This window comes from Manihot esculenta, chromosome 1 (assembly GCF_001659605.2).
Source record: "Manihot esculenta cultivar AM560-2 chromosome 1, M.esculenta_v8, whole genome shotgun sequence".
In the NCBI taxonomy this organism is placed as follows: Eukaryota; Viridiplantae; Streptophyta; class Magnoliopsida; order Malpighiales; family Euphorbiaceae; genus Manihot; species Manihot esculenta.
The window spans coordinates 6,773,396-6,845,484 of NC_035161.2; the positions used below are offsets into that span (position 1 = coordinate 6,773,396).

Below are 72,089 nucleotides of genomic sequence, written 5' to 3' on the forward strand. Positions count from 1 at the left end.
CGAACTTCACCTTCGGCGGGCGAAACCATGCAATGTTCGGCGGTCGAACTTATCCTTTGGCGGCTGAACCTGCAATTTCTCCCCTTAGTCTTTTCCTTTGAAAAACCCAATTCCTTTGCATTCAAAACCATAAAACACTTAAAAACATTTTGAAAACCTCTTTTAAAACCCTTCTAGAAGGCTCCGACATCCTCGAATTCCAGATTCCAACGGAGAGTCCGCCGGAAAGTCAGAATTCTGATGCCGGCGTCTAGCCGGGTATTACACGTGCAATATGAACCTCTGATCATTAAACCTCCTTTTCCTCAAAGATTAGCCAGGTCCAAACGAGAGAAAGAAGAAAATGAGATCCTTGAGACATTTCGTAAGGTAGAAGTTAATATACGTTTACTTGATGCAATTAAACAGGTAACTCGCTATGCAAAGTTTTTATAGGAATTATGCACAAATAAGAGAAAGCTGGTGGGTTACCAAAAGGTTTGTATGGATGAAAAGGTATATATTGTTTTTCAAAGTAAAATGCCTACCAAATGCAAGGACCAAGGTATGTTTGCTATACCTATCAAAATTGGAAAGGTTAGGGTTAAAAAAGAAATGTGTGACTTGGGTGCATCTATAAATGTAATGCCATTGTCCATTTATCAATCTTTAAATGTTGGCCCTTTGAAAGAAATTGGAGTAGTGATACAATTGGCTGATAGATCTGTTATATACCCCGAGGGAGTTTTAGAGGATGTGCTGGTACAAGTTGGTAATTTAGTATTCCTTGCTGATTTTTACATAGTCCATATGGATGATGATAGGGTCTCTAATACATCTGATCTTTTGTTAGGTAGACCTTTCTTAATAACTGCTAGAACAAAAATAGATGTTTTTAATGGCACACTTACCATGGAGTTCGATGGGAAAATTATAAAATTTAATGTGTATGACAACATGAAATACCCAAATGACCTTTCTAATGTGTGTGGTGTGGATATCATCGAACCTTTAGTCCAGCAAGTATTTGAGTTGCAAGGTGAGGATGAACTACGAAATGTTATGTGTGAAAACCTGAGTAAAGCTAAATTAGCAGCCATAAGTACTGATTTTGTCTTACAAGGAAGGTTGGAAGATGTGGTCCATGAACTTGAAGTTAACAAAATTAAATGTAATGTCTCTTCTTTGGAATTACCTACTACTCATTCTAAACTTTTACCATCTGTTATGCAGGCCCCACAGTTAGAGCTGAAACCGTTGCCTACTCACGTGAAGTATGCATACTTTGGGGTAGGAAGTTCTCTACCCGTAATTATCTCCAACAAGCTGACACCATATGAAGAAGAGGAGTTGATTCGAGTTCTAAAAGAAAATAAAGGTGCAATCGGCTGGACTATAGCTGATATAAAAGGAATTAGTCCTTCCATTTGTATGCACAAAATTTTACTGGAAGACGACAGCAAGCCCACCAGGGAAGCTCAACGTCGTCTGAATTCTTCTATGATGGAAGTGGTAAAAAAGGAAGTCCTGAAATTACTTGATGCAGGTGTGATCTACCCCATTTTCGATAGCAAATGGGTGAGCCCAGTCCAGGTTATCCCTAAGAAAACAGGCATTGCTGTAGTGAAAAATGAAGATGGAGAATCAATACCCACCGGCGTCCAAAACGGGTGGAGGGTTTGTATAGATTATCGTAAATTAAATATGTCCACCAGAAAAGATCACTTTCCACTTCCTTTTATTGATCAGATGCTTGAGCGTCTAGCTGGGAAATCTCATTATTGTTGTCTTGATGGATATTCAGGCTTTCATCAGATTTTTGTGGCACCCGAAGACCAAGAGAAGACTACCTTCACCTATCCATTTGGCACATTTGCCTATCCACGAATGCCAATTGGGATTTGCAATGCACCAGCCACGTTTCAGCGATGTATGGTTAGTATATTTTCAGATTTTGTAGAAGACATCATAGAAGTTTTCATGGATGATTTCACTGTATATGGTAACTCCTTTGATACATGCTTACCTAACCTTGAAAAAGTCCTTAAAAGGTGTCTAGAGTCTGATTTGGTGTTAAATTATGAGAAATGTCATTTTATGATAGATCAAGGGCTAATATTGGGGCACATTGTGTCAAAAAGGGGAATTGAGGTTGATGAAAGTAAGATAGATATCATTAAGTCACTACCCTATCCTGTTAATGTGCGTGAAATTCGTTCTTTCCTTGGACATGTAGGTTTTTATCGACGATTTATTAAGAATTTCTCAAAAATAGCTCAGCCACTCTGCAGGTTATTGCAACAGGATGTTGAGTTTACTTTTGATAATTCTTGCAAGGAAGCTTTTGATGCACTCAAAGAGGTATTAATCACTGCGCCCATAATACAGCCCCTTGATTGCAGTCAACCTTTTGAAATTATGTGCGATGCAAGCAACCAGGCTGTGGGCACGGTCTTACGCCAAAGGAAGGGAAAAGATCCTCACGTTATTTACTATACATCTAGAACACTTGATAGTGCCCATACTCAACCACAGAAAAAGAACTGTTAGCTATAGTTTTTGCTTTAGAAAATTTTTGTTCATATTTACTTGGTACTAAAGTAATTGTTTACTCTGACCATGCAGCTCTAAAATACATTTTCAAGAAGAAAGATGCAAAGCTTAGATTGATTCGATGGATTCTTTTGCTTCAAGAGTTCGATGTTGAGATCTGAGACAAGAAGGGATCTGAGAACTTAGTTGCTGATCATCTTAGCCGACTGCCATTGTTGGTTGAAGACATTGTACCACTTAATGATGACTTCCCGGATGAATACTTGTTCTCTGCATCAGAGCAAGTTCCATGGTACGCAAATATAGTTAATTATTTGGTCTCTAAATCCTTACCCGATGACTTAACCAGAGATGAACGAGAAAAGATCAAACATGGTTCCAAGTATTATACTTGGGATGAACCTTATTTATGGCGTATATGCTCAGACCAGATTATTAGGAGATGTGTCACGGGTAATGAAATCAGTTCCATTATGAGCTTCTGTCATGCCCACACATATGGAGCTCACTTTGTTCCAAAGAGAATAGCTCGTAAGATCCTTGATAGTGGATTTTATTTGCCTCATATATATCATGATTCCTATATATTTTGTAAGTCTTGTGCTAATTGTCAAAAAACTGGAAATTTAAGTCGTCATGACCAGATGCCCCAACAACCCATCCTTATCTGTGAAATATTCGATGTGTGAGGTATAGATTTCATAGGGCCATTTCCATCTACTTTTAGTCATACATACATACTGTTAGCTGTTGATTATGTTTCTAAATTGGTAGAAGCATAAGCTACCCGTACTAACGATGCTAAAGTTGTTGTGGGTTCTGTTAAGTCATATGTCTTTAACAGGCATGGAGTCCCAAATGCCATAATCAGTGATCATGGAACTAATTTCTGCAATAAGATAGTTGCAGCACTTTTTAAGAAGTATGGTGTCCATCATCCAATTTTCACAGCATATCATCCACAAACAAACGGGCAAGCAGAGGTGTCCAACAGAGAAATTAAGTCTATTCTTGAAAAAATTGTCAGTCCTAATCGCAAAGATTGGAGTCTCAGGTTAGAGAACGCCTTATGGGCATATCGCACAGCTTTTAAAACACCCATTGGCATGTCCCCTTACCGCCTCATCTATGGCAAGCCTTGTCACTTATACTACAAAAAAACAGACTATCAGCGACGGAAAAATCCGTCGCTGATAGTAAAAAATCTGTCGCTAAAACTTTCAGCGATGAATTTCCGACGGACTCAAATCCGTCGCTTAAAGTCATGTCGCTAATTTTTTCCAACAGATCAGGATTCCGTCGGAAAGAGTACCGACGGATTTCCGACGGATCTGAAATCCGTCGGATAAATTTGCGACGGATTTTTCGACGGATAATTCTGTCGAAAATTTTTGCGACGAACGCTATTCGTCGCTAAATCCGTCGAAAATTCCAAATTTATCTATGAACAATCCGTCGCTAATCTGTCGAAAATAATTAGTAACGGAAAATTTCCGTCGGAAATATTAACACATTTTAATCAATATTCTCACAAATCCGTCGCTAATCTGTTAAAATTCAATCACAAAAAATAATTTCCTGCTTTTATTTAGATATTTCCTGTATAATCAAATAATTTATAATTAAAAATCATATTTAATATAAATTAAACATCATTCATAATAATTATAATTAATGTTCATAATACTTAACAATATTCATAAAATTTAAAATAAATCCATAATATTTAACAATGTTCATAAAATTTAAAATAAATTCATAATACTTAACAATGGTCATAAAATTTAAAATAAATCCATAATACTTAACAATGTTCATAAAATTTAAAACTAATCTATGAATTTATTGAACCATCTGATAGGATGTCCCAAATTCAGACCTCTAGTTCGAACTGATGATGATGAGAATGCGTTTGCTTGCCCCCCTAATGCTTGTGGAGTGTGCTCCTGTGTTTTCTCTTGCACCTGTACTGCGTCATCTACTTCATTCATAGAGAGCTGCTGGCTATGTCCTCTACCTCTAGATGATACTGCTCTTCGAGGCATCTGAAAAAATAATTATCCATAATTTTAAATTAACAATAAATACAAACAATATATAAAACCATAATCAAATATTAAGTCTATGAATATATATAAAAATATGATATACTTTACAATGTATCATTCAGAATCATCTTCTAAGTTGATATCATCATCACTATCAACACCATCAACTTCTAAATAAAAATCTGACTCTTCAGTGTCCTCTTCCTCTTCCTCTTCCTCATCCTCTTCCTCTTCCACCACTCCAAGTAGTTGTTGCACATTTTGCAATTCATTAACATCCACCTCAACTATAATACTTGAATCAAGTAACATTGTGGGATCATCAAGTTTGGTTGTTGGTATAATTTCTTGAGGTCTTGAGACATTATCATCCTGATAAGCAACATCACTGGAGTTTTGCTCATTTGAATTGATGTTAACCATGGAAGTGTAATACCCGGCTAGACTCCGGTATCGGAATTCCTACCGTCCGGTGGAATCTCGGATGTCGGAAGCCTCTAGTAGGGTAAAATCATGTTTTTATGAAATGTTTTAATGCGTTTTATGTTTTAAGCATGAAAGAAAATGAGTTTTTGAATGAAAATAGCATTGGAGGAAAACTCAGGTTCGGCCGCCAAACCTCAAGTTCGGCCGCCGAACATGCATGCGTTGCGGGTGTGCTTTAGGCCCCCGAAAGCATAAGTGAGGGAAGTCCAGGTTCGGCCGCCGAACCTCAAGTTCGGCCGCCGAACATGGCATGCATACGGAGGCACATTCGGCCCCCGAACGTGGTCTGGCCAGCCACTATAAAAGGGTCCCTTAGCCGAAAACGGGCGAGCTTTTTCCCCATTTTCGGCCAAGGTGAGTCTCCGCCGTCCCTCACCCATCTTTGACGCCTTTCCTCTAGATCTTTCAAGATTTTCATTTGTTTTAACTTTGTTTTGAAAATTTGAGCTTTTGAGCAAAGTTTTGGAGCTTGGAGGTTCAAGAACCCAATCTCTCCCAACTTCGAGTTTAGGTCGTCTCTCTCTCGATCTTCAAGAGGTAAGAGCCGATCTTAAGCTCATTGCATGTTTTAAGTAAGTTTTAAGTAGATCTATGGGTTAGAATGCATGTTTAGGTTATGGTTATGTTTTTGGAGTTTATGGGTATAAATGTATGTTCATGAACAATGTGAGCTTCTTGATATGTTGTAGATGGGGTTTATGTTGGTTTGAGGCCCCTAGGAACATGTATGCTGGTGTTTGTGTGTTGTAGAATAGGTTTGATGCATGTTGGTAAGGTTTGGAGGCGAAATGTGCATAGGGAGCCAAGTTTCTGCCCTTTGGCAGAAACCAGGTTCGGCAGCCGAAGGATTTTCGGCCGCCGAACATGGCTGGGGAGGCAGCCTTTCGGCTGCCGAAGCTTGCCCCCGAAAGGGAGACTTTCGTCTCTGTCTGGCAGTTTCGGCCGCCGAAAGTGCCGCCGAACATGCATGAGTTTCGTCTCTGTCTGGGAGTTTCGGCCGCCGAAGGTGCCGCCGAACCTGCCTGACTTTCGGCTCTGGAGGGACTTTCGGCCGCCGAACCTGCCGCCGAAAGTGCCCTGTCCAGGCCTTCCTTGCATGTTTTCCTATGGTTGTTTCATGATGTTTTAAGGGGTTTTTGGGGAGTAGTTTATAGTTATGTTCAGGTATGTTTGGTCCCTCATTTGAGTCCACCTGTGTAGGTTCGGACCCGAGGAACCGAGGACCCCAGCAGTGAGTTCAGCTGCTTCGGTGTTGTCAGAGTCAGCCAGAGGTGAGTGGAACTAAACTTAATCTTTTAAATTAAATGTTTTATCATATTTCATGCATCATGATTATGCAATAGGATGATTGCATTAGTTTCCACGAATATGCCGCATTGCATCGATTGTTGTTGATGTGGGTGAATATTGGATGACCCAATTAGTCCATGACAGGAAGACCAGGACCCCATTCTACGGCCTGGCACTATGTAAGGAAAGACCAGGACCCCATTCTACGGCCTGGCACGGTTATGGGACTCGAAGACCAGGAGCCCAGAGGAGGCCCTGGGGCAAATGGTAAGTAATGTATGTTATGACAGGAAGACCAGGACCCCATGCTACGGCCTGGCACAGAGTTAGCTTGGACTAGTTGGTGACAAGTTCACCCAACCCTTATGTGAATTGTCTGTGTTATGATGCATTTCATTGGAGCATAGTGTTAATATGTTTTATAGTTCTACTCACTGGGCTTTTAGCTCACCCCTCTCCCTTTTACCCCCAGGCTTGCAGGTACAGGATAGAAGAGGAGGTCGGTTAGAGTAAAACTTGTTTGTGTAATAGTTAGAATGTGGACATGACAAATCGTAGTATGATGTAATGTAATAGTACAGTATAGTTATGTAATTATGTTTATGGATTATTAGAGGTGTGCTTGACCCTAGAATGTTGTTATCCCTTTTTTATACATGATCGTAGAGATTTTTATGATGTTTATGTAAACCAACTCAGCATATGTTATGTCACCCATTGGGGGCACTGATGAGATCCCACTGAGGGATCAATGTTATGATTATGTTATGTTTAATGTATATGCACAGGTTGAGTTTGGTTGATGTATATGGAAAGAAAAGTTTTAAATTTTTATGTATGTTGTTGATCATGTATGGGATTAAGCAGGTTCACAGGATGCATGATAGGCTTGCTACGGGTCCCGGCGGCCTTAAGTCGACCCGGATCCTAGCGCCGGTAGCGGTCCGATTTTTTTCGGGTCGTTACAGGAAGGTCCAATATTATAAGTGCTCCTAGCTTTGGTTTTGAAAATCGCACACCAGTCAACTCTGACTTTATTGATTTTAGGGTATTTAATATAGCAAACTTGATGAGCTTATTGAGCTAAAATAAATGGATCAGATGATACTAGCCTTAATTTAACATTGATTTCCACAAGACCATGTTGAGGATGGACTCTTACCCCTCTATTAGTGTCAAACCATTCACACTTGAAAATGATTATCTTGTTTCCCTCTCCAAAGTACTCTAATTCTAATACCTCATTCAGAAAGTCATAGTAATCACTTTCATATTCATTATAACAACTTCCTTTGACCCATACACCACTATTTAATATTTTTCGCTCTCTGCGATAATCATGTCGAGGGAATTTATATCCATTCACAAAGTATCCTTTATATGATTGTACTTTTCGGCTGGGCCCTTGAGCTATTTGATAAATGCAATTATCAACTTCTTTCCTTCCCACCTAATGTTGAAACATTAAGTTAGAAGTCAACAATAATGCACATGTTGTAACGACCCGAAAATCCGGACCGCTACCGGCGCTAGGATCCAGATCGGCTTAAGGCCGCCAGGACCCGTAGCAAGCCTAACATACATATCTATCCATATTCAACCATCAAAACATCATTGACCAAGCATAATTTAGCCATGTTTTTAATATATTATTTACTGTTTATTTACACATTTTTCTAGCTTAAATTGTGTTTTTGTAGAAAAGGAAGAAATTGAAGAGTTGGAGAAAAAGTGCAGAAAATGACAGCAAATATGATTTGCCCAGTGATTTGCCCAAATCACTCGAAGAAACTGGGCAAATCACTTGCAGCGACAGAGACAGAAACTGGACTGAATCCCAGAGAGCGATTTGCCCAAATCACTCGCAGAAACTGGGCAAATCACCTTGACAGCAGAACTTGACAGCAGAGGCGGGAAAACAGCTGGAAACCGAATTTTGAGTTTTCAGAAGTCCAAATCCAACTCAATCACTACCAAATCAATTCCAAGAGCCACGAAAGAGTCTCTCACTTAAGGAATTCCAGTTGCAATTAAATTCAACATCAAAAGAGGAATCACAAGCCAAATTAAAAAGGGATTTCAAAACCCTAGAAGGAGAGATTTCTTCAACTATAAAAGGGCAACCTCCAAACCAGCAAAGGCATCTTCTGCTGAGGAATTGAACTCGCCAGAAACTCTCCAGCATCTTCCCTTTTTCTTTTCTTTTCATCTTTTTGTGTATTTAGTCCACCATGAGTGGCTAAACTCTTTCTTTTCTAGTTGAAGTTGGTGAATTTCAGATTTTGTGATGAATTGGGAGATTTAAATCTCCATTGTTAAACTTCTATTTAATTTCAATATTTATGCAATTTGATCTTTCCATAAATATTACTTTGCTTTTAGAATCAATAAGGGCCCATTGCTTTTAAATTGCTTAAGTAATATTGTTTGAATGATTTAGGTCCGTAATTGCTTAAATTGTTTAAACTCACATTTAATCAAGTTGCATGATCTAAACTTGACCACGCGGTTGGCAAGGTTAGAATTAGGTTTCTCTAAGTCTTAATGCAGTTAACAGTTGTTCGATGCTATAATGCCCCAAGGACGTTCCTTGGCAACTTGTTAACTAGTGTTTGATTAGCGAACGTTTCCTAATCAAACTAGAACTAAGGAGGAATTTGGATTGTGAGAAGCGTCTTCCACATCCAAAACTAATTTATTGGAATAAATAGGAGTGTTAAAGAATCAATGATCAATTCTAAACAATCTGAAATAGATCCATACTTCAACTAGAAGCTTTTCATCCATTGATTTACTCATCTTTACATTATTGCTTTCTTTTGCTACTTAGTTTTAACTCCTCAAATCAAACCCCCCTCTTTTAATTACTTGTTATTTACTTGACCTAGTCACTATTAGGAAAATCATTGGTGTCAATTCCCTGTGGTTCGACCCTATTGCCACTATCTACAAGTTTATTATTGATTGTTTAATAGGTTTATTTTTGACGGCTTCGACAATCGCTTATCAAAAATTGGCGCCGTTGCCGGGGAATTGATTTAAACTAACGTATTTTCCCTTTATGACCAGGTCTGGCCGTAAAGACACTCTTCTTTACGATCCGGAGATTGAAAAAACTTCCAAGAGCTTAAGGAAGCAAGCAAATTTGAGGAACCAAGCCTCAAGACCATCTTCATCAACAACACCATCTCACAGACCACCTACTGCTCCTGCTGAAGAAATTTCTGCACCAGCAGAAACTTCCATCACCGCACCTGCTACAGCAGAATTTCTACCAGAAACTGAATTTCTGGACATGGCAGAAAATCCAGCAATGGCAGCACCACCTGCTGCACATGTAGAAGCTGAAAATCAAGCAAGAAACGTGCCCATCCAAGCACCACAACAAAGGGAAAGAACTCTCGGAGAGTTAGCTGAACCAACAGGAGATCAAGCACCCTTATGCATTGAATATCCCCTATTGACAGCACCATTCGAGCTAAGGACAGGTCTGATTCATCTCCTTCCTAAATTCAGAGGCCTAGAAAATGAAGATCCTCACAAGCATTTGAAGGCATTCCACGTTGTGTGCTCAACTATGAGACCTCAAGGCATTCCAGAAGATGATATCAAGCTTAGAGCCTTCCCTTTTTCCCTTGAAGACTATGCCAAAGAATGGCTATTCTACTTGCCACCCGGATCCATCACATCATGGGCTGATATGGTAAGAGCATTCTTGAGAAAATTCTTTCCAACCTCAAAAGCCATAGGCATCCGTCGAGAAATAAGTGGCATAAAGCAAAAGCACTCTGAAGGCTTGTATGAGTATTGGGAGAGGTTCAAAAAGTTGTGCACAAGCTGCCCTCGGCATGATATTTCTGACCAATCTCTCATTGAGTACTTCTATGGAGGTTTGCTACCCTCAGAGAGAAAATTCATTGACGCAGCTTGTGGAGGAACAATTGAAAAAAAATCACCTCGAGAGATGAGGGACTTAATTTCCTCCATGGCTGCAGCTTCTCAACAATTTGGAGACCAAGAGCTGCCATCAAGGAATGTAAATGAGGTGAGTAATTCCATTCTATCATCCCAACTTTCTGAACTCACCAATGCTGTCCGTAGCCTTGTTGTGAGTCAAACCCAACAAGTCCAGCAGATTCAGCAGCCCAAGACATGTGGAATATGTGCCAACAACCACCCAACTGATCTATGTCCTTCCCTTCAAGAGGAGGACCAGCAAGTCAATACTGTTGGAGGTTTCAATGGGCAAAGAAGGTATGATCCCTATTCTAATACTTATAATCCAGGTTGGAGGGACCATCCAAATTTCAGTTATGCAAGGGGAAATCAATATCCAAGCTACCAGCAAAGGAATCAAGCTCAAGCTCCACCTCAGAATCCCAATGCATCTCTTGAAGAGATTGTGAAAAATTTGGCAAATACTGTGCAGAATCTTGAGAAACAAATGGGGCAAATGGCTTCATCCTTGAACAAAATTGAATCTCAAGGAAAGCTACCTTCCCAAACTGAGATAAATCCAAGACAAAATGTTAGCGCCATCACATTAAGGAGTGGAAAGGAGTTGCAAGACAATAGGGCTGAAAAATTGCAAAAACAGGGCATGGAAGAAATTCTGCCAGAAAGTGATCAGGGCAGTGATTTGCCCAGTTCACTAGTAGAAACTGACCCAATCGCTGGGAAAACTGAGATGTCCAGCACTGATTTGCCCAGTCATTTGCCCAAATCACTGGGCAAATCACCCACAGACCAGGCAGAATCCAGTCAAGGGCAGAAACAGCTACCAGCTGAGAAATTCAAGGTACCTCCTCCCTTTCCCAAAAGATTTGCAAGATCTCAAAAAGAAAAAGAGGAAAAAGAGATACTTGAGACCTTTCGCAAGGTGGAAATCAACATACCTCTACTTGATGCTGTAAAGCAAATTCCAAGGTATGCCAAGTTTCTTAAAGAACTATGCACAAATAGGAGGAAACTTGCTGAACGTGAAAAGGTAAGTGTGGGGGAGTGTGTCTCAGCAGTAATCCAAAGAAAATTACCAGTCAAATGCAAGGATAGAGGCATGTTCGCTGTTTCATGCAAGATTGGCAATGTTGGGATAAAGAAGGCCATGTGTGACCTTGGAGCTTCAATTAATGTCATGCCTCTTTCCATTTTTAACCTGTTGAATGCAGGTACACTCAAGGGCACCAGCATTGTGATCCAACTGGCTGACCGATCCATTGTCCACCCCAAGGGAGTGCTTGAAGATGTGTTGGTGCAAGTGGACCAACTAGTCTTCCCAGCTGATTTTTATGTGATTGACATGGAGGAGGATAAGGGCAACATCACCTCTGATATCTTACTTGGGAGACCATTCTTGAGCACAGCAAGAACAAAAATTGATGTGCATGATGGCACATTGACCATGGAGTTTGAAGGGGAAATTATAAAATTTAATGTTTATGATGCCATGAAATTCCCCAATGATGTTTCTCCTGTTTATGGCCTTGATGTTATTGATGATTTAAGTCAAGAAATTTTTGATTTTGATCAAGAAAACTTACTTTATGAAGGTCTTTGCAGGAGAGAAGAAGTGGACAGCAACACCAAGACAGACCAGATGGAGTACTGTTCACAGCTGGTTACAGGTGATTTGACCAGTGATTTGCCCAGTAAATTGGGCAAATCGCCCAAAATCAGTGAGCAGACAGACTTAACAGAAGGTGATTTGCCCAGCAATTTGCCCAAATCACTGGGCAAATCAAACAGCAAGCAGACAGGAAACCAGCAGACAGCAGATACACCAGATCTGAAACCCTTGCCTAGCCACCTCAAATATGCCTACTTGGGAGCTGGAAATACACTTCCAGTAATTATTTCCAACCAGCTCAGCCAAGAAGAAGAAGAAAAGCTCCTTGATGTGTTAAGGAAGCACAAAAAAGCAATTAGGTGGACCTTGGAGGACATAAAAGGCACTTCAAGACCATTCGGTGGAGGCTCAAGACAGGATGCAGCACATGGAAAGCATGTTGCAGCTGCTGGTTCAACACTTTCTGCCCCACCACCATGACAGTCAGTGATTTGACCAGTGATTTGCCCAAATCACTGGCCAAATCACCCACAGGCCAGGAAGTCCTTTTCCCTTTTCTTCTTAATTTTTTATATACATGCTTACACATTGAGGACAATGTTTGTCATAGGTGTGGGGGTATTGTTAGGTTACTGTTGCATTGATTCCATCATCTATTTGTTTCTTTTTGTTTCTTTTTGTTTCTTTTTGCATTATTCTTACCCCTTTTTGCACACACCAAATTTTTATTTTTTTTTTCTTCTTCACACTTTTTGCACACACACACAGAATTTTGTAGCTAATTGCTCTACTCAACATAGATAACAAGGTTGAAAGAGTGCCCTTATCTCATGACCCCATTGATTTGCCACCCCTTTAAGCCTAAATTGAATCATTCACAGTATGTTACCTTTACTTAGGGAGTTTTCCTCTTGAATTGAATCCTTAAATGTGCTAAGGTCAAGGGAAATAAAAAATACAAATACATGCAAACACAAAGTTAGTGTAACTCCCTATGAGCTGATTTGCCCAAATTATCATGAAAAACCAGCACAAAGCACAAATCACAAACTTGTTCCAATGGTCTAAGACTATGAACTGAGCCTAATAGCCACTTGGAGAAGTAACTGACTGAGTAACCGGGGGTGTATCACCCATGTACACAATCGCGTAAAAAGGTCAGTGACTTTTTCAAGCAAATAAGTTTCGATGGTCCAGACTATGAATAAAGCTAGTAGCCACTTGAACAAGTGACTAACTGAGTAACCGGGGGTGTATCACCCATGTACACAATCGCGTAAAAAGGTTAGTGACTTTTTCAGGCAAGGATAAGAATAAGTGCTGCTAAAAATAAAAAGAAAGAGAGAAGAAAAGGGGCAAGTCACTCCTAGGGGTTGCATTAAAACTAACATAAAGGAATAAGCATGATTGATTCAAAAACCTTTCTCTTGACCATGGTAGGTGAAAGGAAACAAGGAAAGGAGAGGATGACCTTAGTGCATGTACTCTATACTGTGATAATTCAGATTAGGAGTCTAGGGGGGGCTGATTAAGTGGTACTTAGGCTCTAAGGAAAAAGGGGCTTGATTGGCTAAGTTATTTGTTGCTTGAGGACAAGCAAAAAGCTAGGTGTGGGGGTATTTGACCAAGCATAATTTAGCCATATTTTTAATATATTATTTACTGTTTATTTACACATTTTTCTAGCTTAAATTGTGTTTTTGTTATGTTTTTGTAGAAAAGGAAGAAATTGAAGAGTTGGAGAAAAAGTGCAGAAAATGACAGCAAATATGATTTGCCCAGTGATTTGCCCAAATCACTCGAAGAAACTGGGCAAATCACTTGCAGCGATAGAGACAGAAACTGGATTGAATCCCAGAGAGCGATTTGCCCAGTGATTTGCCCAAATCACTCGCAGAAACTGGGCAAATCACCTTGACAGCAGAACTTGACAGCAGAGGCGGGAAAACAGCTGGAAACCGAATTTTGAGTTTTCAGAAGTCCAAATCCAACTCAATCACTACCAAATCAATTCCAAGAGCCACGAAAGAGTCTCTCACTTAAGGAATTCCAGTTGCAATTAAATTCAACATCAAAAGAGGAATCACAAGCCAAATTAAAAAGGGATTTCAAAACCCTAGAAGGAGAGATTTCTTCAACTATAAAAGGGCAACCTCCAAACCAGTAAAGACATCTTCTGCTGAGGAATTGAACTCGCCAGAAACTCTCCAGCATCTTCCCTTTTTCTTTTCTTTTCATCTTTTTGTGTATTTAGTCCACCATGAGTGGCTAAACTCTTTCTTTTTTAGTTGAAGTTGGTGAATTTCAGATTTTGTGATGAATTGGGAGATTTAAATCTCCATTGTTAAACTTCTATTTAATTTCAATATTTATGCAATTTGAGCTTTCCATAAATATTACTTTGCTTTTAGAATCAATAAGGGCCCATTGCTTTTAAATTGCTTAAGTAATATTGTTTGAATGATTTAGGTCCGTAATTGCTTAAATTGTTTAAACTCACATTTAATCAAGTTGCATGATCTAAACTTGACCACGCGGTTGGCAAGGTTAGAATTAGGTTTCTCTAAGTCTTAATGCAGTTAACAGTTGTTCGATGCTATAATGCCCCAAGGACGTTCCTTGGCAACTTGTTAACTAGTGTTTGATTAGCGAACGTTTCCTAATCAAACTAGAACTAAGGAGGAATTTGGATTGTGAGAAGCGTCTTCCACATCCAAAACTAATTTATTGGAATAAATAGGAGTGTTAAAGAATCAATGATCAATTCTAAACAATCTGAAATAGATCCATACTTCAACTAGAAGCTTTTCATCCATTGATTTACTCATCTTTACATTATTGCTTTCTTTTGATACTTAGTTTTAACTCCTCAAATCAAACCCCCCTCTTTTAATTACTTGTTATTTACTTGACCTAGTCACTATTAGAAAAATCATTGGTGTCAATTCCCTGTGGTTCGACCCTATTGCCACTATCTACAAGTTTATTATTGATTGTTTAATAGGTTTATTTTTGACGGCTTCGACAACCGCCTATCAATCATTAAACTTACTAAAAATTCATTAAAAACAGTAGAGAAGCAAGGATCTACACTTACCTCTTGAAGATCGAGGGTTGGTGTGACCCAAAGCTTGAGATATGGAGGACCCAAGCTCTACAAGTCTCCAAGCTCTCAAAACCTTGATCAAAACTTCAAAACTTCACAACAAATGGTTGATCTCATGAAAATTTGAAGGGTAGGTAGAGGAAATCATGAAAACGACCAAAGGAGGACCAAAACTCACCTGAGATCGAGAATGGGGAACAATTGGTACTCACTCTCACCAGACTATTCCCTTAAAGTGGGAGGTCAAGGGTTCGAGTAGTGGGGGAGGCGACCTAATTTCCAAAGGGAAATTTGGGCCAAATCCACTTGGGGAAGGATGCGATGCGAGAACCCAAGGGGACAAATCCTGCCAGGAACCCGTGAGGGTGAATGGATGTTAAGAGCTGTTCACGACGCCAGTGGAAAGCCCGAGGTGGCAAGAGGCCAGGCGAGGGATAGCCCTGGGCCGTGAACGGTAACAGTGCCGGTGAAAGGGCCGGGCTGTTACACATGTTAAAATAATCACTTGCAATACTTACATAGTCTTTTAACCAATTAGCCAGTTCTTGCTCTCGCATTCGCTCAATTTGTTGATCGCTGATATTTGGTATTGTTTCTCGTAAATAAGAATAAAAAATCCTACAAAAAAATTATTTTTTTTGTATCATAATTTATTTTACCATTAATATGTTAATACTTAATTTAAATCACTTACTCAATAAACGGATCAATTTCAGGACAATTCAACAACACATATAAATGTGCTGCGCGATACTCTTCATTTGACAACATTCTGCCATGATCTAAATGCCCAAAAGGCCGACCTGCATGAGTGAAAATCGAAAGGTGTCCTATAGGTTCTACATGTCCACCATCATCATTTCTTGAAACTCTATTTAGCCTTGTCGAGATAGATGGCTCAAAGTAGTGTGAGCAAAAAGATGAAATTTCCTCAATAATATATGCCTCAACAATTGAACCCTCAACAGAAGCTTTATTTTTTACTTTTTTCTTCAAGTCAAAGAGATATCTAGTAAAAGAATAATTAGACTGTTAGTTAGTTTATTTGACATTTATTTACAATACATCATATATAAATATTTAGTATTACATTTACCGTTCAAAGGGATACATCCAACGATATTGCACAGGTCCACCTACTTTTGCCTCGTATGCCAAGTGAATAGGTAAATGCTCCATTGAGTCAAAGAAACCAGGTGGGAATATCTTCTCCATCTTGCAAATGCTCTCAATAATATTTTTTTCTAAGATATTCAAATTTTCTTCTGTGAGTGTGGTTGCAGTTATGTCTCTAAAAAAATGACTCGACTCAGTCAAAGCATCCCAAACTGCTTTAGGCAATATGTCACGAAATGCAATTGGTATCAGTCTTTGCATCAATATGTGGCAATCATAAGTCCAAACTCCTTCATGCCACAACAATTTCAGCTCATCAATCAAAGGCCTCAAAAAAAATCCAAACTTTTTCTAGGGCTTTTAGGACCTGGAATTACCATATTCAGAAACATGTAAGGTTTTTTCATTGCCATCCATGGAGGTAAATTGTAAACTACAACAATTACAGGCCAACAAGAATACAGATTAGACCGTTGCCCAAAAGGATTGAATCCATCAGTACATAATCCAAGCCGAACATTTCTTGGATCAGATGCAAACCAAGAGTGGGTGCGATCAAAATGTTTCCATGCCTCACTATCAACAGGATGCACCAAACTACCATCTACATGTTGGTTAGAAGCATGCCAAACCATATGCAGAGCAGTTTTGGATGACATAAAAAGTCTTTGGAGTCTGGGAATCAAAGGTAGATATCGCAACACTTTAAATGGTCTCTTTTTTCGTCGCCCCATAAATGATTGTATTAGTTTATATCGAGGGTGACCACATATTGTACATGATGTTCTGTCGATGTTTTCTTGAAAGCACAACTTACAATTGTTTACACAAACATCGATTTTTGTATAACCAAGGCCTAGAGTGGATATCATCTTCTTCGTATTATAAAAATTATTTGGTAAGAGGTTTCCTTCTGATAGCATACTTTTTACTGTTCCCATAAACTTATTAAAACAACTATGACTAATGTGAAATTCTGACATTAAGTTCAGTAATTGAGATACAGCAGATAACTTGGTATGATTATTGCAGCCTTCCCATAATGGCACATCTGCACCATGTAATAATTCATAGAATTTTGAAACTTCTAAGTTCGGCTCCATGGTTTGATCGCCCATTTCAGAACTACCAACTCCAACTGTACCATAATTTATATCCATTGCTTCTATGACCATGCTTCTATAATCATTAACATTGTTGGTTGCAGCAAGATAATCAATAGACTGTTCCTAAAGTTGTTCAGATTCACCATGCGCAATCCACTTAGTATATCCTCAAACAAATCCACTTTTGCAAAGGTGATAAGTAATATCTTGCCTATTCTGAAATTTTCTATTTTGACACTTAGAACATGGACAACGAATTTTATTTTGACATGTAAACTGTACTTGTGCATAGGTAAAGTTTAGAAATGTCTCCACTCCAATCTCAAATTCGGAATTAAGATGATCTAGTCGCTCATACATCCATCTACGATCTACCGACATAATAACTATATTCTGAAATATAAACAAATTCAACTTTAATTATATACTAATTTAACAAATAAAACACACTAATCAATTTAACAATACATATCAAAGTAAAGTTGAATGAAGACACATAAAGTAAACCGACCAAGCCGAACTATACATATCAAGGAGTAATATATATTAATAAAATTATATATTATTATTTTGAAATTTATAAAATGACTTATTCTCTATGCCTTTGTCTGGATTATGCCTTTTGGAAGGATTAATGAATGTAGACACCTTTTGGAAGGATTAATTAATTTGAACAATAGAGAGATTATGCCCTTCTACATTTGTTGTAGAGTTATTGGCCAATTTAAAACTTATCATTCTTCCACTAAATCTCTATGCCTTTGTCTGAATTAATCTGTTTGTAAGAAAATAATTCTTATATGTTTTGAATTCTTCAATTAAATAATAAAAATTTTCTTATTTAAAATTAATAAATAAGAAATCAATTGAATTTTTATAAAAATTTTTATTTTAAATAAAGAGTATAAGAATATTGTTACAGCCAATTTATTTTAAATAAAGGGTATAATTATTAAGTAGTTAACACTTAAGTATCTAACTCCTAAATTTTTAAGAATTTAGAAAATAAGGTGAGTAATTTCTTTTCCTTCCTAAATTAATAAACTATGGAGTGCTTTAACTTGTATTTTTATTAATATTAAATTGTTAGTTTTCAAAAAATTGCTCTCAGTTTTAAAGTGGAAATTAAACATTTTAAAATAAATTATTGCTTTATTCATGTCTATTTATTATTATAATTAATTATGATATATAATAATTAATATATAACATAATTAAGGTTGCTGAGTGCACAGCAGCAGCTTGTTGCAAGCTGCTGCAGCAAGCAGCTTGTTGCAAGCTGCTGCAGCAAGCAGCTTGCTGCTGTCACAGCAGCAGCCTGATGCTGCACAGCATGTAAAAAGTGTTGCAACACTTTTTCTTTTTATAACCAATTAATGCATGTCATTTATTTGTAATTCCACATTACTTTTAACATAAATTTACAAGCTATCTTACTTGATTTATAAAAATTAGTAGCTTACTAATCACCCATAATCCAAAAAATATTTAAAAATAATCATGTCCTCAATAATTGATGTCAACTCAAAACCCCAAATAAATAAATAAATAACACAAACACAAACAATTAAGCAATAAACCCATCAAACTCAATGGCTAAGTAATCATCTAATCCTTTTCAAAATTATTAATCTATTAATTAATACAAAATTAAAAAGTAGTAGGACAAGCATACATTAATCATACCATAAGAGAATCAACCAATCATTCCATCACTAACTTACATGGAGTGACAACGATCAGCAGCGGCGGTGGCGGCTCCAGCAATGGCGACACAGTTGCGGCAGCAGGAAAAGCAGCAGCAACAGCGACGGCGAGGCGATGGCAACGCGCGACAGCCACGGGAACAGCGGCGGCGACGGCGGGGGTGGCGACAGTGGCAAGGAGAAGGATGCGGCGCTGAGGAGAAGAGAAGAGAGGAAAAGGGTGGCTGAAATCAAAAGAGAGATGAAAGAGAATAGGGTTTTTTTTATATTGTTTGTATTTTCTGACGGATTAGCGACGGAATAAATTCCGTCGCTAATATTTTAATATTTTAAAAATCCGTCGCTAATATTTTAAAAATCCGTCGCTAATTCATCACAAATCCGTCGGAAATATAAACATAAATTATTCATCGCTGATCCGTCACTAATTTCATTGCTAAATTTTTTTTTCGACAGAAGGAATTTTCGTCACTAAATCCGTCGCTGATAGTCAGTTTTTTTGTAGTTGCAAAATAATGCAATATGAGTATGAATAAAGCTGGTGTGCATCGTAAGTTGCAACTGCAAGAGCTGAAAGAAATTCGGAATGAAGCTTATGATAATTCCAGAATATACAAAGCAAGAACCAAGGCATTGCATGATCAATTAATTTCTAGAAAACAATTTTCAGTTGGTCAAAAAGTTATGTTATATGATTCTAGACTGAAATTATTTCCTGGTAAATTACGAACTAGATGGGTTGATCCTTTTATTGTCACCAATATTTTTTCTAATGGTGCTGTAGAAATAAGAAGTATGGACACCAGCAAGTCATTCAAGGTTAATGGCCATCGTTTAAAACATTTTTATGAGAATTTCGGGCCACAGCAGGTTGAGGAAGTTAATCTCTGTGATCTCTCTCCACTCCTTTAACTAACTTGCAAGGAAGTGAAGTCTAGCTAAGACTTTAAATTAGAACTACTTTTTTTATTCTCTGGATAACATTTTATTTATAAAAAAAAATTCTACAGAGATATGTTTATGTTCTTGGTTATGCCCATAACCAACCATACAAGTCATAAGAATATTCTTTGTTTGATCTTTAGTTTCATTCAATTTTATTTCTTTGTTTTTATCCTCAGTCATCTTTTCCTGTGGTAAGTTCTACAGGTATGTGATTTTATATTTATGGTTGTGTTTTGAAAACAAAAAGTGGTATTATGGTTAAATTTATTTAGTTATTTTTTTTCCTCTTTACCCTTTACTTTTACTCTTCCTAAACCTAATTTCCCTTTTATCTCTTCTCTCCTATAGCAGCAAATAACCCATGGCTCCCAAAAGACGCTCCACCTCCACCTCTGACGGTCGGCGAGTTCGTACCTTTACTGGTCGCAAGCCGCCAACACCAGCCGCCGCCACTACCTCTCCATCTCCGCTGGCCGCGACGCCCAACACACGCGCAGATCGCAACCCGCGTGCTTCACCAGATCGTGCCACCACCTCTCCATCGTTGACGTGCGCCACCATCCGCGAGCAAGATCGACTCGTTTCCACTGCCGCCGCTCATTCCTCGTCGTCTCGCGCCGTGCAACTCGCCTTGAATCCCTCACACGCATCCATCGCGGACACCAACCCACGTGCCAAGCCACCACCTTGCGCTGGTCCACAACCCTCAGCCACCACCAACGGTGAGCAACTTTCTGACTTGCATCACTCCACTTCCACCTCTTCAGCAGACCAGTTTCCTACCTCTCCCATCAATAATCCCGCTGTGGTAAATACTTCTGTTTTGCTGGTATCCAGACACGGGATAGACATCACTTACCTCCGGTTCCATAACGGTAACTTTCGTTTTACAAATGCAAAAGAAAAAGCCAGATGTGCCTTTGTTTCAACTCTTCAACTCTTCCTATTGTACAAGGTAAAATCTACATGACTTACAGAAATTAGATTTAAATGTGGATGTGTATTGGGATAAATTTTTTGCCATTAATTGTCCAATTTACTATGAACTTATTTAGAAATTTTGTTTCACCTTTTCTGTTGATTCACTAATAGGTTGCACAGGTTGTTAAATTCAGATTAATGGGTCAAAGATTTGCATATTCACTATGACATGGGTCTACTATGCAAAAATGGTGGTGCTGTATTTTCTATTTGTGCTCCAGGTCCCATCATCCCGCAACCCGACCGAGTGTTCAAAAAAGAAGTGCTTTACGCACGGCTCCTTTTACCTCTAGTATTGCTAATCCTCCATTTGATGTCAACAAGCTTTTCAAGCCCTCAATAACAGAATTGATGAGATGGAGAGTCGATTTAAAAATATCTTGGAGTGAATTGCTACTCATCTAGCACGTTTAGCTAACAACATCAGCGATGTGCGGGCTACAATTCGATCTCAATACTGACAGTAGCAGTAGCAGTAGGAGTAGGAGTCCTCACATCCTTTGGGTTATATTTTAAACTCTCTTCTTATTTATTTACTTATTTATTTTTGTTGTGTTCCAAGTGTGGGGGAATAGCTGGGTTGTTTTATTTTTTTTTATTAGGTCGAGGACATTGTGATCCAAGTGTGGGGAGAGTATGTACACTTGTTTAGTTTTAATTGTTCTTTTTGTTTTATTTGATTTGTTTATCTCAGTTTTAATTATTCTTTTTGTTTTATTTGATTTGTTTATCTCCTTAAAAAAATAAAAATAAAACTTAAAAATTAAAAATAAAAATAAAACAAAAGTTGACTTTTAAAGTTAAATTGAATTATTTTATATAGCTGGCATAAATAGCTTTCGCTTACCTTTTTATGCATTTTTCTTTATGGTTTGAAATGTGTAAACTTATGTTTAAGTGAATTGATATTGCTTGATAAAAGATCAATAGTGCATTCTGAAATTCTATTTTTAACCTACTGCAGTGAGTCTTGATACTATCCTAGGCAACTAAGTTAAAAAAAAATTATTATTATTAATTTTTTGAGTGGTTTACCAACATTGGCTGGTTCAAATTTGTGGATAGAAAAAGCTAATGATTGGGAGAATTATTGTAACGACCCGAAAATCGGACCGCTACCGGCGTTAGGATCCAGGTCGGCTTAAGGCCGCCGGGACCCGTAGCAAGCCTAACATGCATCCTGTAAACCTGTTTAATCCCATACATGATCAACAACATACATAAAAATTTAAAACTTTTCTTTCCTTCATTCTCTCATACACCAACTCGACCTGTGCATGCACTGAACATAAACATAATCATAGACATTGGCCCCTCTGTGGGACCTCATCAATGCCCCCAATGGGTGGCATAACATGTGTTGAGTTGGTTTACATAAGCATCAATAAACATCTAAGATCATGTAATAAAAGGGATACCATACACATAGGGTCAAGCACAATCTCTAATCCTCAATATCATTATATTACATAACTATTCATAACTCTACATCATTATACAATTTGTCATGTCCACATTCTAGCTATTACATACACAAGACTTCATTACTCTTGCTGACCTCCTGGTCTACCCTGTACCTGCAAGCCTGGGGGTTAAGGGAGAGGGGTGAGCTACAAGAGCCCAGTGAGCAGAATAATAAAACATTTGAAACATATGATAACATGAAATGCATCACATCACAGCTAATCACATCAAGGATGAATTTGTCACCAATAGTCCTCTACATGGTCCAACTGTGCCAGGGGCGTAGAATGGGCCTCACTGGTCTTTCTCTTACATAATCATAACATAGCATAATATAACATTCCAACTGTGCCAGGGGCGTAGAATGGGCCTCACTGGTCTTCCGTACCGTATCATCATCATATCATAACATATGAGGACTAAAGGATCATTCAACATTCATCCGCATCATCAACATATTATGCAATGCAATATATTCGTGAGTTCTTGTAATACCCGGCTAGACTCCGGTATCGAAATTCCTACCGTCCGGTGGAATCTCGGATGTCGGAAGCCTCTAGTAGGGTAGAATCATGTTTTTATAAAATGTTTTAAGGTATTTCATGGTTTTAAGTAAAAATGGAAATGAGTTTTTGTATAAAAACAACCTTGAAGGAAAACTCAGGTTCGGCCGCCGAACATGCATGCCTTCGGGAGCGCCTTTAGGCCCCCGAAAGCATAAGTGAGGAAAGTCCAGGTTCGACCGCTGAACCTCAAGTTCGGCCGCCGAACATGGCATGCATGCGGAGGCACGTTCGGCCCCCGAACGTGGCTTGGCCAGCCACTATAAAAGGGTCCCTTAGCCGAAAACGGGTGAGCTTTTTCCCCATTTCCGGCCAAGGTGAGTTCTTCGCCACCCCTCACCGATCTTGAGTCTTTTCCTTCAGATCTTTCGAGTTTTTCACAAGTTTTTACTTTGTTTTGAAGATTTTTGAGTTTTAAGCAAGTTTTGGAGCTTTGAGGTTCAAGAACCCAAAAATCTCCCACCTCCGAGTTTAGGACGTCTCTCTCTCGATCTTCAAGAGGTAAGAGCCGATCTTAAACTCATTTCATGTTTAAAGTAAGTTTTATGCAAGATCTATGGGGTAGAATGCATGTTTAGCTCATGGTTAGGTTATGGGTTTTATTTGTGTTTTTGAACAATGTGAGTTGCTTGTGTGTTGTAGTTGGGGTTTTTGATGGTTTGATGCCCCTAGGAACTTGTATGTTTGCTTGTGTATGATTGGGAATGTTGTAGAATAGGTTTATGCATGTTTGGGTAGTTTTGGAAGCGAATGTGCATAGGAGAGCTGAGTTTCTGCCACTAAGGGAGAAACCAGGTTCGGCAGCCGAAGGAACTTTCGGCCGCCGAACATGCTTGTGGAGGCAGCCTTATGCTGCCGAAGCTTGCCCCCGAAAGGAGACTTTCGTCTCTGTCTGGGACTTTTGGCCGCCGAAAGTGCCGCCGAACTTGCATGAGTTTCGCCTCTGTCTGGGAGTTTCGGCCGCCGAAGGTGCCGCCGAACCTGCCTGACTTTCGGCTCTGGAGGGATTTTCGGCCGCTGAACCTGCCGCCGAAAGTGCCCTGTTCAGCCATTTCTTGCATGTTGTTCTATGATTATTCCATGATGTTTTAGGGGGTTTTTGGGGAATAGTTTAGAGTTATGTTCATGTATGTTGGTCCCTCATTTGAGTCCACCTGTGTAGGTTCGGACCCGAGGAACCGAGGACCCCCGCAGTGAGTCTGTTGCCCCAGTGTCTGGTCAGAGCTATCCAGAGGTGAGTGGAATAAACCTTTACTTTTAAAGTAAATAAATTTCAAAGTTTTGAGCATTGTTCATGCATCATGAATGCCATGTGATGAATTAGGTTGCTTGCATTAGAATTCATGAATATGTTGCATTGCACATTTTGATGTTGATGTGGATGAATGTTGAATGATCCATAGCCCTCGATCTATGATATGACGATATGATATGTACAGTACGGAAAGTAAGACCAGTGGGACCCATTCTACGTTCGCTGGCACTATGTAAGGGAAATACCAGGACCCATTCTACGTTCTGGCATAGTTGGACAATATTATGTTATGATATGTAAGGGAAAGACCAGGACCCATTCTACGTTCTGGCACAGTTGGACCATGTAGAGGGCTATTGGTGACAAGTTCATCCTTGATGTGATTAGCTGTGATGTGATGCATTTCATGTTATCATATGTTTTAAGTGTTTTATTATTCTGCTCACTGGGCTCTAGTAGCTCACCCCTCTCCCAATTTCCCCAGGATTGCAGGTACAGGGTAGACCAGGAGGTTTACAAGAGTAATGAAGTCACGTGTATGTAATAGTTAGTGTGGACATGATAAATGTATTAATGTTATGTAAGAGTACAGTTTCAGTTATGTAATGATATTGAGGATTAGATATTGTGCTTGACATTGTATATGAGGTATCCCTTTTATTACATGATCAAAATGTTTTATTATGTTCATGAAAGCCAACTCATCTTATGATGTATCGCCCATTGGGGCATTGATGAGATCCCACAGAGGGATCATGATTATGATTATGGCTATGTGCAGTATATGTTCAGGTTGAGTTGGATGTATGAAAGAAAAGTTTTAAATTTTTATGTATTTTCTTGATCATGTATGGGATTAAACAGGTTTCCAGGATGTATGTTTGGCTTGCTACGGGTCCCGGCGGCCTTAAGTCGACCCGGATCCTAGCGCCGGTAGCGGTCCGATTTTCGGGTCGTTACAGAATGGTATCAGAGCCCTAGGTTCATAGGATCGGACCTAGAGTGTCGGGCTCATAGATGTTCTAGAAGGTCAAGCACAATAGGAAGATCATGTCCACTAGGATAGGATGTGGAGTCCTGTCTTGTATGATGATGTGAAATGCCATGATTTTATACATGTGCATTGATGCTATGATATGAATGATATGTTTATGTGATGAGGGTTCATGTGTGCCCATATGAACCATATGATGCTAATGTTTATGTGATGTGTATTGTTTTTCAGAAAACAGGATGAGAGGAACCCGTCGATCTGCAAGATTGACTGGAGTACCACCTGAGGATGAGGGCACGAGCGCCCGTCCTCCTACATTGCCTAGGGCAATGTCATGTAGAGCAAACAGAGAAAGAGTGTCAAGGGACCCTAGAAGGTCTTTTGATGCTAGCAGAAGGGGGACAGATAGAGGAGGAAGTTCTTCAGATGTGAGGGAGGTTACGGAAGAGGATCAGAGGAGGGATGGGAATCTGGATGTTAGCATGGAGGAAGAGGGGACAGGGGAGTCTCAGGGAGGCGTTCAGGCCTCGGGGTATGGTTTTCCACCCCATTATCCACCCTTTCCACAGGGTTCGGGGTATCCGATGGGAGGCACATCGGATTACTCCAGCTTTAACCCCTACCCTACCTACATGCCTTATCCACCTTTCTATCCACCTTACACACAGTACCCAGCTTATCCACCCTCACCCTTCTATCCTAACCCGGCAAACCCCACCTCGGGGAATGCTGCACCCCCACCTCCACCACCTACAGAACCAACAGCCCCAGTTACTCAACCTCCTAGACCTAGCTCAGCCGATGGGAGCAAAGTAAAGATGACAGATTACCTTAAGCTGGATGCTCCCAAATACAAGTCAGGGGATGACCCCTTTGAGTATCTGAGAGTAGTAAAGACAATAACTGATGAGCTAGGGGCGAATGATAGCAGGGCCATTCAGATGGCAGGGTTCACTTTAAAGTGCAAGAAGGCACGGGAATGGTTCAAGTGTTATGTGGACCCGAGACTAGACGGCATGACATGGGAGGAATTTGCGAATGAGTTCGCTAGTTGGGCTTTTCCAGACAGTTCCAGAGAACTGAAGATGATTGAGTTTGAGTAACTGAGGCAGACAGAGCACATGAGCGTAGAGGAGTTCATGGATAAATTCTTAGAGCTATTGCCTTTCTCAGGGCAAGCTCTAGATTCAGATACGAAGAAAGCCAAGAGATATGTGATGAAGCTGCATTCCAGGTACTCCTCGTTGATCCAGTCAGTTGAGAGGGAAAGTTTCCACACTGTGGTGGATATGGCTCGAAGGATGGAAGCGAGTGCTATAGTTGAGGGGTCAGTGAAGCAGTCAGTGACCCAGTCTTCAGGGGTTAAGACCCTAGGCAGAGGAGGGCCAGGTCTCTCTTCTCAGAGCTCAAGTAAGAAGAGGTGGGATAACACCACCAAGAAGCCGAAGAAGAATAAGTTTTGGAATAAGTTGAAATCCGGTCTGGGATTTGGCGGTGGCTCGAGCTCAGGCTCAGATGGTACAGAATGCCAGAGGTGTGGAAGGCCGCACAGGGGAGTGTGTCGAGCTGGGACTAATACATGTTTCAGATGTGGACAGGAGGGACACATGGCTCGGGAGTGTCCTAGAGCACCTTTTATGGGCCAGCCCTAGCAGACAGCTTCTGGTAGTGTGGCACAGCCAGTAGCTCCAGCCACAACTCAGGGCAGTGGCAGAGGTAGAGGGAGAGGGGCAGCCTCTTCTTCTGGTTCCCGAGGTGAAGGTCCATCAGCTCCAGCCAGGATCTTCACCATGACTCAGCAGGAGGCTAACACATCCAACACCGTGGTGTCAGGTAATCTCGTCATTGGGTGTTCTGATGTGTATGCTTTAATGGACCCGGGTGCATCTCATTCTTTTATTGCTCCGAGAGCCGTTGAGAGGTTGGGTCTGATAGTCTCTGGGTTAGAGTGTTCCCTATGGGTCAGTGGACCCAAGTGTGACCCGTCAGTGGCAGAGTCAGTCTGCCAGTACAGTCCAGTTTTTGTTGAGGGAAGATGCCTCTCCGCCGACCTTGTGGTTCTAGATTTGACAGACTTTGACGTCATTCTAGGGATAGATTGGCTATCTACCCATGGTGCTACCTTGGACTGCAGAGACAAGGTAGTCAGGTTCAGAGATCAGAACGGGTCAGAGGTCGTCTTCAGAGGAGACAAGAGGGGCACACCTAGAGGTCTGATATCAGCTCTTCAAGCTCTTAGGTTGCTTAGGAAGGGATGTCAGGGGTTTTTGGCTCATGTGAGAGAGCTTAGTAGTCAGGTCAGGGAGCCAGCCTCGGTGCCAGTTGTCAGAGAGTTTCAGGATGTCTTTCCAGATGAGCTTCCAGGTTTACCACCTGATAGGGAGATAGAGTTCGAAATAGAGTTGGTGCCTGGAGCTAGACCGATCTCTATCCCTCCCTACAGGATGGCCCCAGCCGAGTTGAAGGAATTGAAAGAGCAGTTGCAAGAGTTGGTAGAAAAGGGCTTCATCCGACAGAGTACCTCACCTTGGGGTGCTCCGGTCTTGTTTGTGAGAAAGAAGGATGGATCCCTCAGACTTTGTATCGACTACAGGCAGTTGAACAAAGTCACTACCAAAAATAGGTACCCTCTGCCAAGGATCGATGATCTATTCGACCAGCTAGCAGGAGCGGGTTGTTTCTCCAAAATAGATCTAAGATCGGGGTACCATTAGCTAAGGATAAGGGATGAAGATGTGCCAAAGACAGCTTTCAGGACCAGATATGGGCATTTTGAGTTCCTTGTGATACCGTTTGGGTTAACCAACGCCCCTGCAGCATTCATGGATCTCATGAACAGAGTATTTAGTCAATACCTGGATCACTTCGTTATTGTCTTCATAGATGATATCTTAGTGTATTCCAGGAACGCAGAGGAGCATGCCCATCATCTGAGGTTGGTTCTGCAGACTTTAAGGGAACATGGCTTGTATGCCAAGTTCTCTAAGTGTGAGTTCTGGCTGAGGAGCATTTCGTTCTTGGGGCATGTGGTGTCAGAAAATGGTATAGAGGTAGACCCCAAGAAGACAGAAACTGTGGCTAACTGGCCTAGACCCACTTCAGTAACGGAGATCAGGAGTTTCTTGGGTTTGGCAGGTTACTACAGGAGGTTCGTTCAGGACTTCTCAAAGATAGCAGCTCCTCTGACCAGGTTAACCAGGAAGAATCAAAAGTTTCTGTGGACCGACCAGTGCGAAGAGAGTTTTGAAGAGCTTAAGAAGAGGTTGACTTCAGCACCAGTTTTAGCTCTGCCATCTAGTGATGAGGACTTTACAGTCTTTTGTGATGCATCCCGTGTGGGACTGGGTTGTGTACTAATGCAGAATGAGAGGGTGATCGCTTATGCTTCTAGGCAGCTGAAGAAGCATGAGTTGAATTACCCCACGCATGACCTTGAGATGGCAGCAGTAATCTTTGCACTCAAGATGTGGAGGCACTACCTCTATGGGGTAAAATGTGAGATCTTCACAGATCATAAAAGCCTGCAGTACATCCTGAGTCAAAGAGATTTGAACTTGAGACAGAGAAGATGGGTGGAGCTGCTGAGTGACTATGATTGCAAGATTCAGTACCATCCGGGTAAGGCGAATGTTGTGGCAGACGCCTTAAGCCGGAAATCACTCGGCAGTTTATCCCACATATCGGCAGAGAGGAGGCCAGTGGTGAAGGAGTTCTACAAGCTCATTGAGGAAGGTCTACAGATGGAGTTGTCTGGTACAGGTGCCTTGGTGGCCCAGATGAGAGTGGCACCCGTGTTTCTGGAGCAGGTGGCTCAGAAACAGCATGAGGACCTGGAGTTAGTAAAGATTGCCAGGACTGTTCAGTCAGGCAATGATAGTGAGTTCAGATTCGACAGCAAGGGGATCCTCTGCTATGGGAGCAGACTATGTGTACCAGATGACATAGGGCTAAAAGGAGACATTATGAGAGAGGCTCATAATGCAAGATACAGCATTCACCCCGGAGCCACCAAGATGTATCAAGATCTAAAGAAGGTTTATTGGTGGCCAGCTATGAAGAAGGAAGTGGCACAGTTTGTGTCAGCCTGCGAAGTGTGTCAGAGGGTGAAGCTGGAACATCAGAAGCCGGCTGGAATGCTTAACCCGCTACCCATTCCAGAATGGAAATGGGAAAATATAGCTATGGACTTCGTAGTGGGGTTACTGGCGGCGTCCAACAGATTGGACTCCATATGGGTGATTGTGGATAGACTCACTAAATCTGCTCACTTCATCCCTGTCAGGAGTGGCTATTCTGTGGACAAGTTGGCGCAGGTGTATGTAGATGAGATCGTCAGACTGCATGGGGTTCCTGTTTCGATAGTGTCAGATAGAGGGCCCCAGTTCACCTCCAGGTTTTGGCGGAGTCTGCAGAGTGCCATGGGTACTAGGTTGGATTTCAGCACTGCCTTCCACCCCCAGACTGACGGACAGTCAGAAAGGACCATCCAGACTATCGAGGATATGCTTAGAATGTGTGTGCTGGACTTTGGCGGTTCTTGGAGGCAGCATCTACCTTTGGTGGAGTTTGCCTACAATAACAGCCATCATGCTAGCATCGGGATGGCTCCATATGAAGCTTTGTATGGGAGGAAGTGCAGATCACCTGTTTGCTGGGAAGAAGTTGGAGAAAAGGCCTTGGCAGGGCCTGAGCTAGTAGAGATTACCAGCAGAGTAGTACCCCTAATCAGAGAAAGGATCAAGACTGCTGCAAGCAGACAGAAGAGTTATGCAGACATCCGCAGAAGGCAGGTCGAGTTTCAGGAGGGGGATCTGGTATTGCTCAAGGTGTCTCCTATGAAAGGAGTGGTTCGCTTTGGGAAGAAAGGTAAACTAGCCCCATGATACATCGGGCCCTTCCAAATCTTGCAAAAGATTGGGAATGTGTCGTACAAGCTGGATTTACCTACTTCAATGGAAAGAATCCATCCGGTTTTCCATGTTTCAATGTTGAGGAAGTTTGTGTCAGATCCGAGCAAGGTTCTTAGTGAGCCTGATGTGGAGGTCCAAGAGGATCTCACCTATGTTGAACAGCCAGTACGGATCATAGACACCCAGATCAGAAAGTTAAGGAACAAGGAAATCCCGATGGTGAAAGTCCTGTGGAACCACCACAATTTGGAGGAATGCACTTGGGAGACACGGGAGTCTATGCTCCAGCAGTACCCTCATCTATTTTAAGGTTAGATCTCTATGTGTTTATGTGCTATGTATGTATGTATGTTATGTTTCATGCCATGCTATGTGCTAGTTGAGGTACATTCGGGGACGAATGTTCTTAAGGGGGGGAGAATGTAATACCCGGCTAGACTCCGGTATCGGAATTCCTACCGTCCGATGGAATCTCGGATGTCGGAAGCCTCTAGTAGGGTAGAATCATGTTTTTATAAAATGTTTTAAGGTATTTCATGGTTTTAAGTAAAAATGGAAATGAGTTTTTCTATAAAAACAACCTTGAAGGAAAACTCAGGTTCGGCCGCCGAACCTCAAGTTCGGCCGCCGAACATGCATGCCTTCGGGAGCGCCTTTAGGCCCCCGAAAGCATAAGTGAGGAAAGTCCAGGTTCGGCCGCCGAACCTCAAGTTCGGCCGCCGAACATGGCATGCATGCGGAGGCACGTTCGGCCCCCGAACGTGGCCTGGCCAGCCACTATAAAAGGGTCCCTTAGCCGAAAACGGGCGAGCTTTTTCCCCATTTCCGGCCAAGGTGAGTTCTCCGCCACCCCTCACCGATCTTGAGTCTTTTCCTTCAGATCTTTCGAGTTTTTCACAAGTTTTTACTTTGTTTTGAAGATTTTTGAGTTTTAAGCAAGTTTTAGAGCTTTGAGGTTCAAGAACCCAAAAATCTCCCACCTCCGAGTTTAGGACGTCTCTCTCTCGATCTTCAAGAGGTAAGAGCCGATCTTAAGCTCATTTCATATTTAAAGTAAGTTTTATGCAAGATCTATGGGGTAGAATGCATGTTTAGCTCATGGTTAGGTTATGGGTTTTATTTGTGTTTTTGAACAATGTGAGTTGCTTGTGTGTTGTAGTTGGGGTTTTTGATGGTTTGATGCCCCTAGGAACTTGTATGTTTGCTTGTGTATAATTGGGAATGTTGTAGAATAGGTTTATGCATGTTTGGGTAGTTTTGGAAGCGAATGTGCATAGGAGAGCTGAGTTTCTGCCACTAAGGGAGAAACCAGGTTCGGCAGCCGAAGGAACTTTCGGTCGCCGAACATGCTTGTGGAGGCAGCCTTCGGCTGCCGAAGCTTGCCCCCGAAAGGAGACTTTCGTCTCTGTCTGGGACTTTCGGCCGCCGAAAGTGCCGCCGAACCTGCCTGACTTTCGGCTCTGGAGGGACTTTCGGCCGCCGAACTTGCCGCCGAAAGTGCCCTGTTCAGCCATTTCTTACATGTTGTTCTATGATTATTCCATGATGTTTTAGGGGGTTTTTGGGGAATAGTTTAGAGTTATGTTCATGTATGTTGGTCCCTCATTTGAGTCCACCTGTGTAGGTTCGGACCCAAGGAACCGAGGACCCCCGCAGTGAGTCTGTTGCCCTAGTGTCTGGTCAGAGCTATCCAGAGGTGAGTGGAATAAACCTTTACGTTTAAAGTAAATAAATTTCAAAGTTTTGAGCATTGTTCATGCATCATGAATGCCATGTGATGAATTAGGTTGCTTGCATTAGAATTCATGAATATGTTGCATTGCACATTTTGATGTTGATGTGGATGAATGTTGAATGATCCATAGCCCTCGATCTATGATATGATGATATGATATGTACGGTACGAAAAGTAAGACCAGTGGGACCCATTCTACGTTCGCTGGCACTATGTAAGGGAAAGACCAGGACCCATTCTCCGTTCTGGCACAGTTGGACACTATTATGTTATGATATGTAAGGGAAAGACCAGGACCCATTCTACGTTCTGGCACAGTTGGACCATGTAAAGGGCTATTGGTGACAAGTTCATCCTTGATGTGATTAGCTGTGATGTGATGCATTTCATGTTATCATATGTTTTAAGTGTTTTATTATTCTGCTCACTGGGCTCTAGTAGCTCACCCCTCTCCCAATTTCCCCAGGATTGCAGGTACAGGGTAGACCAGGAGGTTTACAAGAGTAATGAAGTCACGTGTATGTAATAGTTAGTGTGGACATGATAAATGTATTAATGTTATGTAAGAGTACAGTTTCAGTTATGTAATGATATTGAGGATTAGATATTGTGCTTGACATTGTATATGAGGTATCCCTTTTATTACATGATCAAAATGTTTTATTATGTTCATGAAAGCCAACTCATCTTATGATGTATCGCCCATTGGGTCATTGATGAGATCCCACAGAGGGATCATGATTATGATTATGGCTATGTGCAGTATATGTTCAGGTTGAGTTGGATGTATGAAAGAAAAGTTTTAAATTTTTATGTATTTTCTTGATCATGTATGGGATTAAACAGGTTTCCAGGATGTATGTTTGGCTTGCTACGGGTCCCGGCGGCCTTAAGTCGATCCGGATTCTAGCGCCGGTAGCGGTCCGATTTTCAGGTCGTTACAGTTCTAATGCAAGCACCCTATTATATCTCATGGCATTCATGATACGTGAATCATGCTAAAACTGGTTTATTTATTTAAAAGCATAAGAGTTATTCCACTCACCTCTAACTGAAGCTCTACTGACTCAGAAGCAGCTGAACTCACTGCTGGGGTCCTCGGTTCCTCGGGTCCGAACCTACACAGGTGGACTCAAATGAGGGACCAAACAACTACAACATAACTCTAAAAACATTCCCCAAAAACCCCCTAGAACATCATGAAACAACCATAGAAAAACATGCAAAAGAGGGCTGGACAGGGCACTTTCGGCGGTAGGTTCGGCGGCCGAAAGTCCCTCTAGAGCCGAAAGTCAGGCAGGTTCGGCGGCACCTTCGGCGGCCGAAACTCCCAGACAGAGGCGAAACTCATGCATGTTCGGCGGCACTTTCGGCGGCCGAAACTCCCAGACAGAGACGAAAGTCTCCTTTCGGGGGCAAGCTTCGGCAGCCGAAGGCTGCTTCCACAAGCATGTTCGGCGGCCGAAAGTTCCTTCGGCTGCCAAACCTGGTTTCTCCCTTAGTGGCAGAAACTCAGCTCTTCTATGCATAAACGCCTCCCAAACCATCCAAACATGCATAAACCTATTCTACAACACACATACACAAGCATACCAGCTCCTAGGGCTTCAAACTATCCTAAGCCCCATCTACAACACATCAAACATGCATTGGCAAGCCACATTGTTCAAAAACACAACATAAACTCATAACCCTAACTATAGGCTAAACATGCATTCTACCCCATAGATCTTCATAAAACTTACTTAAAACATGCAATGAGCTTAAGATCGGCTCTTACCTCTTGAAGATCGAGAGAGAGACGACCTAATCTTGGAGATGGGAGATTTTCAACTTCCTTGGGTCTCCAAGCTCAAAACTTGCTCAAAGCTTGAAAATCTTCAAAACAAGATGAAAATTTGTGAAAATCGTGAAAGATTTGAAGGAAGAACTCAAAGATTGGTGAGGAACGGCGGAGAGCTCACCTTGGCCGACAATGGGGAGAAAAGCTCGCCCGTTTTCGGCTAAGGGACCCTTTTATAGTGGCTGGCCAGGCCACATTCGGGGACCGAACGTGCCTCCGCATGCATGCCATGTTCGGCGGCCGAACCTGGACTTCCCTCACTTATGCCTTCGGGGGCCTAAGGCACACCCGAAATACCTGCATGTTCGGCGGTCGAATCTGGGTTTTCCTCCAAGGTTATTTTCATGCAAAAACTCATTTCCATCTTACTTAAAACCATAAAACACATTAAAACATTTTATGAAAACATGGTTTTACCCTTCTAGAGGTCTCTGACATCCGAGATTCCACCGGACGGTAGGAATTCCGATACCGGAGTCTAGCCGGGTATTACAATTATACCCCATAAGGACAGTCAATAATTCAAAACATACTACTAATAATATGGTTTACCATCACCGGGTGGTTTGGGTCCAAGGGATATCCCTTGTGAATGGAGAAAACAAGTGTTGGGAGAGTATCCTCATAGGAGTCGAGAAAATCTCAAACCAAAACCATAAAAAAAAAAATAATAAAAATGATAAAATAAAAAAAAACTGGATTTCTGGATTTCCTGGTGAAAATTATAATTTTAAAAGACTTTTTTGGTTGGTTGGGTATATATTTCTTTATACACTAATTTAAGAATTTGATGAAACTTCATTGCATGATCACATATTAAGAATGAGTTTGCTATATTTCAGCTTTTGAAGATTGTGTTGATATTTCTTTTATGATTTGTATACATTAATAAGATTTTACCGTGAAATGCGGGTTGTTTGAAATAAGTTGAGTTAACTTTGTGAGCCATTGATTATGGGTAGCTTTTGTGAGTCTTTTTACATACTTGAGGGCAAGTCTGATCTAAGTGTGGGGATTTGATAATATGCACAATTATGCAACTTTAATATTACAAAATATTTAGATATTGAGTTTGATTTCGTTTAAAACAGATTGATTTGTTTAAATTTTGTTAATCTTGGTAGGATTGGAGGATAACAAGAGAAAAATTCAATTTGGAATCCACATTCTAAGATAAAAGGTGGCCACAATTAAATTCATAAAAGGATACTCTAGACGAGCTGTGTTATAGACTGTGTTATAGGCACAAACATACTTGACGAACAGAACGAGCTTCAAATTCGGGAACCAAACAGATAACTCTTATTTGTCAAACTGTACTCAATTTTGATTTTAGCTATTTTTATTTAGATTAGGAATCTTAGCACTATAAAAAGGGGATATTCTGATGTATCTGATATCTCATTTTATCTTTCATCTCCTATTTTTAGCCATGAACTTGTGTAGTTAAATTCTTCTTTTCAGTTAAAAGATAATTAAAGTTCCAGTTAAATCGGTTGTGAGATTTATGTGATTTTATAGTTCTCTCAATTATTGGTATTTATATTATTCTTGTGTTTATTGTTTAATATCATTCTGTGGGTTGTTGCATTAAGGCGCCATCTGAATTGATAGAATGGTAGATTGCTATTCAGTTAATTAAATCCGTAATTGTTTAATTAAATTAAAATAAGTAGTGAATTAGGTTGCGTAAGGCATTCTTAAGGCATAATATAATTTAACTTAAATGAATCGAGCGTCTCGCATTTATTAGTTAGAATCATATTCTTTTAATTCTTAATGCAATAATTGGATTAAATTCTAGAAGTCTCCTACGGTTGTCCAAAAGTTAGAATTAGTTAACGTATCTCTTAACTAGTTTATTTAAAATTAAAAAATGATTAAATACCTGAAACATTTTCGATATCTGTTTTATTAATTAAATTGAGATTATTTTGTATCTGTGATCAATCCATAAAAACTGAAATTAAAATTATTCCTTTAAATTAATTTTTTTTTCTATATTTAAAACCTCCCCCATTTTATTTTATTTTATTTTATTTTATTCAATAGAATTAATCCATTTACCAGTCTCTGTGGAATCAACCCTACTTTATCATTATCACAAGTTTTATTTTAAAGTAGAAATTTATTTTTGATGGTTTCGACGCCCATCAAGAGGTACTGAAAAAAATTCACTAGCGATTATATATTTAATTGGTGGTGTAATTACTTAAAATTCGATTATTATTGTCAAAATCATTATGGAGTCAGAATTTATTACTCTAAAATTATATAATAATGAGACTAGAGTGGCTAAATATTATGTTAAAAATAAAATCAATGTCATTCATATATTGTGATTGCCAAACGACAATAACTATTATAAGGAATAAAATTTTCAATAGTAAAAATAGACATATTTGTCTAAAATATGATACGGTTGAACGGCTACTGAAAAATGGAATTAAATCCATTAACTATATGGAGTCAAAAGTGGTTTTGGTTAATCTAAATGTTTTAAAAAAGAAGTTAATAAATGAAATATCAAGGGGAATGAAACTTGGCCAATCTGAAATTGACAATAATAAGAACCCAACCTACTTGGCAAATAAACATCTATAGGAATTAGCTTATTGACCTCCCAAACAGTACTATAAGAATCGGTACTGAACATTCCCTTGTAATTGTATATGCCCCATAGCAATAACATATTTTGGTTAAGGTATTTGTTCATATAATCTTACTAAAGAACGAGTCATTTTCATGGTTACTATGCATGCTGTTCAAATCAGGTCCACTTGCCTAGGACTAGATCTTGGTACTAGTCCATAACGATCAAATTCGAATCCTGAGCCTATTAATGAAGCAAATTCAATAAAGCAACAACTGGTACCGGAAATCTCATGAAAAATATTCATATAGGTAATAACAAGTCACTTGTTAGTTCTATTAGCACTATTTAACGATAACCTTCTTAGTGTGTGAGAAATGCTAGATTGCATTAATGAGAAGATGAGATGAAAACTCTTAATGATATTCATACCTTTTATGCGTGATATATAAATTACAATATATTTGATAATATCACCTATATAAGTGTACAGTGCAACGCATAATCTTTAGAGCTTACATATGGCCTATTAGCACAAAAACAAGATCTATAGAGTGTTATGAGATTAATGAAATATTAGTATACAAAAAATAATTTTTAGTTTATAGAAACAAAAATTTCTCCAAAGTAATATACTAGGTTTAATTCATAGTCTAAAAAAATATCAGATTCAAAATATATACACTAAATTTTTAAATCTAACAATGAAAAATCTTTTAAAATATACAAAAATGATTATAAAATAAATTTAAATTTCAAAATATTTTATAATTATTAAAAGTTTTATAATCGCTAAAAATTTTATTTATAAAATTATTTTATTATTGCATTTGATATATAAACCTAACCGTTGTGATTTTATTATTTATTTTAAAATTTTTATTCAATATACAACGGTTATTTTTTCCACCATAAGTAATATGCATCTTCACAAAAAAAAAATTATTCATATTTTTTACTTTATTCTTTCTGTTTTTATATTTTCTATTTTATTCTTTTTTTTATACTTTCTAGGATAGTATAAATTAAATATAAATTCTTATAAGTCTGATCATGAAAATTAAATTTTAAAATACCCTATTTAATACTAGAGAATTGCAAACTACTCAACTTTTATTATTTTATGCTACTTTTCCAAAACATGTTGAGAGACAAAGATTGGTGGGACTATATTTGATGAATTTGGAATAAGGCTCACCCTAGCTGATCTTCTGCGTGCTGGGAATCCAGAAAATATCACAATTCTGTTGGCTGCAACTGTACGGAGCATCATTTTCCATAGCAATGGTAAGTAGAGATATCCTCACATGGCATTCAAAGAAAAAGAGATTGATGTTCGATCTCTTGATGCTCATATGCTGTCTTCCAATGATGCTGGTAAAAGAAATGAGACAAAAGCTTGTGGCATTAGGTTTATCAAGATCGAGGGAAGCAGTGATCAAACTTACGAAGCTTACCTTAACCAACCGGAGAGTTTGAATTCCTGGGGAGATGTTATTTTATCAGCAGGAGCATTAGGCTGTCCCCAGATCCTAATGTTAAGTGGCATAGGGCCAGAAAAGCATCTCAAGAATTTCAATCTCTCACTTGTGTTAGATTTGAAAGGAGTTGGCCAAGAGATGAAAGACTGCCCAGCCATTGCCCTTCTAGCAGACACAAAAGCAGAATATCAAGTCACAGGCATTGCAAAAGACTTCAAATTCATAGTCCAGGGAGGAATTTTACCAATAAGCTTCAATGCAACAAGGATGCCAATTGCAATAAAGCTTGCATTTCCAGAATCTGAAGGGAAACTGAAATTGAGCAGCACAGATCCCAGGCAAAACCCTTCAGTGCAATTCAACTATCTATCAAAGGAAGAAGACATGGATGAATGCATTGAAATGTCTCAATTGCTTGAAAGGGTAACAAGATCTAAGTCTGTTACTCTGTTCCTGAAGACTGTACCACAGAATAATTTGATGTCCACTCCTGATGAGCTGAGAAATTTCTGCAAGAACAATGTTAGAACCTATTATCATTACCACGGTGGTTGCACCGTTGGATCAGTTGATAAAGATTACAAAGTCTATGGAATTAAGGGCTTGAGAGTAATAGAAGGCTCAACTTTCTTGGAATCCCTAGGCACAAATCCAATGGCTACCCTGTTAATGCTGGGAAGATATCAAGGGATCAAGATTCTAAGAGAGCGAGAGATTGCTTCTCTATTTCCTAATCAACAACATCCATAGCAAAGTCTTAACTTCTACCAATATACTTGTAACCATTAAAGAATGTGAAAACTGTCAACTTGCTGCAAAACCCAGTTGTTGGAATCAATTCAATGTAACTAAGCTTCATTTCATTTTACACTATCATGGTTATGAACTTCAAATTTGCTAATCAACAAGGATAAGACTTACACAAATTTATACATTTTGTATATATACACTTATCAATTTCAACAGAGAAAAAATGATCATTCAGCAAAATTTGGTCAAATTTTTCATGTCACTGTTTGGAGGCTTGTTTTAAACTATATAAGAATTTAAGAAATTTACAAACTTTATTTTTTTTACTAGAAACAATACAACCATAAGGTTGTACCATATAAATTTCTTCTTCCAAGTCTCCATTTAAAAAAACTGTTTTAACATTAATTTGATTAATAACAAATTTATGTATAGAAACTAAAACAATTAATACTCTAATATAACAAATTCTAGCTACAGGAACAAAAGTGTCAAAATAATCTATATCTTATTTTTGAGAAAAACCTTTTGCTACTAGTCCTCCTTTATATTTTTCAATTAACCCATCTGGATTATATTTCATGTTGAAAATCTATTTACAACTAATAAGTTTAGCTCCTGGAGACAAGTCTACTAAAATCCACGTACCATTTTGAGTAATAGAATCAATTTCAGCTTTAATTGCTACTTTCCAAAAAAGAATTTCCAAAGATTTAATAGTTTCAGAAAAAAAAAATCAAACAAGCAAGCAGAAAAAGATGCATTTTCATTTGTTATCACATAAATATTGAGAATAAAGAATCCCTGATTACAATAACCTTTTCCAACAAAAATATCTTTCCACTAACAAATCACTACTTAACGTTATCCCTTCCTAGTGTGTAAGAAGTGTTAGATGTGATGAAAACTTTTAATGATATTCATATTTCTTATGCGTGGTATATAAATTGCAATAAACATTTGATGATATACCACGTGTCACGCCACAAGACCTTTCAACTTGTTAGTGAGGTTGTTCTCCCCAAAACCAACACAAGTAAGCCTTTTCAACAAACTCACAAAGCAATTGACGAATTTGGGACAATCACACTTGTAAAGAAGAAGAGATTTTCTCAAAGAGAAAGTGTATTTCACTATAGTGACCGTACAGATTACAAGAACTCTCTTAAAACAAATAAATTCTAATAATCTGCCTATATCTTTACAAACTCGTGGGACTCCTATTTATAAGCTAAGATAAGACAGCATTTAATGCTTCTTGGAGACTCCCCAGCCAATTATGGCATGTTGGTTCAACTTCCTTCAGGTTTAGATTCTTCCCCCCTGGCATGTTGGTTCAACTTCTTTCAGGTCTAGATTCTTCCCACCCCCCAGCCTGGCAGACTTGCTCCTCTGCGGCCAACCAGCATTCCAGCGGCTAAACAGCTTCTCCAAGCAGTCTGTCTTCTGCCTACAGCCATTTCTATCTTCCTCCTTGCAAAATTTTTGTGGAGCGAAATTTGAAAGTTGACAATAAAGTGTAGAATAAAATCACTTTTATGAGATTATGGCATAATCTCTAATACTTATAAACTATTAAACGTGTGTATGACCTATTAATGCAAAACAGTGTTGACAGCAAAATCCATAGAGTGTATAAGATTGATATGATATTAATATATAAAAAATAGCTTTTAGTTTATAGAAATAAAAATTTCACCCAAATAATAGTCTAAATTTGATTTATTATTCAAAAAACATCATATTTAAATTATACACATTAAATTTTTAAATTCAACAATAAAAATTTTTTTAAAATATGTAAAAATTATTATAAATTAAATTTTAATTTTAAAATATTTTATGATTATTAAAAATTTATAATCTTAAAAATTTTATTTATAAAAATTTTTTACTATTATAAATTTAATATATTAATTTAATATTAAATCTAATCATTAATATATAAACCTAATATTAAATCTACCCATTATATTTTTACTATATTATTTCAAAATTTTTATAATAATTTACGACAATTATTTTTTTACTATAAATAATATACAACTTAAAAAAAATCATTCATATTTTATCCTCTATTTTTTTCTTTTTTATATTTTCTACTACATGATAAATTAAAAATAAATTTTTATTATTTTAATTATAAAAATTAAATTTTAAAATATTCCACTTAATTTTAGAGAATTATAAAATAGATTCTTAAAGTCAGTATTCAATACATTCAAATTTTATTTTATTATTTTATTAAAAATTTTTTAATTATTTTATCCTATTTCGTGTAGAGAGACAAAGATTGGTGGGGCCATATTTGATGAATTTGGAATCAGGCACGCCCTAGCTGATCTTCCGGGTGCTGGGAATCCAGAAAATATCACAATTCTGTTGGCTGCAACTGTACGGAGCATCATTTTCCATAGCAATGGTAAGTAGAGACATCTGCACATGGTGTTCAAAGAAAAAGAGATTGATGTTCGATCTCTTGATGCTCATATGCTGTCTTCCAATGATGCTGGTAAAAAGAAATGAGACAAAAGCTTGTGGCATTAGGTTTATCAAGAGCGAGGGAAGCAGTGATCAAAACTTACGAAGCTTACCTTAAGCAATCTGAGAGTTTGAATTCCTGGGGAGATGTTATTTTGTCAGCAGGAGCATTAGGCTGTCCCCAGATACTAATGTTAAGTGGCATAGGGCCAGAAAAGCATTTCAAGCATTTCAATCTCTCACTTGTGTTGGATTTGAAAGGAGTTGGCCAAGAGATGAAAGACTGCCCAGCCAGTGCCCTTCTAGCAGACCCAAAAGCAGAATATCGGCTGCCAGATACGCCTCAAGTCACAGGCATTGCAAAAGACTTCAAATTCATAGTCCAGGGAGGAATTTTACCAGTAAGCTTCAATGCAACAAGCATGCCAATTGTAATAAAGCTTGCATTTCCAGAATCTGAAGGGAAGCTGAAATTGAGCAGCACAGATCCCAGGCAAAACCCTTCAGTGCAATTCAACTATCCATCAAAGGAAGAAGACATGGATGAATGCATTGAAATGTCTCAATTGCTTGAAAAGGGTAACAAGATCTGAGTCTGTTGCTCTGTTCCTGAAGACTGTACCACAGAATAATTTGATGTCCACTCCTGATGAGCTGAGAAATTTCTGCAAGAACAATGTTAGAACCTATTATCATTACCATGGTGGTTGCACCGTTGGATCAGTTGTTGACAAAGATTACAAAGTCTATGGAATTAAGGGCTTGAGAGTAATAGATGGCTCAACTTTCTTGTAATCCCCAGGCACAAATCCAATGGCTACCCTGTTAATGCTGGGAAGATATCAAGGGATCAAGATTCTAAGAGAGCGAGAGATTGCTTCTCTATTTCCTAATCAAGAACATCCATAGCAAAGTCTTAGCTTCTACCAATATACTTGTAACCATTAAAGAATGTGAAAACTATCAACTTGCTGCAAAACCCAGTTGTTGCAATCAATTCAATGTATCTAAGCTTCATTTCATTTTACGCTATCATGGTTATGAACTTCAAATTTGCTAATCAACAAGGACAAGACATACACAAATTTATTTATTATTCAAGATGAACGTAAATCATCTTTATATACATGCTAATTAAAAAGAAGCCAAAAAAACACACAAAAAAATATATATTCTTACAAAAAATCTTCAACTCTTAACCCTCCATTTCATGATCAAGAGCTGGACTTGAGGAAGAGACATCACTAGGATCAGTAACTGAAGCCTGATTTGAGTTTTCATTTCTCCTATGAGTATTGAATGAAAAACTAACCCAAATTTCTCTTTCAATTATTCTTCTCTCTCTCCCCTCATCATCATCATCATCTCTCTTCTTTCCAAAATCCATCTTATCAACAGGCATCTTGTACCTGCAAACAGGGCATGACCCATGAATCCCCAACCACTTCTCTATACAATTAGCATGAAACCTGTGCTTACAAGGCATCTCTTTGGCCAACCCACCAATCTCCCAATCCTCTAAACAGATCATACACTCACCATCCTGATCTCCAATTTCAGCAATTTCAACACAAGGCATGGCCTCTATAGATGCTTTTGAGGCAGGAGGCTGACCATTCTTGGTAGCTAAGTCTCTAAGAAGAGAATCCAAACTAGCAGCTCCTTCAATCACCACCATCCCTTGAGTGAAAGGGTTGATAAGGATGATTCTTTGATTTGGGGTGGGTGTATCTGGCGTTTCTTGATCTGGGTGGTCACTCTCACTCCGGCCGGTGGTGGTGGAGAAGCCTAATAGGAAAGGCAAAAACAAAGAGAGGTCTCTATGCCTTGGCATCCCCTCAAAAGCAGAAGATAACTCAGGCTGATGAGGCTCAGAAGCCATTTCAGAAAATCTTGAAGAGGGAGAGAAAGATGAAGAATGGAAAATAATTGCAGGTGAAGAATATATGAGAAATGGTGTGCGCCCACAGAGAAGACATGTAGACAAGACCAAAGAAGATGGTAGAAAGATCTGGAATTTGTGTTGGCTTATCTTGATCATGTCACCTAAACCTGTCTCTTTCACTACAATCTCCATCACCATGAGAAGATATTTTCAGTGCAACAATGGATTGGCTTAGAAACTTTTTTTCAAATAAATCTCTTAATTTTTCCTTATAAGTTAGGCAAGATTTATGAAACTAATTATTTTCTCTATTTTATAATTTTTATTTATTATTTTAATTATTTTAAAATTATTATCTATTTTTCTATTTATATCATAATAATATATAAATTAATTATTATTATTTTATTTTATTTTTTTAATATTTAATAAAATTTATTATTTTTAAAATAATATAATTAAAAAATTAATAAAAAAATTATCTTTTTCACATGTGGACAATATAATAGAGGGTTAGAAAGCCAAGAGAACAACCCATAAAATCAATAAGCCCAGCCCACAAACCAACCAAATCACAATCCACCTGACCCAAAAATAACCATCCCAACCATCAATTCACCCAACACAGAAATCAAACTAGCAAATCCAGCAACCACTCATCTGAACACGGCCATGGAGCCTAGCACCGCTTCATTCTCCGAGAAGTCAAATAGAGAAGAAACAGAGGAGATCAACACCACAAAATGCCAATAGCGAGACAGATTGATTTTTTTTTTTTTACCGGTAATAAAATGCATTACATGGCTCTATTAAATAGTAGCAATATTTACAATAAATGTTTAAGCGAAACAAAGATTAGAGTATATTAAACCTTTAAATAAAATTTAATTATAGTTTTTCCTCAAATATTGGCCTGCCCAGAAATGTAGCAAAAAGAAACATATTGAAAATATAAAGTAATCTTCAAAATAGACGTAATAGATGCCTACATTTTACATGGTCGGAGTTGTACTGGGTTCTAAATAACATTGACCAAAAGAGTAGAATTCACCTCAGAGCCCAGGAATGAAAAACCAACATTTAATGCTAATTTGAGACCTTCCAATAAAATTCGAACCTCACTTGTAAGAGCAGATAAACACTATCTGTTTGGCTATACCATGCACAATTGTTCTATTATTATTCGTAATAATCAAAACAATTGTCGCATGGGAAAACTATCCTTTCAAGTAATATCACAATTAAGTTTAAATACACTACAAGGGGAGGAAACCACTGATATTAGGAGATTGAGTTGATGTAGACAAAGAAAGGTCAGCAAAAACACCACTCTGCCTTAAGTATGAATAATCAAACGAAATGAGATAAGTAACGGAGGCAATATCAAAAAGGACATTATAAAAAATATATCTATTTCGCACTTTTTATATATATTTCCACCAAATAAGGAAGGAAATTGGGAAAGCCATCACTAGAAGGTTTATATGCACAAGAACTAATGCTTGAGCAAACAAAAGTGTATCATTAGCAAACAAAACATCAATAAGAGATAGAGCCACCCAAGCAATTTTAATACTTTGAAAGATATCTCAATGTGTGCATCTGACAATAAATAAGAGAGAGTCTGAGATATAAAAAGAAATAGGTATGGAGATAAAAGATTTCTCTGTTGAAACCCATGTGAAGGATAAAAGAGAGTAATAGAATAGCCATTAACCATGATAGAAAAACAAGCAGTAGAGATACATTCCATGATCAACTGAATCAATTGTGCCGCAAATCCCATTTTGAGGGTCTTTCGTCTCTATTTTTGAGTTCTCTTTGATTGCCATTTCCTTTGTTTTCTTGAGTGCTTGGGTTTCCTTGTCCCTGCCTGTTTAGTTTTTATTCTCCCTCCTCCAATCGTTATGGTCGTCTTCCCTCACCATGATCGAAAGCTTTTGGGTTTTGGTTTTTTCTGTTTTTAGTTTTTTTTCTTCTCGTATTCATGGCGCTTCTTAGGTGAGGGAATTATTTTTAAATTTGAGTTGTTAAATGCGTAGAGGGTTTCTTTCTCTAGTCTCTGTGAAGGGCTTTAGTTAGTATTTACTTTGATAATTTAAGATCCCACTGCCACGTCCGTAAATCACGCTCCTGTAGACTATGAGCATGTAGTAAAGCTCCACACCTTGTTGGTTGAGCTAATTTAGCTAAAATTTGAAGTTTATAGAAAATATTAAAATTATATTTATTTAATTAACATATTTTCTTAACTTTTCATTAAAGATTTTTTTAATAAAAAATAAAGTAATTTATTTATCTTAATTTAATTAAATTATTTTTTAAAAAGTAAAAATAATACAAGTAACACATTTAAACTAAATAAGATTCAGTAATTTAAAATTTCAGTCCAATTAAGTGGTATTTTAATTAAATAATTTTAATAAATAAATAAATATTTATAAAGGACAATTAGATTAAATTTAATAATTTATCTTTAATGAATTAATATTAAATTTTAAAAATAAAATAAGATTAAGCTGAAATTGAGAATTGCTTTAATTTAATTTTTAATTTAATTTAATTCAATTTAATTTTTCATAAATTTTGATTTATATATATATTTTTAGAAATTTCAAATTAAATTTACCAAATTGACTGATATTGACACAAAACATAGGCATTTGAAACGCACAATTTCTTCCAATCATAAAAACTTCAATTCCAAAGAAATGATATGAAAAATATGTTTATTTTTTAAAACGATTTTCAAGATATATTAAGAGTACATGTTTTTTGAAAATTTTGTAAAGGAGCTTGTACTTTTCATAAAAATTATTTTTTTTTTATTAAATTAATTTTTAAATCATATAATATATTTAAATTTAAATCGAAATGAAAAATAATTCTCTAAGTATATTAATCTAATTTCTATTTTAATTTATTTTAAGTAACATTAATATTTACTTGCCATGTTAAAAAAAAATAGTATCATCATCAAAATAACGCTTAAAGAGCGACCAATTAAATGCACCTGGAAGCAATAATTCGGCGGGTGTCTCTTATCATTTCTCACACCAAGGCGTTCGATGAAATTGCTGAGAGAAAACTTTTGTTGGTTAGTTTTCTCAGATAGCTATACATTTTGTTTTTACGCGCAAGAAATGGTCATCTTACTTTTGCAGATTAGTATCGAGGATGTAAGCATAAGTATCGTTTTCACTTTGTCATGAATATTTTTATATTGCACTCTTAACATGGAATGACACTGTAAATTTTGTAAAATGTATTACAATGCATATGAATTATTTAAAAATATAATTAAAATAATATTGTAATCTTAATTTATATGATATAAGACTACAAATATGTTAATATGTACTTACAAGCTCTAAAATATTATTTAAATTTATCATTAATAGTTAATAATTTAAAATTATATGTTTGAGAAGAGATGAACTAATAAGAGGGTGTAGGAGGGAAATAAATATCAAATTTGAAGGAAATGTCTCACTTCCCCTTCCTTACACCCCAAGTTGGAGTGTAGGAAAAGTTGACATTTGAAAGGAAAAGAGAGTTAAGGCTTTATTTATACTTTCCTTACCTCTTTCCAAGAATGGGTAAATATTTACATATCCCTCCTTCCCTTTACTTACCTCTACTTCACCTCCAACCAAACATAGTGTCACCCAAATATAGTGTAAGGAAATTGTAAATAATGGAAGGAAAAAAGAGGGTAAGGAGGGTAAGGGTAAAGAGGATTACAATAAAAAAATTTGCATGTGAAATGGATGAATTAATGGAAACGTAAAGAGAAGTAATGTGAAATGGATGAATTACTGGAAATGTAAAGAGAAGTAATGTGCATTTTTATGTTTGGAAAGAGGTGAAGGAAGAGGATTAAAAGAGGTAATGGGAGATAATAAACCACTTACCCTCACCTCCCCCTCCTTAGGTGTAAGAAAATTTAGAATTTAAGGGAGGGTAAGGCTTACCCCTCCATTAACTCATTTTTTCCCAGTAAAGGGACATAGTTTACTTACCCCTCCTTACCTTTGTTTACTCTTCCCTTACCCTCATCCTCATCCAAACAGAATTTCCACAAAGTGTTAAATTTTTTTATTTGGATTGTTTTTTTTTAACTTTTTGAAAAATCACAGTCCATTCTTTTTCTTTTTTGGAAGAAACTTATTTTTCCTAATTCCAACTAAATTTTTTTTTTTTTTCAGGAATTCATTTGAACCCAAAAAGGTCTAACTAACAAGCTGAGATTGAAAGAATAAAATGATAGAACGAATTGCATGTTGAGAAAAAATTGATCCTAATATAGCCTATTACCAGATAAGATTCTTTACAATGTAGTCACTGAGATGTGATCACCTTGCTCCTAAATCATAATTATACATTGGTCACACAAACTATGATGTAGCAAGTAACAAGCCCGGCTGCTATTCCTTCTCTCGTATGTATATGCTCAACCCTCGTCAGAGAAATCCTAAAAAGCTGGTTAAGAAGATTAGTCTCTTCGGGCATGAGGTTTTGCGACGCGCTAAGAAACTCTACTATGAATGATAATATATGTGTGTGTATGTATATATTTATGTATGTTTATCGATCACCGCAACATCTAGCACTCTTTCCTTCTTGAAGTTTCTGCCATAGACAAAGCATCTCCCTGGGACCTTGGTAGTGGGCAACAATATAACCATCCTTGCACCCTTCATTATAGATTCTTTCATTGTTCTCGTACCTAACTTCTAAACCCTCCTTTTTCATCTGGTCTATCCAGATGCCCATTGCCACATCTTCTAGCTTAAAAATCTGCAACATCAATCATCAAAATTGTCAAATGGGTCCATCTTAATTTCATTTGGTAGTAGAGTAGTTCGTATTTTAACAGAAGCCTCGTGCAACATTTTGATTGCAAAGACTTTCAAGTGGGAAGGAAAAAATGTACAGCGACTAATTTTACCTTCAAAACACCTTCTTTATGTCTCCTGTAAACTTCTTTCGCTATGTCTAGAGACACCACATAACCAGGACCATGTGCCCAGGGAGGGTATTTCTCTTCAGGCCATTCCTTTTTCAGTAAAGACGAGGAAGGGTAAGTAACAAGAAATTGACAAATTACTTGGTATAGTCAGAAAATCAAGGGCAACAGAACGCAGGTAATTAGCATGCATCTCTTTATACTAGCAACACTCTTTCAAACCAATTAGAGCGCCAAAATTTTTCCCAATTGATTGTGTATGATATTCATTTCTATTTCTTGTCTGCACTAGTGCATTTTGGCCATTTGTACAAGTCTTGAATTTTATGCAAAAATAGTAGAGGGTACAAAGGAGTATCTCAAATTCTCCCTCGTTGAATCCACTAACGAAGAACCTACTAAATATGTGTTTTATCGGTGACATCAATTGAAAGACATCAAAGAATAATATGTGAGCCTTGCTCAAATAGATTGGATCAAGTCTATGTTTTTTCTTTTCTTTTTTAAATTATGAAGACCAGAGGATTACCTCAAGGCTAATATACCATTTGCTTTCGGTACTCCGATGAGGTTGGGAGTCTGAGTTAATGAGTCCATAGAGCAAGCCATTACTCACTTTGATCCTCTTTAAAGATTCTAGCACTTCATCTACTCGAACAAATGCATCATCATCTGTCTTCATGACATAATTTGCCGATGCAACCTCTGTCTGTTTAAGAGATGAGGCCAGTAAGATGATGACGATTCAGCCATTTGTATGTCTAAATAAGAGAGGAGAGGACTTTTACCCCAAAGATGCAGATGGCTAACGTTTTCCATGTGATGAGGTTGTAATAGTCAACAAAAGGCATAATCTGTATGTCTCCATATGTTCGTGCTTCATTCCAAAGTTCCTCATTAACTAATTGATTTTTGTGCTGCAATACACCTCAAAATTGTAAGTGACCATAAAACAGGCCTGCATGACTACACTGCCTTTTTACACCTGTAACTTGTGGCTGGTTGGTCAAGAATACCAAATACACAAACTTAGACTTCCATCACATGTGGCTTACAAATAGAAAACGTAGGACAGGTTAATTTCTCTCATCATCTCTTAACGTAGATGGTTATATCAATGACATCCCTCAAGTTCAATTTTGTATCATAAAGCTCCCTAAACTTCAATTTGAGAATTATTAAAGTTCTTGTTACATACTATCACCAGGTTAATTTATGTGTAAATGTCACCATTGTCCCTAAACTTGTAAAGATTTATCACAATCTTGATAAAAAAATTTTAAATTTCAATTTAACTTATTTTTTCTTTAAAATTTTTATAAAAATATTTACAATAAATTACAAATTATAATTATGTAATTTTCTTTCAAAAATTTATAGTTAGCTTAAAATTTTATAATTTGATTTTAGGATGATATATATTCATTTTTTTATTTTTATTTATTGTAATTTTATTATTTTATTTTAATATAAAAAAATTTTTACTTTCACATTATTTTAATTACATTCAAATTTTATATGGTTGTTTTTATTTTTTCTATATATATGTTAATATTATTGTTATATTTTTATTTATATTAATAAAATAATATTTCAAATATATTATTTTTAAGCATATATTGTGTAAAAATTATTTATATATTAAATTAAAATATTAGAAATTTTATGATACAATTTAAAGTTGAGGGATACATGTGATATAATTATCTAAGTTAAGGGATAATAAGTGAAATTTAATGAGTTCTTTAGTGATTTAAATTAAAGTTTGGGGAGTTTTATGATAAAAATAAAAATTAATGGACATTACTAAATAATCGTCTAAGTTGAAGGACAATGGATGAAATTAATCCAACTTAGGATCCACCAATAACAGGATGATGTCCTTCAGGGCCAAATCAATTAGATTGTTGTTTAACACATGGCACTACTTCAATTGGGATAACTTTCCTTTCTTAGGCCAGAAAACATCAGCACCATAATAGTTACCGAATAAAAAGTAGAAAGAATAACTTGCAAAAGCTCACCAATCCAACAAAAAAGCGCACTGCTGCAGTTCCTGACCGAACTGCATCATACTGCATCCATGTTCTTCGAACAGCCATCCTGCGTTTAAAGTTGTTCGCAGTGGAGAAAACACCAATAAAGAGATTAGGTGATTTTTCGGTAGAGAGAGGAGCTGATTTGAGTGTTTCTAGATCAATTGTATGTTCTGAATCCTCTGATGTAGGCAGACCACTCGCCACGACAGAAATTAGGTTCAAGTCTCCAGATATCCTAACGTCACTGACCAGCCATGGTTCCAAGGTCTGAATGGACAATGAACCAAGAAAGAAAATAAATTCAAAGAAACTGACTTCCTGCCCTGTAAAATTATAAAAATACCACAAAAAAGAATGAGAAGGACATACTTCGCGATATGCGAAAGATGTTATGTGTTTTCCATCAACTGTCATCTGGAACTCTGACCCTATTCTAAGGGTTGCAACAGACAAATAACCTTGCTTAAAGGGAAAATATCTTCTTTTAGATCCCTCCAGAACCATTGAAGACCTCCTTGAACCTTCTGAATGTGTGCTAGGCTGAGTATAATTTCTACCCACTATCTTGTTACACTGATCCAACTCGTCCACTGCCACATGAAACAATTATGGTTTATGACTTATCAGAGTGAGCAATAAAAAAGGAAAATGAGCCCACAGAAGCAGGCAATCTAAAATATAAGGAAAAACAAAAAAGAAAAGAAAAAGAGACGGCTACTGATATGCATCACTAATCTAATGGATCTCAGACTTCAAAGAGAAGAATAAAAAAAGGGTAAAAAAATGAAACATTAACAGAACGGAAACACATAAATTGAGCTTTGGGAACCTATTCCAATTGCTATCAATGGGTCATAAGTGTTCACTTTGAAGAGATACAAAAACAAAACTATAAGCATATACTACAAATATGGTTAGAGAGCTACAGATACAAAACCAAACAACAAGCATATACAGTAAACTTTCATAAAAAACAACAAAAATGTGGTATGTATCTCTACCTTTCTTATTCTTTTCAGGAGTAGGAGATGGGCAACGCTCCTCTTCACCCCAATCATGAGCTATAGTCCAGGTGTTTTGAACTATAACTGGATCCTCAGTTATCTTATCACCATGAAGCCTAACATTGTAATGTAAAATGATGGGTGGATCAGGCTCCCCAGGAAGTGCTTCCCCTGTTAAGTCAATCCGAAAATTGCCAAGAAGACCATTTGGAATGCCTATAATTGTTATGGATGAACCCTGAGTCAGACCACAAGGAAGCCGCAACTTAAAACCACTACTCTCAAACCCTGAGGCATTCACTTTGTTAAGAAAATGAGGACACTGTTTCTCTTTTGCTCTGCTATTTAAACTTTCATTTGTATTACCACGTCTTTCCTCTTCAATTGAAGCCATAAGGCTGTTCCATGCACTCCCAGCTTCCTTAATAGCCTCTAGTCCACTGGGTAAAGCCTGAGCTTGATCAATCAAGTGTTTCAGTAGATTCCATGTGCGCAGAGATTCTTGCTCTTCCTTGGAAATATTCCTCTGAGCAAACAAACTGAATATTATGGTATCAGTAGAAATTACTTGAGTAGAATTCTCTGTATTTTTATATGCTGGTGGAAGCGTAGATTGCACCCATTCAAGTGGATTACTTCCATTGGATAAAGCATTCATCAAATAATTTTCTCCAATGGGATTTTTCATGAGAACATATCTAAGGATCAGAAGCATAAACAAGATTGCAATCAGAACACCACCAGACCATCTCTTCATTCTGTTGACAGTAAAGATGCATTAAATTTTGGAATTTCTAATATCCATTCTGATTATGCTTTAAGGAATCCAGCCCTCCAGCCTGTAATTTTTATGTGAAAAGTTAGCTATCTGACTGCACTAACTATATCCAACAACAATAGTTGATGTCTCCAGAGTCCAGAAAGATGAGAAATTTGGTGACGATAAAAATGTAGATGGATCTCTTATTATCAGCTAGCTATTTGAGTGAGCCATCTATCAAGCTCTGAAAGTACAAGATCTTGTTGCAGCTCAATTTCTCTGCAACTCCACTGCATACTTGTTCATGAAATTTGTCACGCAGGACCATAAGCTGAAACAAGATTTCAAATTCATTAATCTATTAACAAGTGTAAAAATTTTCCAATAAAACACTAAAACTAGTACAAAAGTTCACCAATCCATTTTACAAGTATAATACTCTAAAACACTGCATGTCTAAAACTAAAGAACAAGATCACAGTTTAGTCAAAGATGCATGAAACAAAAGCATCTAATCCAAAACTTTAAAATGATGGCTAGGGATACTGTCCACATATTACAAGGCATCAGCACAACGACAATGGAACACAATCAAAAAGGATAATCTATCAGAAAAAGAAAAGGCAACTTGCAGAACTTATTCAATAACCACAAAACTTGAATTCAAGGCTTCTTTAATATTGTATAGCTCTGACTTGAGTTTCCTTAGAAAGAATAGAAAAGCTGTATTGAGTTCATGACAAGGAAGAATTGGACCTTGAACTATTTCTAAATAGCATCAATCAGTTTTATTCCAAAATGAAAATCCAAATTGCCTATCACTGGGGGAAACTCCTATCAAAACTGATTTTTCCAGACACATTCTACTTCAATAATAATAATAATAATAATAGTAATTCTATGCAGTCAATGCCTCACCTAGCCCATTGTTAAGAGGTAAAATTTGTGGGAGCAGTTTACTCTTCTCTTTCAGTGGCTGTAGTGTTTTCCATCTGTGACTAAACAAGCACAAAAGGATATAAAATTATGTGGTGACGACTCCATTATCTAGAGACATCCAATGGTAAACGCATACAACAATATTTCAAGAGGATAGAAGTTAGATCAACAAAGAAAATGTGGAAAAGTCCACTTCTAAACAAGACCACAACCACACTTCTCAAATGGAAAATATGCCCCACAGTGTTCACTTCTGTTTCACTGTAGTACAGCTCTGCTAAACAATCAACAGCAGTTCTCCATTTTTTTTGTTGTCTTTGATAATAATTCTCCTGCTGAAGTATCAACAAGCTACCCTTTTGACATGGCATGATAATAAATAACAAAAAAAAAAAGCAAAAAAAATTAAAATATAAAAAATAAAACTAAAAATATATTTAAATTCTAGGAAATCTAAAGCAAATTGGAAAATAAAGTCAAACCTAAAGCAAATTGGAAAATAAAGTCAACTAATAAATTAAGTTACGCAAACTAAATTCTCCAAATGTCTCCAAATGTACTGAAAGGGAGCGTGTTAGGATCAATATAGACTGAGGGGTGATTAGAGATTCTACCTATGGCCGGTAAATGAGGAAAATATTACTTGAATTATTAGAACAATCCTCCACATAATGTGTTTTTGTAGCCGTTAGACATAGTCCATTTTCTCAACAATTTCTCATCCATTTTGCTGCTCCTCAACATTCTCAGACACCAAACACACTTTTACATAAATCAAAAAGAAAAAATAAAGAACAAAAAATCAAAAGCGAAAAAAAAAAAAAGAAACAGATCCAAGTACAATGCACCGAATCCAGTCTCAATAACCAATTGGAAAAGACGGAATCGATTTTAGCAGTACAGAAACAAAAATTAAAGGAAAAAGGCAGCATAAATAAGCTATTGAAGTGGTGAAAAGTGTAAGAACAGACCTCAGTGAATGAAATCAACAGAGAAACAATGGCGGAGGATTGGATCTAAGCAGAGAAGGTGGTTTGATGAAGTAGTTGATGCGTCCAACGGCAGTAAACTCCGTAGAAGAAGAAAATCTATGTTCCTCTTTTGATGAGTTACTGTCGGTCTGTCTTCTGGTTATTTAATATTGACCAAAATCTTCGCTTTTAGAAATACCACGTGGCATTTAATGATTGATTTGCTAATGCTAAATACTTACACCATTATATAATTTTTATCTATTTTATTTTTCACTTTTATTAAAAAATATTTTTTTTATTATTAAATTTTATTAAATATTAAAAAATATTTTAATAAAAAAAATTCTAGCGAACATAAAAAAAATAATTTGTAATATAATTTCAAAAAATTAAAATTTGTACTAATAATTTTAAAATATTTAGTTCATTAATATATTTTGATAATCTTTATTAATTAAACTAAATATTTTAAAGTTATTAATAAATCTGAAAGTAAAATGAGTATAAATTATAAATTTAGTAATTTTAGAAATTGTTTACCTTTTTTAATTTTCAGAAACGCCAGTTTGATTAATATCTTAGAAAGTCATTAATGGAATTTCCATAATTAAGTAAATTATATATTTTGTCATTGCTGTTATTGTCATATCATATTACTAAATCTCCCCTCTGATAGGAGTTCGTGTTCTCTTCTGTTATACAAGGTTTTTTTATAATCTTTCTTCATTTGATTTATTTTCTATTTCAAATCTTTTTCTTCTCTCTTTTCGTTTCTGTCTAGTTTTGATATGTTTGTTTTTTTAATGACTCAACCTATGAATGCTGATGCTTTTATTGCACAAATTACATCTCGATTACAATTAGAGGAGGAATAGAGTAGGGTTGTGCTGTTTGATAATGATTAGTCTGGTTCCTCTAATGATTTGGCTACTGATTAGAAGTATTGTCTGGTTGGGTGAGTATTAACTGATAAACCAATTTTTGTTGTTTTTGAAAATATGATGGCAAGTGTTTGGACCCTAGGAAAAGGAATGACGTTGAAGAATTTGGACAATAACGTATACCTTTTTTAATTTTTTCATGCCTATAATGTTGAGTCGATTGTATTGAATGGATCTTGGAATTTTTCCTAAAACCTGATTCTCTTGGAAGAACTAAAACCACATGAAAATCTTAAAATGGTGGAGTTGACTAGGATGGATATTTGGGCGCAAGTTCATAATTTGCGAAGCAAGTTCATAATTTGCGAAGCAAGTTCATGTCTAAGATGGTGGCACAGACAGTAGGCACCTATTTAGGGGAGTTCATCAAGTCTGACTCTACTAATTATACAAGTTTTGGAAGGAATATATGCATGTAAGGGCCAGTATTAATGTTAGACAACCATTAAAGAGAAGAATGCAGTTGTCAAAGCGTGAGAATAATTGGTTCTGGGCAGATTTCAAGTACAAAAGGCTGCCAACATTTTGCTATTTATGTAGTCTACTGGGGCATTCAGATTGATCTTGCTCAAAGTTATTTGACTTACCGCGTATTCCTCGTGACAAGTATCCATATGGGCCATGGATGCGTGCTCAACCAAAGAAACCTAAGCAAAAAGGTGCAAGATGGCTAAGAATAGAGGAGGATTATAGGGCTTAGAGAATGGAAGAGGCAGCCGGGTTGAGTGGTGGAACAAGAGGTGGTGGTGTTGATTCCGACGGAGGATCCGATGAACTTTCGAAAGGTGGACTGGATAAGGTAGGTGCTCAATCTCAGGGTTTAGCAAATCAAATTCAAAATTCAAAAAATAAAGATGTGGTGGAGGGTGTGGCTGATACAAGTCAAACTTTTGGAAAAACGACTGTAATAGGGGATAAGGATGAAGGGTCAAAGGAATTTGTTAGGGCGTACAAATGTTACTGTAGCCCAAGCTATCAATGATTTGGTGGATTCGCAGAACTCGGATCTTGTTGTTTTGAATGCTAAACGTAGGCGACAATAGGCCCCATATAGATGTAGATATGGATACTATAACGAGTTCGGAGGAGGAAAAAATGATTCCGGAGACAATGACTACTCAGTCAAAAAACGAGAATGGGACGGGTTCTGGATATCAGGCCCACCTAGGATTATGAGTATATTAAGTTGGAATTGTCGTAGGATTAGGAACCCATAGACAATTCGGGTCCTGCGGAACCTAATTCATCAAAAGTTGTCCGATTTTATTTTTTCATGAAAACCATGATCCAGAAAGACAAAGTTTTCAAAGTCAGAGATAAGCTGGGTTTTAAAAGTGCTTATATTATGGACCCAATGGGTCATAGTGGCGGGCTAGTTTTATTCTAGAAAGACACTGAAGCTGTGCAATTAATTGGTTTTTGTAATACCCGGCTAGACTCCGGTATTGGAATTCCTACCGTCCGGTGGAATCTCGGATGTCGGAGGCCTCTAGGAGGGTAAAATCATGTTTTCATAAAATGTTTTAATATGTTTTATGTTTTAATCAAGAAAGAAAATGAGTTTTTGCATGAAATAACCTTGGAGGAAAAACTCAGGTTCGGCCGCCGAACCTCAAGTTCGGCCGCCGAACATTCAGGCGTTTCGGGTGTGCCTTAGGCCCCCGAAAGCATAAGTGAGGGAAACCAGGTTCGGCCGCCGAACATGGCATGCATGCGGAGGCACGTTTGGCCCCCGAATGTGGCTTGGCCAGCCACCTATAAAAGGGTCCCTTAGCCGAAAACGGGCGAGCTTTTCTCCCCATTTTCGGCCAAGGTGAGCTCTCCGCCATCCCTCGCCGATCTTGGGTTTCTTCCTTCCATTCTCCATGATTTTTCACAAGTTTTCACTTTGTTTTGAAGATTTTCGAGTATAAAGCAAGTTTTGGAGTTTTGAGGTTCAAGAAACTCAATCCCTCCCACCTCCGAGCTAGGGTCGTTTTCCTCTCGATCTTCAAGAGGTAAGGGCCGATCTTGAGCTCACTATATGTTTTAAACAAGTTTTAAGTTGATTCATGGAGTAGAAATGCATGTTTAGGTTGTTTTGAGTTTATAGGTTTAATGTGTGTTTATGAGCAATGTGAGTATGTTTGATGTGTTATAGTTGGGGTTTAGGCTAGTTTGGGACCCCTATGAACTTGTATGCTTGATTGTGTATGATTGGGAGTGTTGTAGAATAGGTTTTTGCATGTTTAAAAGGTTTGGGAGGCGTTTGTGCATGTTGGAGCTGAGTTTCTGCCACTTTGGAGAAACTCAGGTTCGGCCGCCGAACCCGCTTATGGAAGCAGCCTTCGGCTGCCGAAACCTGCCCCTGAAAGAGGACTTTCGTCTCTGGAGGGCAGTTTCGGCCGCCGAAAGTGCCGCCGAACATGCATGAGTTTCGTCTCTGTCTGGGAGTTTCGGCCGCCGAAGGTGCCGCCGAACCTGCCTGACTTTCGGCTCTGGAGGGACTTTCGGCCACCGAACCTGCCGCCGAAAGTGCCCTGTTCAGTCTTCCTTTGCATGCTTTCCATGGATATTTTGAGGTGTTTTAAGGGGTTTTTGGGGAGTATTTTTAGAGTCATGTTCTAGTATGTATGGTCCCTCATTTGAGTCCACCTATGTAGGTTCGGACCTGAGGAACCGATGACCCCAGCAGTGAGTTAGCTGCCTCAGTCATTGTTAGAGCTAGCTAAGGTGAGTACAATAAACTCTTATCTTTTAAATAAATGAAAATCTTAGCATGAATCATGCATCACGGATGCCATGGGATATTTTAGGTTGTTGCATTAGAAATCACGAATATGTTGCATTGCATAATATGTTGTTGATGTGGATGAATATTGGATGATCCTTTAGCCGCACTACGTTATGATATGATGTGGAAAGACCAGATGTGGCCTGCACTACGCCCCTGGCACTATGTAAAAGAAAGACCGGAAGTGGCCTGCACTACGCCCCCGGCATGATTGGATATGTTATGATATGTTATATATAAGAGAAAGACCAGATGTGGCCTGCACTACGCCCCTGGCACTATTGGATTCAGTAGTGGGCTATTGGTGACAAGTTCATCCTTGATGTGAATTGTTTGTGATATGTTGCATTTCATGAAAGCATGAAAAATAAATTGAATGTTATATTATTCTGCTCACTGGGCTCTAGTAGCTCACCCCTTTCCCCCTTATCCCCCAGGTTTGCAGGTGCAGGGTAGACCAGGAGGTCGGCAGGAGTAAAGTCTGATTTCATGTAATAGTTAGAAATTGTGGACATGATGAAATTGTAATGTAATGCCTTATGTAGTCATGATATGTAATAATGATATTGAGGATTAGAGGTTGTGCTTGACCCTATGTGTATGGTTATCCCTTTTGATACATGATCTATAGAATGTTTTTATGATGTTTATGTTTAACCAAGCTTAATGTATGCATGTTGGGTTACCCCATTGGAGTATTTGATGAGAGCTCCAGTGTGTGGGTTATGTTATGTTATGAGTATTTTTACAGGTTGAGCTTGGTTTATGGAAAGAAAAAGTTCACAGGTTTTTGAGTATGTATGATCATGTACGGGAATTGACAGGTTCACAGGTTATATGTTAGGTTTGCTACGGGTCCCGGCAGCCTTAAGCCGATCTGGATCCTAGCGCCGGTAGCGGTCCGATTTCCGGGTCGTTACAGAGTGGTATCAGAGCCCTAGGTTCATATGGTCGGACCTAGAGTGTCGGGCTCATAGATGTTATAGAAGGTCAAGCACAATAGGAAAGATCATGTCCACTAGGATAGGATGTGGAGTCCTGTCTTGTATAATGATGTGAAATGCCATGATAATATGCATGTGCATTAATGTTATGATTGTTATGTGATGTATGTGATGCGGGTTCATGTGGTGACACATGAACCATTTGATGCTAATGTTTGTGTGATTGTGCTGTTTTTCAGAAAACAGGATGAGAGGAACTCGTCGATCTGTACGATTGACTGGAGTGTCACCTGAGGATGAGGGCATGAGCGCCCGTCCTCCTGCATTGCCTAGGGCAATGTCTAGTAGGTCTAGTAGAGAAAGAGCAGTAAGAGACCCTAGAAGGTCTCTGGATCTGCGTACAAGCAGATCAGTGAGGGGAACAGTTCAGGGAGGAATGTCAGAGGACATGGGGGATGATATGGATGTAGAGCAGAGGAGAGATGGCAGTCTGGGAGTTAGCATGTCAGAAGAGGGAATGGGAGAGTCCCAAGGAGGCACTCAGGCCTCGGGATTTGTTCAGCCACCCCACTACCCGCACTTCTCACAGAGTCCCGGGTATTCGATGGGAGGTACATCGGATTACCCTAGCTTTACCCCTTATCCCACACACATGCCATACCCACCCTACTACCCACCATACCCTCAGTACCCAATGTATCCACCCCCACCCTACTATCCAAATCCAGCTAACCCTACCTCAGAAAATGTTGCACCTCCTCCACCATCAGCAGAACCCACAGTTCCAGTAATACATATACCTAAGCCTAGCTCATCTGGTGGGAGCAAGGTCAAGATGACCGACTACATGAAGCTGGGTGCTCCCCAGTTTGAAACCGGTGATGACCCGTTTGTGTATCTTGAGAGGGTCAAAACAATTACAGATGAGATAGGAGCTGATGACAGCAGAGCCATTCAGATGGCTGGGTTCACACTCAAATGCAAAAAGGCCCGTGAGTGGTTTAAGAACTATATGAGCCCGAGGTTGGACGGCCTATCATGGGAGGAGTTTGCAAATGAATTTGCAGGATGGGCTTTTCCTGACAGTTCAAGAGAATTGAAGATGATTGAGTTTGAACAGTTAAGGCAGACAGAGGAAATGAGTGTAGATGAGTACACCGACAGATTCTTAGAGCTGTTGCCGTTTGCAGGGTAAACTCTTGACACAGACCAGAAGAAGTCAAGGAGGTATATCATGAAACTTCACTCCAGGTATTCCTCCTTGATCCAGTCCGCAGATAGGGAGAGCTTCCATGCCATAGTGGATATGGCTAGGAGGATGGAGGCTAGTGCTATCATCGAGGGGAAAGTCAAGCAGTCAGTGGCACAGCCTTCTGGTTCTAAGACCCCAGGCTCTTCTTCCATGAGTGCAGCAGCTTCAGGTAGTAAAAAGTGGGACAGAGGCCCCAGGAAGTCTAAGAAGAACAAGTTCTGGAACAAGGTTAAGTCCAGTCTGGGATTTGGAGGTGGCTCAAGCTCTGGTGTGGATAATGCAGTTTGTGCAAGGTGTGGTAAGCCACACAAGGGAGTATGTTGGTTTGGGACGACAGCCTGTTTCAGGTGAGGTCAGGAGGGACATATGGCTCGAGAGTGTCTAAGAGCAGTTCCGATGGCTCAGTCCCAGCAGACAGCTTCAGGTAGTGTAGGGCAGCCAGTAGCTCCAACCACGACTCAGGCCACTGGCAGAGGCAGAGGGAGAGGGTCAGCCTCTTCTTCAGCGGGTTTCAGAGGTGAAGGTCCATCAGCTCCAGCGCGGATCTTCACAATGACTCAGCAGGAGGCAGATGCATCTAACACCGTGGTGGCAGGTAACTTAGTCATTGGTTGTTCAGATGTGTATGCCTTGATGGACCCTGGTGCATCTCATTCTTTTATTGCACCGAGAGCCGTTGAGAGGTTGGGATTAATGATCTCTGGGTTAGAGTGTCCTCTCTGGGTCAGTGGACCTAAGTGTGATCCATCAGTGGCAGAGTCAGTCTACCAGTACAGTCCTGTGTTTGTTGAGGGAAGATGCTTGTCCGCCGACCTTGTGGTTCTAGACTTGACAGATTTTGACGTCATTCTAGGGATGGACTGGTTATCTACCCATGGTGCCACCTTGGACTGCAGGGACAAGGTAGTCAGGTTCAAAGGTCAGGATGGGTCAGAGGTTGTCTTCAGAGGAGATAGGAGGGGTACACCTAGAGGTCTGATATCAGCTCTTCAGGCTCGTAGGTTGCTTAGGAGGGGATGTCAGGGGTATTTGGCTCATGTGAGAGAGCTTAGCAGTCAGGTTAGAGAGCCCGCCTCGGTGCCAGTGGTCAGAGAGTTCTTAGATGTCTTCCCAGACGAGCTGCCAGGTTTACCACTTGCTAGGAAGATAGAGTTCGAGATAGAATTGATGCCTGGAACCAGACCGATCTCTATCCCTCCCTACAGGATGGCTCCAGCTGAGTTGAAGGAATTGAAAGAACAGTTGCAAGAGCTGGTAGACAAGGGCTTCATCCGACCGACTACCTCACCCTGGGGTGCTCCAGTTTTATTTGTGAGAAAGAAGGATGGATCCCTCAGACTTTGTATCGACTACAGGCAGTTGAACAAAGTCACTACCAAAAACAGGTACCCTTTGCCAAGGATCGATGATCTATTCGACCAGCTAGCAGGAGCGGGTTGTTTCTCCAAAATAGATCTGAGATCTGGGTACCATCAGCTGAGGATAAGAGAGGAAGATGTGCCAAAGACAGCTTTCAGGACCAGATATGGGCATTTTGAGTTCTTTGTAATGCCGTTCGGGTTAACCAATGCCCCTGCAGCATTCATGGATCTCATGAACAGAGTGTTTAGCCAATACCTGGATCACTTTGTTATTGTCTTCATAGATGATATCTTAGTGTATTCCAGGAATGCAGAGGAGCATGCCCATCATCTGAAGTCGGTTTTGCAGACCTTGAGGGAACATGGCTTATACGCCAAGTTCTCCAAGTGTGAGCTCTGGCTGAGGAGCATCTCATTCTTGGGGCATGTTGTATCGGAAAATGGAATAGAGGTGGACCCCAAGAAGGTAGAAGCTGTGGCTAACTGGCCTAGACCCACTTCAGTGTCAGAGATCAGAAGTTTCTTGGGTTTGGCAGGTTACTACAGGAGGTTCGTTCAGGACTTCTCGAAAATTGCAGCTCCTCTGACCAGATTGACCAGGAAGAATCAGAAGTTTGTGTGGACCGACCAATGCGAAGAGAGTTTTGAAGAGCTAAAGAAGAGGTTAACGTCAGCACCAGTGTTAGCTTTGCCAGCTAGTAGTGAGGACTTCACAGTGTTCTGTGATGCATCCCGAGTGGATTTGGGTTGTTTGCTAATGCAGAATGAAAGGGTGATTGCTTATGCTTCTAGGCAGCTAAAGAAGCATGAGTTGAATTACCCCACACATGACCTGGAAATGGCAGTAGTAATCTTTGCACTCAAGATGTGGAGGCATTACCTCTATGGGGTTAAATGTGAGATCTTCACAGATCATAAGAGCCTGCAGTACATCCTGAGTCAAAGAGATTTGAACTTGAGACAAAGAAGATGGGTAGAGCTGCTGAGTGACTATGATTGCAAGATTCAGTATCATCCGGGTAAGGCGAATGTAGTGGCAGACGCCCTAAGCCGGAAATCACTAGGCAGTCTATCCCACATCACGGCAGAAAGGAGACCAGTGGTGAAGGAGTTTTACAAGCTCATTGATGAAGGTCTACAGTTGGAGTTGTCTTGTAATACCCGGCTAGACTCCGGTATCGGAATCCCTACCGTCCGGTGGGACCTCTGATGTCGGAAACCTCTAGAAGGGTAAAACTATGATTTTTATGAAATGTTTTCATGTATTTCATGTTTTTAAGTAAGAATTAAATGAGTTTTTGCATGAATGTAGCTTGAAGGAAAACCCAGGTTCGGCCGCCGAACTTGACTTTCGGCTGCCGAACATGCATGTGATTAGGAGGCACGTTAGGCCCCCGAAAGCATGAGTGAGGGAAGTGCAGGTTCGGCCGCCGAACCTTATGTTCGGCCGCCGAACATTGCATGGATACGGAGGCACATTCGGCCCCCGAACGTGGCCTGGCCAGCCACATATAAAAAGGGTCCCTTTGGTCCGCACGGGTGAGCTTTTTCTCTCCCATTGTCGGCCAAGGTGAGTCTCCGCCGCTCCTCCCTCAATCTTGAATGTTTTCCCTAGATCTTTCATGGTTTTCACGAGTTTTAACTTCCATTTTGAAGATTTGTGAGCTAAGGGCAAGTTTTGGGTACTTGGAGGTTCAAAGAGCTCAATCTCTCCATCTCCAAGCTAGGATCGCCTTTCCTCTCGATCTTCAAGAGGTAAGCTTCGATCTATGCTTCTTTTATGTTTTACGAAAGTTTTATGCAAGTTGATGGGGTAGAATGCATGTTTAGGCTTGTTGTTAGGTTTATGAGCTTATGGGTTGTGATGCTTTGATGAACAATGTATGTTGATGTTTGTGTGTTTGAAGTGTTGTAGTTGGGGTATATTATAGTTTGAGACCCCTAGGTGTGATGTATGATGTGTTTGCATGTGTAGAAACAAGTTTATGCATGTTTTGAGGTGTTTTGGAGGCTGAGGACACAAGGGAGCCAAGTTTCTGCCCTTCGGCAGAAACTCAGGTTCGGCCGCCGAAGTGACTTTCGGCCGCCGAACCCCCTTGTGGAGGCAGTTTCGGCTGCCGAAGCCTGCCCCCGAAACTCAAGTTTCGTCTCTGTCTGGGAGGTTCGGCCGCCGAAAGTGCCGCCGAACCTGCATGACTTTCGGCTGCACAGGGACTTTCGGCCGCCGAACCTGCCGCCGAAAGTGCCATGTTCAGCCATTCCTTGCATGTTTTCATGTGATGTTTTCAGGATGTTTTAGGGGGTTTTTGGGGAGTATTTTAGAGTCATATTCAGGTATGTTTGGTCCCTCATTTGAGTCCACCTGTGTAGGTTCGGACCCGAGGAACCGAGGCCCCCAGCAGTGAGCCAGCTGCTTCAGAGTCTCTTCAGAGCCAGCCAGAGGTGAGTGGAATAAACTTTAAGTTTTAAAGCAAATCAATGAAATGTTTTAGCATGATTCACGCATCATGAATGCCATGAGATATATTAGGTTGTTTTCATTAGAATTCACGAATATGTTGCATTGCATACTTTGTTGTTGATGTGGATGAACGTTGAATGATCCATTAGCCCTTTATGTTATGATAGCCTATGTGAGTCCAGGTGTGCCTGCTACGGCTCTACGCCCCTGGCACTATGATTGATTATGGTAGTCCGGGTGTGCCTGCTACGGCTCTACGCCCCCGGCATGTATAAGTAAGAAAGATAGGGGCTAATTGGTGACAAGTTCATCCTTGTTGTGAAATGTTTGTGTTATGGCGCATACATGAGAGCATGAATTAAATTGATGTTTTATTATTCTGCTCACTGGGCTCTAGTAGCTCACCCCACTCCCTTTATCCCCAGAGTTGCAGGTACAGGATAGATCGGGAAGTCGGCTAGAGTGAAGTTAAGTCATGTATGATGTAATAGATAGTAGTGGACATGAATATGATGTAATGAGTATTTATGACTATGTTAATGTAATGAAAGAGTAATGTATAGTTATGTAATGATGATGATGATTGAGGATTAGTATGTGCTTGACCCTATGTTTATGGTTATCCCCTTGACACATGATCTATAGAAATGTTTTTATGATGTATTTGATAGTCCAAGCTTATCGAATGATGAAATACCCCATTGGAGCATTTAATGAGGACTCCAGTGGTGGTTATGTTATTAGATGTGCACATGTTCAGGTTAAGCTTGGAAAAGGAAAGAAAAAGTTTACAGTTTTATGTATGTTGTTGATCATGTATGGGATATTACAGGTTACAGGAGGTATGTTTGGCTTGCTACGGGTCCCGGCGGCCTTAAGCCGATCTGGATCCTAGCGCCGGTAACGGGTCGGATTTCCGGGTCGTTACAGAGTGGTATCAGAGCCCTAGGTTCATATGGTCGGACCTAGAGTGTCGGGCTCATAGAGGTTATAGAAGGTCAAGCACACTAGGAAAAATCATGTCCACTAGGATAGGATGTAGAGTCCTGTCTATATGATGATATGATATGCCATGATGATATGCATGTGCATAAATGCTATGATATGATGCTATGTATGTGATGAGGGTTCATGTGTTTCCACATGAACCACATGATGCTAATGATTGTTTATGCTATGTGCTGTTTTTCAGAAGATAGAATGAGAGGAACTCGTCGATCTGCACGATTGACTGGAGTGCCACCTCAGGACGAGGGCACTGATGCCCGTCCTTCAGCTTTGCCTAGGGCAATGTCCAGTAGGTCCAACAGAGACAGAGTAGCTAGAGACCCTAGAAGGTCTTTGGATCTGGGTAGAAGCAGATCAGTAAGGGGAACAGTGCAGGGAGGAATGTCTGAGGATATGGAGGTAGATCAGAGGAGGGATGGCAACCTTGGTGTGAGCATGCCGGAAGAGGGCATGGGAGAATCAGAAGGAGGCGCTCAGGCCTCGAGTTATGTCCAGCCACATCACTACCCACCCTATTCACACCATCCAGGGTATTCGATGGGAGGTACATCGGATAACCCCAGTTTTAGCCCTTATCCTCCACATATGCCATACCCACCTTACTACCCACCATACTCTCAGTATCCCATGTACCCACCTCCACCTCCCTATACCAGTACAGCAAACCCTACCCCAGGGGATGTTGCACCTCCACCACCACCAGTACCTACTGTCCCGGAAACACAAGTACCCAAACCTACCTCATCTGGAGGGAGCAAGGTCAAGATGACCGATTACATGAAGTTGGGTGCTCCTCAGTACAGAGCAGGTGATGACCCATTTGAGTATCTGAACAGGGTCAAGACTATTACAGATGAGATAGGGGCTGATGACAGTAGAGCCATTCAGATGGCTGGGTTCACACTGGAGTGCAAGAAGGCACGTGGTTGGTTTAAGAACTATGTGAACCCGAGAGCGGACAGTATGTCCTGGGAGGAGTTCGCAAATGAGTTTGCAGGATGGGCTTTCCCTGAGAGCTCTAGAGAGCAGAAGATAATAGAATTCGAACAGTTGAGGCAGACTGAACAGATGAGTGTGGAGGAGTACACAGACAGGTTCCTGGAGTTGTTGCCATATGCTGGGCAGAATTTAGACACAGATCAAAAGAAGTCAAGTAGATATATTATGAGGCTGCACTCCAGGTATTCCTCTTTGATACAGTCAGCAGAGAGGGAGAGTTTCCATGCCATAGTGGATATGGCTAGGAGAATGGAGGCTTGTGCTATCGTTGAGGGGAAGGTAAAACAGTCAGTGGCACAGTCTTCTGGTTCCAAGACCCCAGGTGGGGAAAGGATAGACTCTTCTTCTCTGAGTGCAGCAGTTGCAGGCAGTAAGAAGTGGGACAGAGGCCACAGAAAATCTAAGAAGAATAAGTTCTGGAACAAGATCAAGTCAGGTCTGGGTTTAGGCAGTGGCTCAAGCTCTGGCGCAGAGGTTACAGCATGTATGAGATGTGGGAGACCACACAAAGGAGTATGTCTGGCAGGGACAAACACATGTTTCAGATGTGGACAGGCGGGTCATCTGGCTCGGGATTGTCCTAGAGCAGCCTTTGCAGCACCGTCTCAGCAGACAGCCTCCGGCAGTGTGGTGCAGCCAGTAGCTCCAGCCGCAACACAGGCCAGTGGCAGAGGCAGAGGGAGAGGGTCAGCCTCTTCATCAGCAGGATACAGAGGTGAAGGTCCATCAGCTCCGGCACGGATCTTCACTATGACTCAGCAGGAGGCCAACACATCCAACACCGTGGTGGCAGGTAATCTCATCATTGGTTGTTCTGATGTGTATGCCTTAATGGACCCGGGTGCATCTCATTCTTTTGTTGCTCCGAGAGTCGTGGAGAGGGTAGGATTGATGGTCTCTGGGTTAGAGTGTCCCCTATGGGTCAGTGGACCCAAGTGTGACCCGTCAGTGGCAGAGGCAGTCTGCCAATGTAGTCCAGTTTTCATAGAGGGAAGATGCCTTTCCGCCGACCTCGTGGTTCTAGATTTGACAGATTTTGACGTCATTCTAGGGATGGATTGGTTATCGACCCATGGTGCTACCTTGGACTGTAGAGACAAGGTAGTCAGATTCAGAGATCAGGATGGGTCAGAGGTCGTCTTCAGAGGAGACAAGAGGGGTACACCTAGAGGTCTGATCTCAGCTCTTCAGGCTCGTAGGTTGCTTAGGAGGGGATGTCAGGGGTTTCTAGCTCATGTGAGGGAGTTAGATAGTCATGTCAGAGAGCCCGCCTCAGTGCCTGTGGTGAGTGAGTTCTTAGATGTTTTCCCAGACGAACTGCCAGGGTTACCACCTGCTAGGGAGATAGAGTTCGAGATTGAGTTAATGCCTGGTACCAGACCGATCTCTATCCCTCCCTACAGGATGGCACCAGCTGAATTGAAAGAACTGAAGGAACAGTTGCAAGAACTGGTAGATAAGGGTTTCATCCGACCGAGTACTTCACCTTGGGGTGCTCCGGTTTTGTTTGTGAGGAAGAAGGATGGATCCCTCAGACTTTGTATCGACTACAGACAGTTGAACAAGGTCACTACCAAGAATAAGTACCCTTTGCCGAGGATCGACGATCTATTCGACCAGCTAGCAGGAGCAGGTTGTTTCTCCAAAATAGATCTGAGATCAGGGTACCATCAGTTGAGGATAAGGAATGAAGATGTACCGAAGACAGCTTTCAGGACCAGGTATGGGCACTATGAGTTCCTTGTGATGCCGTTTGGGTTGACCAACGCCCCTGCAGCATTCATGGACCTCATGAACAGAGTATTCAGTCAGTATCTGGATCACTTCGTTATTGTCTTCATAGATGATATCTTGGTGTATTCCAGAAATGCAGAGGAGCATGCCCATCACCTGAGGACAGTTTTGCAGACCTTGAGAGAGCATGGCTTGTATGCCAAGTTCTCCAAGTGTGAGTTTTGGCTTAGGAGCATATCATTCTTGGGGCACATTGTGTCAGAACAGGGTATTGAAGTAGACCCCAAGAAGGTAGAGGCTGTAGCTAACTGGCCTAGACCCACCACAGTGACCGAGATCAAGAGTTTTCTGGGTTTAGCAGGTTACTACAGGAGGTTCGTTCAGGACTTCTCAAAGATTGCTGCTCCTATGACCAAATTGACAAAGAAGAATCAGAAGTTCGTATGGACCGATCAGTGTGAGGAAAGCTTTGAGGAGCTTAAGAGGAGGTTGACTTCAGCACCGGTGTTAGCTCTGCCAAAAAGTGATGATGACTTCTCAGTATATTGTGATGCGTCCCGTGTGGGATTGGGTTGTGTGCTAATGCAAAATGAGAGGGTGATCGCTTATGCTTCAAGACAGCTGAAGAAGCATGAGCTGAATTACCCCACACATGACCTAGAGATGGCAGCAGTAATCTTTGCACTCAAGATGTGGAGGCATTACCTTTATGGGGTAAAGTGTGAGATCTTCACAGATCATAAGAGCCTGCAGTACATCCTGAGTCAGAGAGAACTGAACATGAGGCAGAGGAGATGGGTAGAGCTGTTGAGTGACTATGATTGCAAGATTCAGTACCATCCGGGTAAGGCGAATGTTGTGGCAGACGCCTTAAGCCGGAAATCACTCGGCAGTCTATCCCACATTTCAGCGGAGAGGAGGCCGGTGGTGAAGGAGTTCCACAGACTTATGAGTGAGGGATTACAGTTGGAGTTGTCTGGCACAGGTGCCTTAGTGGCTCAGATGAGAGTGATGCCCGTGTTTCTGGAGCAGGTAGCTCAGAAACAGCATGAGGACCCAGAGTTGGTCAGGATAGCCAGAACGGTTCAGTCAGGCCAGAGTAATGAGTTCAGGTTTGATGATAAGGGGATCCTCCGCTACGGGAACAGATTATGTGTGCCAGATGACATTGGTCTGAAGGGAGATATTATGGGGGAAGCCCATAATACCAGGTATAGTGTTCACCCTGGAGCCACCAAGATGTATCAGGATCTGAAGAGAGTGTATTGGTGGCCAGCTATGAAGAAGGACGTGGCACTGTTCGTGTCAGCCTGCGATGTGTGTCAGAGGGTGAAACTAGAGCACCAGAAGCCGGCCGGAATGTTGAATCCACTACCGATTCCGGAATGGAAATGGGAGAACATAGCTATGGTGTAAGACCCCGCTCGTTCAGAATGTAAGACCCCGCTCGTTCAGACATCGGAATTCCTACCGTCCGGTGGAATCTCGGGTGTCGGATCCTCTTTGGGGGGGGGTAGAGCAAGGGTAAAGGAAAGGTTTTCTAAAATGTTTTTACGTGTTTTATGGTTTTAAATAGAAAAGAGTTGAGTTTTTGAAGAGAAAAGACCAAGGAGGCATTTGCCAGGTTCAGCCGCCGAAAGTGAAGTTCGGCCGCCGAACATGTGAAGGCTTCGGGAGCGCCTTTGGCCTCCGAAAGTCTTGTGGGAGCAAGCCAAGGTTCGGCCGCCGAAAGTGAGGTTCGGCCGCCGAACATGCATGAGTTTAGGGGGCACGTTAGGCTGCCGAAGGTTGATGACCAGGCCACCTATAAAGAGCCCTCAGATCGGAAATGGGCGAGTTTTCTCCCCATTCCCGAGCTCAGGTGAGTGTATGCCCTCCCTTGGTTGCTTGTGAGTCTTCTCTTCAAAATCCTTCAAGTTTTCATAAGATCTACCCTTGGTTTGAAGTTTTGAAGCTAAAGTAGAAGTTTTGGGAGCTTGGAGCTTTTGGAGCTTGGATTCTCCACACCTCCGAGTTAGGGATCGCACCAACCCTCGATCTTCAAGAGGTAAGTGTAGATCTTTGTTTCCTTGAGTTTTTAAGAAGTTTTAAGTAAGTTTTATGGAGGTTATATGGTTGAGTATGGGTAGATATGCATGTTTAGGCTTTTATAGGTTTGATGCCCAATGTATGTTATGTGATGATGTGTTGAGGAGTTTAAGCTAGTTTCTTTGCTCTCTTTGCTTGTGGGAGTGTGTATGCATGCTTGGGAGAGAGTATGTGAGGTTTGGGGTTGTTTTGTGAGGTTTAGGAGGCTGGTATGCACGAAGGCGGAGTTCTGATGAACTCAGGTTCGGCCGCCGAAGGTGGTTTCGGCCGCCGAACGTGCCTGAGGATGCATAGGTTTGGCCGCCTAACCTTGCCCCCGAAAGTGGAGTTGTGGCTTGAAAGCAGACTTTCGGCCGCCGAAGGTAATGTTCGGCCGCCGAAAGTGCCTGACTTTCGTCTCTGGAGTGAGGGTTCGGCCGCCGAAGGTGCCGCCGAACCTACCCGAGTTTCGTCTCTGGAGGAGACTTTCGGCCGCCGAAGGTGCCGCCGAAAGTGCCTGTCCAGCCTTTTCATGGCTGTTTTCCTATGCGTATTTCTATGATGTTTAGAGGGGTTTTTGGGGAGTTTCTTATGAGTTGTTAGCATGTGTTTAGTACCTCATGTGAGTCCATCTGTGTAGGATTGGACCCGAGGAGAGGTGTCTAGCCTCAGTGCTAGTTGACCCTGAGTTTGTTGAGCAGAGGCTTCAGGTGAGTAGAACTAAACTTAATGTTTTACTTTAAGAAATTTTAATGTCTAAAGCATACTCATACATCATGTTATGTAATAGGATGTTTGCACTAGTTCATCATGCCCATGCACCATGTTTATATGTTATAGGATGATTGCACTAGTTTCACGAAGGTGACGCATTGTATAATGTGCTATGTATATGATGTGATGGGTGGACCAAGGCGACCTCAATAGCCCGCAAGTCTGTCAATGAGTCTTTGTCAATCGGGCGAGTACATGTAGGAAAGCCCCATGAGAGCTCCTTCGGGGCCAAGTTTTGACAGAGGGAACGTTGGGGTCATGTCTAACCCTGAGGGGAAGGACGTTACGTGAACCCTCAAAAATCACCCGCAAGAGGAAGAGATTTGCTAGCATGAACTCAAGCGGGGGTGAGATGTTTGTTGTGATATAATTGTGATATGACGCATTTCATGAATGCATGAATAAGAAGAATAATTGAATTGAATAAAATGTCTTTATAATAAAATACATAAAAAGGGTGGAACAATAAAAGGCATAATAATATACCTAAAAATGGAGGAACTAAATCAAATGTTTTTCTCTGTTTCTACTCACTGGGCTCTTGTAGCTCACCCCATTCCCTTACCCCCAGTTTTGCAGGGCCAGAGTAAGTAAGCCAGAGTATGTCAAGCCAGAGTAAGTAGCCTGAGTTCAGTCAGAGTAAGCTATGGGATAGAAGAGGTTCAAGCATGGGTTGCCATGTTTGGTTGTAATAGCTTAGTTATGTTTATGTGTTCGTAGAAAGGAGAGATGCTTATTGTATATGTTTATGGAGATAGTATGTAATGTAAGTTGTAAAGAAATGATATGTTATGTAATGCTATGTATGTTTATTTTGCTTGTATAGTTTAGTGGTGGACATGAGCATGATGATATATGGACATGATAGATGGACTTGATGTATGGTCCTTATGTATAATAAGAATATGATGAATGGAAAGAGTAAAGAGTAATGTTATAAAGAGATAGAGCCAAGTTAAGAAAGTATAGATATGTCATGTGTTGTAGCATGAGATGTATAGAATTGTGCTTTGCCTAGAGTGTTGGTAAATCCCTTTTTGTTATGCATGATCTTGAGAAAATGTTTTAAATGTTATGAGTTTTGAATGGCCCGTGAGGGAAGAAAGGGTTCCAATCCCTTGACCCAAAGCGGATATGTTTTAAAGCAAGCTTGATGACCCATCTGGTATGAGGTTCTATGTTTTCATGCATAGGTCAAGCTGAGGTAAAGAAAACAAGTTTAAAGGTTTTTATGAGACCAAAGCTTAAGTTTTATGAAAATGTTGATCATGTATGGGATTATACCTAGAGTTTCAGGATGTTTAGAGGCTTGCTACGGGTTCCGGCGGCCTTAAGCCGATCTGAATCCTAGCGCCGAGCAGGTCGGAGCCGCTACAGAGGGGTACCGGTTTCCGGGCTGTTACAGTTGGTATCAGAGCATAGGGCCTCAATAGTACGGTGTTTGATGCGAAGGTGCTCAGACATCGGAAAGAGGTTGTGCTAGATGTTAGGAGGGCAAGCACATTAAGAAAGATTAAGAGTAAGATCATGTCCACTAGGATAGGATGTCGAGTCCTGTCTTGTATGATGATGTGTAATGCCATGTGTGATGCATGTGCATTTATGTTGTATTATGGATGTTGATAGTCCCTTAGCTGTGAGATAGCATGATATTACTGATATGAGATGGGCTGAGCGACCAGGTGTGGCCCTGGCACAGTTGGTCATGGCATGTTCTGCTATGTTGTAGACTGTAGGTGACAGGTTCATCCATGATATATGTGTTGCTTGAGGGGTCATGTGTTTATCACATGGACTATATGATATGATGCTATGCTATGTGTTGTGAGTTCATGTGTTTGTCATGGACCACATGATATGATGTGATGCTTATGTGTGCTTGTGTGCCTGTTGTGTTTCAGACAAGCTGAGATGCAAGGTGCTAGGAGCTCTATGGAGTCAGATCCATCTGAGTGGGAAAGTGAGCCTTTTTCCCCTTGCAAGGTCAGGTGGAGAAGACAGAGCAAGAGACCCTGAAAGGTCTGTAGAAGTCTGCAGAGAAGTTATGGTGCAGAGGAGGGATGTTAGTTTGCAAGTGAACATGGATGAGGAAAGTATGGAAAAGTCTAAGGATTCTAAGAGTTCAAGTTCAGGAGAAGTTGATCCCTCCATGCTGAGTACAGCTACCAAGAGAGGTAGAAAGTGGGGAAGAGCCAGAGCCCCTAAGCAATGGGGCAAGACTAGGAAGGGTAGGCTGTGGAAGAGGTTTAGGCTT

The 72,089-nt window shown here is 39.6% G+C and overlaps 3 protein-coding genes and 1 pseudogene across 5 annotated transcripts; 2 read left to right on the forward strand and 2 right to left on the reverse strand.

Moving 5' to 3' along the window:
• The first annotated feature begins 37,546 nt into the window (after positions 1–37,546).
• On the forward strand, positions 37,547–38,588 carry LOC110628303 ((R)-mandelonitrile lyase-like). Its single transcript, XM_021774913.2, has one exon. The coding sequence runs from the start codon at positions 37,547–37,549 to the stop codon at positions 38,468–38,470; it is 924 nt and encodes a 307-aa protein (XP_021630605.1). The 3' UTR covers positions 38,471–38,588.
• Positions 38,589–40,800: 2,212 nt separating this feature from the next.
• Positions 40,801–41,970, forward strand: LOC110605327 (annotated as a pseudogene).
• Positions 41,971–42,028: 58 nt separating this feature from the next.
• LOC110611498 (E3 ubiquitin-protein ligase MPSR1) lies at positions 42,029–43,043 on the reverse strand. The gene has a single exon (XM_021751889.2). The coding sequence runs from the start codon at positions 43,032–43,034 to the stop codon at positions 42,147–42,149; it is 888 nt and encodes a 295-aa protein (XP_021607581.1). The 5' UTR covers positions 43,035–43,043; the 3' UTR covers positions 42,029–42,146.
• Positions 43,044–47,119: 4,076 nt separating this feature from the next.
• Positions 47,120–53,672, reverse strand: LOC110625547 (beta-1,3-galactosyltransferase GALT1). 3 transcript variants are annotated; one of them, XM_021771178.2, is made up of 9 exons: positions 53,519–53,669; positions 52,527–52,606; positions 50,846–51,939; positions 50,214–50,434; positions 49,830–50,111; positions 48,594–48,722; positions 48,335–48,514; positions 47,788–47,895; positions 47,120–47,636 (listed from the first exon to the last, which is right to left on the reverse strand). In XM_021771178.2, exons 3-9 carry the CDS (start codon positions 51,603–51,605, stop codon positions 47,424–47,426), a joined length of 1,893 nt encoding a protein of 630 aa, XP_021626870.1. In that variant the 5' UTR covers positions 51,606–51,939; positions 52,527–52,606; positions 53,519–53,669; the 3' UTR covers positions 47,120–47,423. The 3 variants fall into 3 exon arrangements, with proteins under 3 accessions (XP_021626870.1, XP_021626879.1, XP_021626884.1); XM_021771187.2 differs by having other exon boundaries at positions 52,527–52,600; positions 53,519–53,664; XM_021771192.2 differs by lacking the exon at positions 52,527–52,606 and having other exon boundaries at positions 53,519–53,672.
• Between the last annotated feature and the right edge of the window lie 18,417 nt (positions 53,673–72,089).

What these genes read in the sequence shown, in the direction of transcription:
- LOC110625547 (XM_021771192.2), bottom strand. Translation starts at nt 51,605, where the DNA reads ATGAAGAGATGGTCTGGTGGTGTTCTGATTGCAATCTTGTTTATGCTT. An exon ending in TGCGCTTTTTTGTTGGATTG is followed by an intron (nt 48,723 to 49,829) that starts GTGAGCTTTTGC and finishes GGTGTATTGCAG; the next exon opens with CACAAAAATCAATTAGTTAA. An exon ending in TAGCCATCTGCATCTTTGGG is followed by an intron (nt 48,515 to 48,593) that starts GTAAAAGTCCTC and finishes TCTCTTAAACAG; the next exon opens with ACAGAGGTTGCATCGGCAAA.
- LOC110611498 (XM_021751889.2), bottom strand. Translation starts at nt 43,034, where the DNA reads ATGGTGATGGAGATTGTAGTGAAAGAGACAGGTTTAGGTGACATGATC.
- LOC110628303 (XM_021774913.2), top strand. Translation starts at nt 37,547, where the DNA reads ATGGCATTCAAAGAAAAAGAGATTGATGTTCGATCTCTTGATGCTCAT.